The sequence below is a fragment of the Gymnogyps californianus genome, unplaced genomic scaffold, assembly GCF_018139145.2.
Source record: "Gymnogyps californianus isolate 813 unplaced genomic scaffold, ASM1813914v2 HiC_scaffold_105, whole genome shotgun sequence".
Classification (NCBI taxonomy): domain Eukaryota; kingdom Metazoa; phylum Chordata; class Aves; order Accipitriformes; family Cathartidae; genus Gymnogyps; species Gymnogyps californianus.
The window spans coordinates 30,159-102,247 of NW_026113986.1; the positions used below are offsets into that span (position 1 = coordinate 30,159).

Consider the following 72,089-nt stretch of genomic DNA (forward strand, 5'->3'; position numbering starts at 1 on the left):
TAGTAATAATGAAATATAATAATAATAGTAATGAAAAGGAATATAACAAAAAAAAGGAAGGGGGGGGGGAAGGAAAAAGCCAGTGATGCACAATGCAATTGCTCACCACCCGCTGACCGATGCCCAGTTAGTTCCCGAGCCACGATCCGCACCTCCCGGCCAACTCCCCCTGTTTATATACTGGGCATGATGTTCCATGGTATGGAATATCCCTTTGGCTAGTTCAGGTCAGCTGCCCCGGCTATGCTCCCTCCCAGCTTCTTGCACACCTGCTTGCTGGCAGAGCATGGGAAACTGAAAAGTCCTTGGCTTAAGATAAGCCCTACTTAGCAACAACTAAAACATCGGAGTGTTATCAACATCATTCTCACACTAAATCCAAAACACAGCACTGTACCAGCTACTAAAAAGAAAATTAACTCTATCCCAGCCGAAACCAGGACAGCGTATAAGACTTTTAAGACAGGTACCTTCTTACAGCTGCAAAAACTCTACTAGGCCATTAGCGCAGCTACATAAACAAGGAGCAGTAAAAATAAAAATCAAAGAATGGGTGATTTTAACTTCCCAGACGTCAACTGGGAACATCATACAGTGGACACAAACAAGTCCAGGAAATTCCTGAAGCACATCAAAGATAACTTCTTGGTGCAGGTACTAAGGGAGCCGACTAGGAAAGGTGCCCTCCTCGATTTGTTATTTGTAAACAGAGAGGGACTCGTGGGCAAAGTGGTGATTGGTGGCTGTCTTGGTCACAGTGACCATGAAGTAGTCGAGTTTCAAATCGTTGACAATGATAGGAGAAAAACTGCCAGCAAAACTTCAACCCTGGATATGGGGAGAACAGACTTCAGGCAGCTGAAGGAGCTAGTTAAGTAAGGTCCCCTGGGAATCTGCTTTTGAAGGTATTGGGGTCCATGAATGCTGGTCACTTTTTAAGAGCCATCTCTTAAGAGCACAGGAGCAGGCAATTCCAAAGTGTCAGAAGTCAAGCAAGTGGGGCAGAAGGTCAGCTTGGCTGAGCAGGGATCTTCTTCTAGAACTTAGACAGAAAAGGAAAGTGTACAGACATTGGAAGCAAGGACAGGCAACATGGGAGGACTACAGAGATGCTGTTCGCCACTGTAGGGAGAAAATTTGTGTGGCCAAAGCTCAATTAGAGTTCAAGCTGGCCAGCACTGTGAAGGACAACAAAAAGGGCTTTTTAAAATATGTTAACAGCAAAAGGAGGATCAGAGATAACATTGGTCCATTACTTGATGAGGTCGGTCACCTCACAAATAGGGACATAGACAAAGCAGAGATGTTTAATGCCTTCTTTGCCTCTGTCTAACACCGATGATGGGCCCTGGGACCCCTGGAGACCTGTGTTGGAAGACCGTGACTGGGGAGATGAAACTCCCAGCTGACTCTGAACTTGTTTGAGACTTGCTGCTCCAGCTGGATGCGCATAAGTCTATGGGGCTGAATGGGATTCATCCCAGGGTACTGAAAGAGCTGGCCAATGTCATCGTGGGACCTCTCTCCATTATTTTTCAACAGTCTTGGGAGTCTGGAGAGGTCCCAGTTGAATGGAAGCTGGCAAATGTTGTCCCAATTTTCAAGAAGGATAACAAGGAAGACCCAGGTAATTATAGGCCTGTCAGTCTCACTTCAGTGCCTGGTAAAATTATGGAGAAGGTCATTCTGGGAGTTATTGAAAAACACTTGAGAGACAATGCAGTCATTGGTCATAGCCAGCACGGGTTCATGAGGTGAAAGTCCTGCTTAACTAACTTAATTTCCTTTTATGACAAGGTCACTCATCTAGTTGACCAAGGGAGGCCAGTAAATGTGGGGTTTTTGGATTTTAGCAAAGCTTTTGATACTGTCTCTCACAGTATCCTTCTGGACAAAATGTCCAGCACAGAGCTAGACAAGTCCATAATACATTGGGTGAGCAACTGGCTGACAGGTCGGGCTCAGAGAGTTATGGTAAATGGGGTTACATCAGGCTGGCGGCCAGTCACCAGTGGGGTTCCCCAGGGCTCAATTTTAGGGCCAGTGCTCTTTAATGTTTTTATAAATGATCCGGACGCAGGAATCGAATGTACGTTAAGTAAGTTTGCCAATGATACTGTCCTGGTTTCGGCTGGGACAGAGTTAACTTTCTTTTTAGTAGCTGGTACAGTGCTGTGTTTTGGATTTAGTGTGAGAATACTGTTGATAACACTCTGATATTTTAGTTGTTGCTAAGTAGCGCTTATCTTAAGCCAAGGACTTTTCAGTTTCCCATGCTCTGCCAGCAAGCAGGTGTGCAAGAAGCTGGGAGGGAGCAGAGCCGGGACAGCTGACCTGAACTAGCCAAAGGGGTATTCCATACAATGGAACATCATGCCCAGTATATAAACAGGGGGGAGCTGCCCGGAAGGCGCGGATCGCGGTTCGGGAACTAACTGGGCATCGGTCAGCGGGTGGTGAGCAATTGCATTGTGCATCACTGGTTTTTTTCCTCCCCCCCCCTTCTTTTTGTTGCATTCCTTTTTATTACTATTATCATTATATTTCATTATTACTATTGTTAGTATTATATTTTACTTTAGTTATTAAACTGTTCTTATCTCAACCCACGAGTTTTACTTTTTTTTTCCTTTGCTTTCCTCCTCCTCACCCCACTGGGAGGGGGAGGGGGAAACGGCTGCGTGGTGCTGAGTTGGTGACTGGGGTTAAACCACGACAGATACTAAACTAGGAGGAGCCGTGGACTCCCTCGAGGGTAGAGAGGCCTTACAGAGAGATCTGGATAGACTAGAGAGCTGGGCAATCACCAACCATGTGAAATTTAACAAGAGCAAGTGCCGGATTCTCCACCTGGGACGGGGTAATCCTGGGTATATGTACAAATTGGAGGAGGAGAGGCTGGAGAACAGCCCTGTGGAAAGAGATCTGGGGGTTTGGGTTGATGGCAAGTTGAATATATGAGTCAACAGTGTGCTCTGGCAGCCAAAAGGGCCAACCGTGTCCTGGGGTGCATCAAGCACAGCATAGCTAGCCAGTCGAGGGAGGTGATTGTCCCACTCTACACTGCACTGGTGTGGCCCCACCTCGAGTACTGTGTGCAGTTTTGGGTGCCTCAATATAAGAAGGCCATCAAACTATTAGAGTGTGTCCAGAGGAGGGTGACCAAGATGGTGAAAGGTCTTGAGGGCAAGACTTAGGAGGAGCAGCTGAGGTCACTTGGCTTGTTCAGCTTGGAGAAGAGAAGGCTGAGGGGTGACCTCATTGCAGTCTACAACTTCCTCAAGAGGGGCAGCAGAGGGGAAGGTGCTCATCTCCTCTCTCTGGTGATCAGCTGTCAGGACTGTCGTGGTTTAACCCCAGCCAGCAGCCAAGCACCACGCAGCCGCTCACTCACTCCCCGTCCCCCCCACCCCTGCTCCCGGTGGGATGGGGAGGAGAATCGGGAAAGAAGGCAGAACTCGTGGGTTGAGATAAGAACAGTTTAATAGCTAAAATATAATACTATAGCTATATAATAGCAATTGCTCACCACCCACTGACCAATGCCCCAGCAGCGATCCACGCCTCCTGGCCAACTCCCCCCTGTTTATATACTGGGCATGACATTCTATGGTATGGAATATCCCTTTGGCTAGTTCAGGTCAGCTGCCCTGGCTATGCTCCCTCCCAGCTTCTTGCACACCTGCTTGCTGGCAGAGCATGGGAAACTGAGAAGTCCTTGGCTTAAGATAAGCGCTACTGAGCAACAACTAAAACATCAGAGTGTTATCAACATTGTTCTCACACTAAATTCAAAACCCAGCACTGTACCAGCTACTAAGAAGAGAGTTAACTCTGTCCCAGCCAAAACCAGGACACCAGCGATAGGACATGAGGAAATGGAATGGAGCTGCATCAGGGGAAGTTCAGATTGGACATTAGGAAAAGGTTCTTCACTGAGAGGGTGGTCGGTCACTGGAACAGGCTCCCCAGGGAAGCGGTCACGGCACCAAGCCTGTCAGAGTTCAAGGAGCATCTGGACGATACTCTTAGTCATATGGTTTAGTGTTAGGTAGTCCTGCGAGGAGCAGGGAGTTGGACTCGATGATCCTTATGGGTCCCTTCCAACTCGAGATATTCTATGATTTGCAATACTCACCACTCCGATAGCCCAAGGCTACAGCCAAATCCATGGAATTATAGCCAGCATCTGTTTCAATAGTTGGATCAGCACCACTTTCTGTGTAAAATAGGAAAAGAAACAAACTCACATTTCTGACAATAAGAACTGATAGTACATCATTACTGATAATTCAGTTTGGACAGTCTACTTACCAAGAAGAATTTTTACACATTTCACACAGTTCCCATGCACTGCATATAGTAGAGGTGTGCCTCCATTCTGCAAAAGCAGGGAAAAGCATTAGATGCTTAATGATTGAGTAGTCTGCAATTGTAATTCCTTAACACACCAGTATACTTCTATGTATCAGCAAGATACTACACAGGTTTTATAAAAATCAGGTTCTCAGTTTTGGTTCTTCCCAACTTCCATCTTTTTTTGTCTACTGTTTAGACTGTAAGCTCACCCTTCTAATAAGGGCTCAGCGTTACTCTCACTCTCTTTTTAACCAAGAAGTCAGAACTAGTAGGGCCAATTTCTCTTATGCTGTCAAAGAGCATCCTATGCAAGTTTTGAAAATCTCAGATATTTCAGAAGTAGAACAATTTTCAAACCCAAGCCAGTGCTGTGCCCTGTTTCAAATTTCTGACCAAAGCACACTCTGATGTAAATTCAAGCTAGAGACTTACCCAGTCATACTTATTGACATCAACTCCACGGTCAAGCAACATTTTGACAATATCTGTGTATCCTTTACTGCAAGCCAGTGAGAGGGCACTTTCACGCCCTTTCCCCAAAATCTGAGGATCTGCACCCTGAAATAATAATAAAAAAAAAATCAAATGAACCACGCTTTTTTAAAGTGAAATTTTATACAGAACTTAACTTTAAAACTTTTAAATGTATAGCAGCATTGACAAACTTAGGAAGGCAAAACGAACTAAAAAGTAAACCAAGACATTTAAAATGAAGCATGGTCTTTTCCTTACATTCTGGAGGAGAAATTCCACTACTGCTATCTGCCCATGAGCTGCAGTCCACATCAGAGGAGTAAATCCTTCTTCATCCTTATGATTGATTACATTTTCTGTTTAAAGAAAAATATACAATTTAGTAATCCCTTTCACTGATGCACTGTATGAGCTGGTAAAATGCATTGACATATCCACTGTGAATGGACTGATATACCAGTACCTAAAAGTCATTCTCATTTTAACTTTAAAAACAAAATTTTGTCCCAGTGGTGATGCAAATATCCTTGTCCAAGAAAAAAAAATTTAAAAAAAATCCAACTGACCAAAGTAAAATTTAGGGGTTTGGTGGTTTTTTGGTTTGGTTTTTTTTTTTAAGCTCTATAAATCAAGCTCTGCTTTTACTCAGAAATGTTACAAGTTGTCTGTAATCTGGGCTTTATCTTTGGAAAGAAGAGAAGGGCTGCTTGAAAAATAAAGAAATACATTCTGTATTATACTCTAGAAAGTGCTTTTTTCAATAGAGTGAGCCATACAATCTTGTAAAGAATTAGCTTGTAAACCAATATAGATAGTATAACTCCATTCACCCCAAAGTTCATGTAATCAATATAGTGTTTTGTGGAAACAATTAAGGTCTACTTCTAGTGCAGCTGGAAGAAGGAAAAATAATTTTTTTTTTTAACAAGTGGCTGACTGAAATAGTTGAGTTGGAATTAATTTTTTTATATCTAAATATTTTAAAAAATCCCATGCTTATCATAGCACCATAATAAGCATTTTTAACCCTCACTGACATTTCAGGATTGATTTGTTTTCCATATACACAACTCATTACAAAGTATATAGACTTGGCTACTCATTACCTGCTTTCCAGTAAACATTTCAACAAAGATGCACTGAAAGCAAGGCTGATTACTAATAGTACAATAAGAATATACTATTAACAGTACTCAGCTCAATATGTTATGTAGATTTGAAATTTTGTATATGTATTATGGACACACAACTGTCACAATGAAGAATATCACACAACTCATTCTGAGTAGCACTGTTATATTGCAGGTGTGATCCATGGCTCAAATTACCAACATATAGCTCTATATGTTGATTGATTAAATAGAATCAGAAAGGCACCATTAATAGGAACGTGTTTTAAATTATAAAGATAATTTAAAAAAAGAAGTTTAACTCTTCTGATAGAACTAACAGATTCTCCTCCCTCATTTCCATGGGTTACCTATATAGCTGGGGACCAGGGGGAGGAAGGGATTTACCTACAACTCCCATTAATGCTAATGTTTCATTTAAAAACCAAATCATAGCAATGAGTGAATAAAAGACTCATGTAAAACAATAGTTCACATCCGCAAAGAACAGATATCTCAAATATCCTTCAATTTGTACCAGATTTGGAGGTTGGTTTTTTTTTTAATGCAGATTTGGGGAAAACGTCAAGCACAACAGGGTATAAATGCCCCAAAGGAAAAAAGAAAGGCATTTAACCTCCCTCAGTCTCACCTTGTTCAATACGTGTGGCCAGATATAACATTTCTCCCTGAGCAGCCAGCTGATGAACTGATAAAGCTGCAAGAAGGGAAGCAAAAGCATATGATAAGCACATCAATTTCCATTCTGCTCTATTTGGAACTGGGCACAACATGTCCACTGGCTTGAGCTGTACAGAACTTGGATTTGAGAGTGTAGACAGATTTCACCTTATACTCTGAAATGGAATCACCATCTTAAAAACTGAAAAGTTTCCAAAGAGTTTCATAGGTTTTGGTAATTTTTTAATCAATGTATAAATCATACTAGTCAGTCCTACACTGACTCTTTACAAGGCAACATGCTGTCTTCTCTGCTGTTTGGTCAGCAACCCAAGATCACATTAAGAACATTTATCAAAAAATGCTTATTTTCATTTGATAAATTAAGGCTGTGTAGTTTAAAAATGACATTTATAATGTGAAGAGATCACATGCTATCAGGAGACCTGTCATGCTGCTCAATGAAGCCCCTAGCATGATTCTCGCTCACTACAATGTGGAACAGATCAGACATTACAAAAGTATATACAACATGACATCTACAGGAGAAGAAAAAGGTAATTCTTAAGGAGTTATGAAGAAAAAAAATCTCTGATCCCACAGTAAACTCTGCGTAGGTGCATGGTTTTGATAATTACAACTTGGGGCAGGTCTGAAAGGTACTCAGAAGGGAATATATAATAAATTATCCAATTTGTGTAATAAGACAATTAGCTAATGATTACATAATATGTAAATGTTCACTGTCCTCTTCCTATTCACTGCATGAAAGTTTGATTTTTTTTCAGAAAGACTGAGTATTTTGTTCAAAGGCCTATGTTGCAGTTCCAGATTCGTTTTTCCCATGCAAACAGTTGGGTTTTTTTGTTTTGGGGTTTTTTGGGGTTTTTTGGTTTTGGTTTTGGGTTTTTTTTTGGGTTTTTTTTTTTAAAGCATTGGACTTGCTTAGTTTAAGATGCACGCTCAAGATTTAAAAGTAATTTATAGAGGAAGTAAGTTTATAGATGAAGTAAATTACAGAGAAGTAATTTATAGAGAAAATGCTTGAAAATTAAGAATTAAAAAAACCCACACATAAACAGTGCCTTCTTGACTTTCGAGATCTGTGACAATCATGACATTTGCAGTAGTCTGTAGCACTTACCAATCATCTAATTTTAATAAATTTTACAAGCTACACAAGTTCTAAAAACAATTATATCAAGCACATTGACTTAAAGCTTAGAAAGGATCAGAAAAATCTTTATCTCTGGTTTTTAAATCAATAATTGGATCCTTTCTGGAAAATAATGCTTGTCATGAATTCAATACAGCAGGTGGGTTACTATTTTATGGTTGGAACCATGTGAAATTAGACAAGATTATCTCAATGTTTTCTTCCCATATTAAAGTTCATTACAAGACCAAAGAAAAATAGGAAAAATCTGGCAAGCATCTAACTTACAGTTCACAAAATAATTATTAACAGTAAGGCAGAAGGATACTTACAGTTTACAAGCAGAGGTGTTGTAGAGACTTCATTTCCCCTATGTTTGTTAGTTAGGGTAGTTGACTGTTTTATTGGTGAGAAATGCTTAGTAGCTGATGGAGGACTGTAGTGGGTTGACCCTGGCTGGATGCCAGGTGCCCACCAAAGCCGCTCTATCACTCCCCCTCCTCAACTGGACAGGGGGAGAAAATAAAACGAAAGGCTCGTAGGTCGAGATAAGGGCAGTTTAATAAAGCAGAAGCAAAGGTTGCGCGCGAAAGCAAAGGAAAACAAAAGATTTTATTCTCTACTTCCCATCAGCAGGCGATGTTCGGCCACTTCCCAGGAAGCAGGGTTTCAGTACGCATAGTGGTTGCTCCGGAAGACAAATGTAAACAAATGAATGCCCCCCACTTCCTCCTCCTCCCCCTAGCTTTTATACTGAGCAGACGTCATATGGTATGGAATACCCCTTTGGTCAGTTTGGGTCAGCTGTCCTGGATCTGTCCCCTCCCAAGATCTTGCCCACCCCCAGCCTACTGGTGGGGAGGGGCAATGTTGGAGAGACAGCCTTGATGCTGTGGGAGCACTGCTCAGCAGTAGCCAAAACCCTGGTGTGTTATCAACACTGTTCTAGCTACCGATACAGAGCACAGCACTACGAGGGCTGCTGTGGGGAAAATTAACTCCATCTCAGCTAGACCCAATACAATCTCCACCCCTTATTCCATACCATTTGCGTCATGCTCAGGTCCCACATAATTTAATACACACATACATATACATATATCTTCTAACCATCCCATCGTATTTAATTCTCATTACTGAAATCCCTTCTTACCAACACTTACGACTTAAAATTAACTCCATCTCAGCTAGACCCAATACAAGTATAAACATGTCTTACTTGGATACCAGGGGAAGGAGAAGTATGGATGTTGCATTCAGCTATATTGAACAGAGAAAATAGACAGCATTTTAGCACTAGTAAGAGCATTAAGAGAAAGTCACAGATTCCAAGTCAAACTAGAAAGCACCAGTGTCACAAGATCTTTAAAACTCATGTTAAGTAAGCTTTGTGAGATGTGCTTTTTCCATGCTGTTTTGTGTAAGTTGAAGAAAGGGCTGTATTCGTTTCTGGCATAAAACAATGCTGCTACCCCACACATTCAGTATGGTGTAATGTCACCCAGAGACAAGTTGGTATCTAAATGAGGTAAACCTTTGTCTAGACTTTCAACACGCCTGGCATGGATTTAGCAGATAGGACAGCTCCACTTGGCCTGTAATATCCTTACTAACACTCTCCGGTGCAATGAACGTGATGCAGCCCTAGGCAGCCATGCAGTCAGGTAATTGCATCCCTTTGCCTACTCCCTAACCAGTCCACTGCATGGGTGGACATAACCTTCACTAAATTTCTTCACTAGGACTTCTTCTACTCCTGTTGGATAAAATTGTAACTGCATTATGACTGCCTTATGAATATTTATCCAGCAGGAATAGAGATATTCCACATTAACTCACAGAAAATGCAACAGCAGGTCACCACTTAGAATTCAAGAAGTCACTCAGTGCTGCTGTGTTTATTTGTACTAACTTTTCTAGCTCTCTACTAGAATTTAATGGTATTTTATTACAGAATATATACGTTATCTTGGCTTCTAATTCTCACAAGTAGCTTTTGGTTTTGAGAAGTAGCTGACAAGCCAAATATTTTTTAAGAAGCCAACTGATTAAATACTGGAAAGACATATTGAAGGATTAAACTCCATTATTGGCTAAATTGATTTGATACCAGTGTGCACTAGTAATTAATGACTGGAAGCTAATTAACATGCACACTGAATTTATACTATAGAGAACTTCATGATCATAAACCCAAGCACAAATTTGGAGAACCAATTAAATGAAGTACAGGGCAACGGGATGAAAACAAAATTACATTTTGTTTGCCAATCAAATAGCTACAGCTGATGTTATCAAATTAAGAGGCCTACCAGGGATTTTCAACCTGCGGTCCCTGGATCCACAGGACTACTTCTAAGGGGTTCACAAATGTTACCTAAGAAAAACAACCCTATTGCTGATGGGTCTAAATTTGCCATTCAGGTCTGCAGCTCCACTAGAAAGCACTTAGGGCCTGCAAATCAAAAAAGTTTGAAAATTACAATGGCTGAACTGCAGCCAAACAATACAAATCAGAGAAATCATCAAAATCCACAATAGGTCTGTGTTTGTTATAGGAAATGGGTCAAATTCAACATCGTGAGAAGATACATTACTAACAGTCTGAAATATTACAGCAAGCACTGAAAATCACAATTATTAAGGGGAAATAGATAGAAGTCCCAATTCTGTTCTCTATCAATATGCTCAGCCATGAAAAAGCATGGATCAATTCTGATGAAGCTGCACAGCAATGGCTAGAGATTAGCTGCAGGGGTCAGTTTACAGAATTGCAACAACATCCACTTTTAAATAGTGTGAAACTGAATCAGTGAGACAATCACTACAATGACTACAGGCTTTGTACAGCCATATTGATAAAACAAAGTCAACTTCATGACCTATGTTATTTTGTCATCATACTAGTGAAAAGATAAAACATGATCCAGAGAACTATTGAAGTTGAAATGATAATATAGTGCTTTCGGTAATGTTCTGTAAAGACACATACATTCAACAATGTGTAGCACATTGTAAGGCTTTATAAGAGATTTCGCTACCAAAAGTAGTAAGCTTGTTTTCATAATCAGCATCAGCTCTTATGAAATTAAAGGCTTTTTGTGCCACTACTTTTTCAAGTAAAAAATAATTAAAAATGTGATAAAAAATAATCTTGGGGGAAATTAATTTTACATTAATAATCCATTAAGCAGATAATAAAAGTGCTAGGGGAACAAATCTTAGAAAACTATTACTGATTAACACACATATATGGCAGAGGCTTTTTTTTTTTAAACATAACAGCTTAACAGGATGAGACAGTCCATACATAACAATTTGTACCATAAAGTTCAACCTTTAAATAAGACAGATGCCACTTCAAGGTCAGAGTTAACTTGGTCTTGAATATTTTTACTGTCCTCCTCACTTAAAGATTTCACAAATCATGAGCAGACATTCATATCAAATCTATTGGGCAAAATGAATTTCATTCCCATGGCGACACTCTGAGCTGGGCGTTCCTCTGTGCTGGAGTCAAGCTGATGCTCCACCTTAATGTCTGGCATGGGCAGAAGGCTGTAGCTAATGGTACATTCTTCTATAATTAACTGGGCCCCAATATCTAAGTCTTTTCATAACCTGAGTAAAATAAATGGCTCCTACCATACACGTAGGAAAATGGTAAGTCCCTTTTAGACCGAAGACAGGAAAATAGCCCAGAATACCCGGGGCTTTTTGACACCGCTGATGGAGGTCTAACATCAGGCCAGGCTCCACAGCAGCGCCTAGCAGACAGAGCGACTTGGAAGCCCCAGGCAGTCCTAGAGCCAGCTCTCCCTCCCTCCCTCCCTGTACTGCAGACCGCCGACTCCAGGAGGAAAGGCCCGAAGGAGAGCTGCGACAGCGACGCCCTCCACAGACGCTGTAGAGCATTCTCCTCCTCCCCCCCGCCCCCCGTGCGGGGCGGGGCAGGCCACCTGGGAACCTCTCCGGCAGGCCCCAAGCAGGCCCACAGCTTCGCCCTCTGCAGACTCATGTCACCTTAGTAATATCGTTACTGTTGTTGACGGTGAGGGGGAAATAACACACTATCACCCCGCCGCCGTTCGCGAGGCGGTAGGATGTCACTTCCCTCTTGCCGCGGTTGCAATTGGACGGGCGGAGTTGCGTCCTGATGACGCGCGACTCTCACCAGCACGCTAACTCTCCCTGAGGCAAGCGCGGGGCTCACCGTAGTGGTGGAGCACAGTGTGGCCTTTGCTCCCTGAGGTGGCGCGAATCGGTTCGGCCTGTCTGGCCCTCCTAGAGAGCTGTCCATGTAGCTGGGCCCGCAGGCGGGAGCACGGCTCGGCGGCGGCCGCGGCTCCCTGAGGAGGCGCTGCGCAGGCCTTCGCCTCGCCAGGCGGCCCCCGCTCCTAGTCAGCGATGGCCAGTTACAAGCCTGTGGTGGTTCAGGCGTTCCTCAAGTTCGGGGAGAAGATCGCGCAGGACACGCTGTACTTGTGGGGCTACAAGGTAGGAGGGAGCCTTCCGGCGGGGGGGGGCGGGGGCTTGGGGCAGCTTGCCGGTGGGCCAGGGGCTGTGTGGGCCCGTGTCGCTCTGTCTGTCATTGGCTCGGGGTCTGCACACCGCTTCTACCAGTCTAGTGTGTTAACCGGGCCGCTCTTGTGGCTTTTGATTAGAAGCGGTTTTTTAATACTGCCCTGAAACTTATTAAACGGCTTCCTAGAAAACTAGGCTGACTTGTGCCCCAAATTGGCCTAATAGACATAGTTATTGTCCTAAAATATTTTTTTACTGCTTTCGTGGGAGTAATCAAAGTATTTTTAAACTTGCATGAGTGAATAAGGTTGTTTTTTCCTCAAATAAAATGCATAATTAATGGGTCAGTTGTAATGCATGAATTGGAAAAAAGTATAAGAGCAGAAGTAACCTGGCAGAAGAGAAACTTAATAGGATTCTATTTAAAAAATAATTTGGCTCTAAATGGGATTTTGAGCTCTCTGTAGGAAGAATAGATTTTTGTTTTGCTGCTTTCATTTTTCATGGCATACTTACGTGTATTTAATCATCTTTATTGCAATTGTTTTAGACACCTGTTCAGATAAAAGAATTTGGTGCAGTAAATAAAATTGACTTTTCCCCACTTCCTCCATATAACTATGCTGTCACAGCCTACTCGAGGGTAAGTAGCTTTTTTGAAGTTTTTATGTTGTTGTCCTTCGGCTGGCATCATATGAGTGAACTTAATGTCGTCTTGTTTTGCTAGATCCACATTTATGGTCATTGCTCTCAGGAACTAATCAAAATGTTTTCTCGCTTCAAAGATGCTGCTTATTGTGCCACGTACAGAGATGATGGCAATCTGCTTGTTGCTGGCAGTGAGGAAGGTAGCATTCGCCTCTGACATTAGTGGAAGAGCACCACTGAGACAATTTGATGGTCATACTAAGACAGTGTTATTTTGTTCTTTGTGTGTATAAGCTTGTTTGGTGTGCTTTGCATGTTAGTGAAAATCTGAAAAATATTAATCTATGTTGCTTGCAACTGTCTCATGTAGATCTTGCTGAAAAGTAGATTTTTATATTGAATTCAGAATTGGAGTGACAATATTTTTTTTTAATTCTAAATGTGAATTGAGAACATGGAAGAATAAAAAAAATTTCTAATTCAGGTAGATGTTTGTTAATATGTTGTGTAGACATAGTCTTGTGACTACATGGTGCTGATAAGCACATTTTATTTGATGCTGGGAGGAACAGAGTTCTAAAAAGTGGCAAAACAAAAACAGTGGAAAAAATATGCCAGGAAGAGCAGGAATCACTTGAAAAAAACCCAACCAACACCCCCCTCCCCAAAGAAACCCCCAGAAACCAAAACTCCCCAAAAAACCAAAACAAAGAAAGTGTATGCGTGGCGGCAGGGGAAGGAGTTAGAAGAGTTCTGATGTACCAGTGAGAAGACAATGGTAATGTTTAGATTAAACAGATTGCTGTGCTATGGAAGACCAATAAGTGTTTTATATAGCTAGAACAGCAACAACAACCCCCCCGTTCACTGGAAAGTACATCTTGCAGGCCTTGAGAGTGTTTGTATTTGAGATCTGTGGTTGTAGATACAGTATTATGTCCTAACCACTAGGTTAACTGTAATAAGATTTAGGGTATCTGTGTTTTCTGTCAAAAGTCATTCTCTGTTGGGATGTTACAATGATAATATGGATTTAAATAATGATTTTTTTAAAGGACAAGAAGTGTCCAACCCAGTCTTACTTAAAACTTACTATTATAAATTTGATCTAAAGGACAGTGATAGTATACAGACCTTTAAGTACCAAATGCAGAATTTACAGCTTTTGAATGAGCATCCAGTAGACCTGTAAAACCCTTAAGGCAGATCATATCATTGCTTAGGTAAGCATCTGTCAGCATGACCCTTTTCTGGCTGGAAATATAAAAACTGAAGTGTTTTTAACCTCTGAAGTGAAGCTTTGTAACTTCCAATAGTAAATACTTTGCACTTTTAAGTTAGAGCAAATGCTTTCCTTTAATAAGCTCTTCATTCAGACTAACTGTTCTGGAAACAAGTATATATTTTAACTTTGGATATTGTGGACTTTGGTTTCTATAACTGTTCATGTAGTGGGCATACTGACTGATAAATACCGAATATTTTCTGGTGGTGATGATTATTCATCAAATTTGTGGGATATTCCAAGTGCTACAGAAATTGTCTCATACAGTGAACATACTGACTATGTGAGATGCGGCTGTGCAAGTAAACTGAATGAGGATGTCTTTATAACAGGTTTGATTTTCTTTTTTATATATGCTTCTTTTGGATTGAACTGAAGAAAAATGCAGAAAGATAGTTTTTGATACAATAGGATCTTGTTTATTATATTTTAAACATGGAGGATCTGTCTTCCTGAAGGTCAAAGAAAGTGTACCCCCTGATGAACACGATTGGCAAACTGGTAACAACGGATGAGGAGAAGGCTGAGGTACTCAACAACTTTTTTGCCTCAGTCTTCACTGGCAATGTCTCTTCCCACACCTCTCGAGTGGATGGACCTCAAGGCAGGGACTGGGGGAGCAAAGTCCCTCCCACTGTAAGAGAAGATCAGGTTCGTGACCACCTGAGGAACGTGAACATACATAAGTCCATGGGACCTGACGAGATGCATCCCAGAGTCCTGAGGGAATTGGCTACTGTACTTGCCAGGCCACTCTCCATGATATTTGAAAAGTCATGGCAGTCAGGTGAAGTCCCCGGTGACTGGAAAAAGGGAAACATTGCACCCATTTATAAAAAGGGTAGAAAGGAGGACCCTGGGATCTACTGACCTGTCAGCCTTACCTCTGTGCCTGTGCAGATCATGGAACAGACCCTCCTAGAAGCTATGCTAAGGCACATGGACGACAGGGAGGGGATTCGAGACAGCCAGTGTCGCTTCACCAAGGGCAAGTCTTGCCTGACCAACCTAGTGGCCTTCTATGATGGAGTGACTACATCAGTGGACAAGGGAAGAGCTACGGATGTCATCTATCTGGACTTCTGTAAGGCCTTTGACACGGTCCCCCACAACATCCTTCTCTCTAAATTGGAGAGATATGGATTTGATGGATGGACTGTTCAGTGGATGAGGAATTGGTTGGATGGTCGCGTCCAGAGAGTAGTGGTCAACAGCTCAATGTCCGGATGGAGATCAGTGACGAGTGGTGTCCCTCAGGGGTCCGTATTGAGACCAGTCCTGTTTAATATCTTCATCAATGACATAGACGGTGGGATCGAGTGCACCCTCAGCAAGTTTGCAGACCACACCAAGCTGGGTCAGGGCAACCCCTGGTATCAATACAGGCTGGGGGATGAAGGGATTGAGAGCAGCCCTGTGGAGAAGGACGTGGGGGTACTGGTGGATGAAAAACTGGACATGAGCTGGCAATGTGCGCTCGCAGCCCAGAAAGCCAGCCATATCCTGGGCTGCATCAAAAGAAGCATGGCCAGCAGTTTGAGGGAGGTAATTCTGCCCCTCTACTCCACTCTGGTGAGACCCCACCTGGAGTACTGCGTCCAGCTCTGGAGTCCTCAGTACAAAAAAGACATGGACCTGTTGGAGCGGGTCCAGAGGAGGGCCACAAAAATGATCAGAGGGCTGGAACACCTCTCCTATGAGGAAAGGCTGAGAGAGTTGGGGTTGTTTAGCCTGGAGAAGAGAAGGCTCCGGGGAGACCTTATAGCAGCCTTCCAGTACCTAAAGGGGGCCTACAAGAAAGCTGGAGAGGGACTTTTTACAAGGGCATGTAGTGATAGGACAAGGGGTAATGGTTTTAAACTAAAAGAGGGTAGATTCAGACTAGATATAAGGAAGAAATTTTTTACGATGAGGGTGGTGAGACACTGGAACAGGTTGCTCAGAGAGGTGGTAGATTCCTCATCCCTGGAAACATTCAAGGTCAGGTTGGATGGGACTCTGAGCAACCTGATCTAGTGGAAGATGTCCCTGCTCATTGCAGGGATGTTGGACTAGATGACCTTTAAAGGTCCCTTCCAACCCAAACTATTCTATGATTCTATGATTCTTACTCAGTGCTTACTTTGTTTCCTTTTTGCTTGCTTTTTAAACTTAACACTGATGTTTGTAGCGAAGCTGTAAGCAAACTAATTTTTAACATCTTTTTGCTTTAGCCTATTAAAGTTAATGGGACTGTTATGACTTGCCTTTGAAAGTTTAAGAAAATCCTGTGAATGCATCCTTTAGCTGGGATTGACTGAAGTGTTTTATCAGGTTTCTGGAGGAGGACACTAGTTCCATTGTAGTCTGTACAGCCTAAAACTTGCAGACTCAAAAATGAAAGGTCTTGTGAGGAGTTATTTGAAACCCGTTGCTTTTCGTTTTCCTAGCAGTAGCTTTATATTAATCTGTGGTTAAACTATAGATTAAATTGCTATGAAAAAACTAGTATCCTTTACTTTAGGAGGCATAAGACACTAGGTTTCATCTGGTTGTCTGATATTACTGATACTGAAAGGGTCGAGCATTTATAGGTAAGAATCAGGGGAAAGGCCAACAAGGCAGATATCATGGTGGGAGTCTGTTATAGATCACCCAGCCAGGATGAAGAGGCAGATGAAATATTCTATAAGCAGCTGGGAGAAGTCTCACAATCACTAGCCCTTGTTCTCATGGGGGACTTTGACTTACCAGATGTCTGCTGGAAATACAATACAGCGGGGAGGAAACAGTCTAGGAGGTTCCTGGAGTGTGTGGAAGATAACTTCCTGACACAGCTGGTGAGGGAGCCAACTAGGGAAGGCGCCCCGCTGGACCCGCTGTTTGTGAACAGAGAAGGACTTGTGGGTGATGTGGTGGTTGGAGGCCGTCTTGGGCACAGCGATCATGAAATGATAAGAGTTTTGGATTCCAGGAGAAGTAAGGAGGGGTGTCAGCAGAACTGCTACCTTGGACTTCTGGAAGGCAGACTTTGGCCTGTTTAGGGGCCTGGTTGACAGAGTCCCTTGGGAGGCAGTCCTGAAGGGCAAAGGAGTCCAGGAAGGCTGGACATTCTTCAAGAAGGAAATCTTAAAGGCACAGGAGCAGGCCATCCCCATGTGCCAAAAGATGAGCTGGCAGGGAAGGAGACTGGCCTGGCTGAATAGAGAGCTTTGGCTGGAACTCAGGGAAAAAAAGAGAGTTTATGACCTTTGGAAGAAGGGGCAGGCAACTCAGGAGGACTACAAGGATGTCATGAGGTTATGCAGGGAGAAAATTAGAAGGGCCAAAGCCCAACTAGAACTTAATCTGGCTACTGCCGTAAAAGACAATAAAAAATGTTTCTATAAATACATTAGCAACAAAAGGAGGGCTAAGGAGAATCTCCATCCTTTATTGGATGCGGGGGGAAACAGAGTGACAAAGGATGAGGAAAAGGCTGAGGTACTTAATGCATTCTTTGCCTCAGTCTTTAATAGCAAGACCAGTTGTTCTCGGGGTACCTAGCCCCCTGAGCTGGAAGACAGGGATGAGGAGCAGAATGAAGCCCCCATAATCCAAGGGGAAATGGTTAGCGACCTGCTACACCACTTCTTAGACACACACAAGTCTATGGGGCCAGATGGGATCCACCCAAGGGTACTGAGGGAGCTGGCGGAAGTGCTCACCAAGCCACTTTCCATCATTGATCAGCAGTCCTGGCTAACCGGGGAGGTCCCAGTTGACTGGAGGTTAGCAAATGTGATGCCCATCTACAAGAAGGGCCAGAAGGAGGATCCGGGGAACTACAGGCCTGTCAGCCTGACCTTGGTGCTGGGGAAGGTTATGGAGCAGCTCATCTGGAGTGCCATCACATGGCATGTACAGGACACCCAGGTGATCAGGCCCAGTCAGCATGGGTTTATGAAAGGCAGGTCCTGCTTGACTAACCTGACCTCCTTCTATGACAAGGTGACCCGCTTAGTGGATGAGGGACAGTCTGTGGATGTTGTTTACCTGGACTTTAGTAAAGCCTTTGACACTGTTTCCCACAGCATTCTCCTGGAGAAGCTGGCTGCTCATGGCTTGGATGGGTGTACTCTTTGCTGGGTAAAAAACTGGCTGGATGGCCGGGCCCAAAGAGTTGTGGTGAATGGAGTTAAATCCAGTTGGTGGCCGGTCACAAGTGGTGTTCCCCAGGGCTCAGTATTGGGGCAGTTCTATTTCATATCTTTATCAATGATCTGGATGAGGGGATCGAGTGCACCCTCAGTAAGTTTGCAGACGACACCAAGTTGGGCAGGAGTGTTGACCTGCTTGAGGGTAGGAAGGCTCTACAGGGGGATCTGGACAGGCTGGATTGATGGGCTGAGGCCAATTGTATGAGGTTCAACAAGGCTAAGTGCCGGGTCCTGCACTTGGGTCACAACAACCCCATGCAACGCTATAGGCTTGGGGAAGGGTGGCTGGAAAACTGCCTGGTGGAAAAGGCCCTGGGGGTGTTGGTCGACAGTCAGCTGAATATGAGCCAGCAGTGTGCCCAGGTGGCCAAGAAGGCCAATGGCATCCTGGCTTGTATCAGAAATAGTGTGGCCAGCAGGACTAGGGAAGTGATTGTCCCCCTGTACTCGGCACTGGTGAGGCCGCACCTCGAATACTGTGTTCAGTTTTGGGCCCCTCACTACAAGAAAGACATTGAGGTGCTGGAGCGTGTCCAAAGAAGAGCAACGAAGCTGGTGAAGGGTCTAGAGAACAAGTCCCATGAGGAGCGGCTGAGGGAACTGGGGTTGTTTAGTCTGGAGAAAAGGAGGCTCAGGGGAGACCTTATTGCTCTTATCTCCAGCTACCTGAAAGGAGGTTGTAGCGAGGTGGGTGTTGGTCTCTTTTCCCAAGTAACAAGTGATAGGATGAGAGGAAATGGCCTCAAGTTGCACCAGGGGAGGTTTAGATTGGATATTAGGAACAATTTCTTCACCGAAAGGGTTGTCAAGCATTGGAACAGGCTGCCCAGGGAAGTGGTTGAGTCACCATCCCTGGATGTGGCTCTTAGGGACATGGTTTAGTGGTGGACTTGGCAGTGTTAGGTTTATGGTTGGACTCAATGCTCTTAAGGGTCTTTTCCAACCTAAATGATTCGATGATTCTATTTGTTGTTATAAATACATTTGATTAATGGAAGGGAAATAAAGTTAAGACTTAAATTACTTTTAAGGCCTGATGTTGCTGGGGTTAGAATTGGAAGCCTTATGCTGCCTGAAGGCTGTAAATTAACTAAGGTAAACCACTAGGTGTTCTAAGTGTATGGTTTAAAAGTGTTTCTGTTTGCCAGGAGCTCCTTTAGATTGTAGCATGTGGCTGTTTTAGTTCCTGAAAGAATTGAAATGATGAAACTGAAGCTATTCATAGTGTTTGCAGGTTCCTATGATCGCACTGTGAAAGTATTTGATGCACGAAGAAAAAGTAGTGTCATAACAATAGAACATGGCCAGCCTGTGGAGAGTGTGCTTCTCTTCCCTTCTGGTGGGCTTCTAGTATCTGCAGGTACTTCAATAAAATAAAATTTCTTTTCTGTTGGCCCTAATTTGAGAAATATTTCAGCTGCTTCTTTTCTTGCATGATGTTTTCATTTTGCAATGAAGTGGTAAGTGATGTAGCAGCTGGATTTCTCAGAGATATTCCTTGGGAATCTGTGTTGATCTGGAGGGTGAAGGTAGGGATCTTTTTGTCTCTAATTTGCTGTTCTTGTTGTTGGTCAAAAAAAAAAAAAAAGATATTTTTAATGACAAGATACAGACTTTAATTGGCCCAGTGCTAAAGTGAAGGAATGAACATCCTTAAGTGTTTTGAAAAGATGGGACTGTATCTTTCTCTTAATGATGATGCTTAGCAAGGTTTTTAAGTATCTTCTTGCCATTGCATCAGAAGTCCTGTGACCCAGTGGTATCTACATATCTTTTTTTTTTTGTAAGGAGTATGTTGAATCATTCAGCTGTGCCTGCAGAATAACCTAAAAAAGAGCAGGTTTGTAATGCATCTTGTCCCAGGAGATAGTCATAATGGATGGGGCCGGTGAGTAGGTACAGAAAACTGTTACAAAGGAGGCACTGTGTTGCTCTGCGTGAAAACTTCTCCAGAGGAACATAAATGTGTGTGTATGTATGTCAAACTGTTTTGTGTGCTTCCTTCTCATAGGAGGTCAATATGTCAAAGTTTGGGATGTACGAAAAGGTGGACAATTACTAGTTTCACTTAAAAATCACCATTAAACTGTAACTTGTTTATGCCTGAACAGCTCTGGACAAAGGTTATTGTTGGGATCCCTGGACAGGTGTCGTGGTTTAACCCCAGCCGGCAACTAAGCACCACACAGCTGCTCGCTCACTCCCCTCACAGTGGGATGGGGGAGAGAATCGGAAAGGTAAAAGTGAGAGAACTCATGGATTGAGATAAAAACAGTTTAATAATTGAAATAAAAGAATAATAATAATAATTGTAATGAAAAGGAAAATAACAAAGAGAGATAAATAAAACCCAAGAAAGACAAGTGATGCAAATGAAAAGAATTGCTCACCACCAACCTGATGCCGAGCCAGTCCCTGAGCAGCGGCCTCCCCACCAACCTCCCCCCTAGTTTTATTGCTGAGCATGACGTCATATGGTATGGAATATCCCTTTGGTCAGTTGGGGTCAGCTGTCCCGGCTGTGTCCCCTCCCAACTTCTTGGGCACCCCCAGCCTACTCGCTGGTGGGGTGGTGTGAGAAGCAGAAAAGGCCTTGGCTCTGTGTAAGCACTGCTCAGCAATAACGAAAACATCCCTGTGTTATCAACACTGTTTCCAGCACAAATCCAAAACATAGCCCCATACAAGCTACTATGAAGAAATTTAACTCTATCCCAGCCAAAACCAGCACAATTCTTGAGGATTTCTTTTTTCCTTTGAAGGTAATTATACATCAGTGTGAAGCTGTGCACATTTTTTGCACTTTTAACTGTTAGAGATATAACTTATTTGAAAACATGTCTTGGGGCCAAGGTACATACTGCAATATACATTTACCTTTCCCTCTTATTAGCCTGAGTAAGGGTTGCATGTGCCATTTGGGAATGCATGTGGGGAACTTCTGAATAAGCATTCATTTTTCTGAATCTCTAAACTGACCCTTGCAGTCTCAGTAAAGTATCTATTCTTACTTTACTTTAATACTGTTTAAATAGCTGAAACCCATATTAGTATTCACCTTTAAAAGAGCCCATTTTTTGTGTATCTGTGCTGTTGCTTTTTGTGCCCAAGGTGTGCAGGTGAAATATGTCCTCCTTGCAGGGGTGCTTTTTTGTTTGTTTTGTTTTGTTTTTTTGTTTGTTTTTTGTCTCCTCCAGTTGCTGAGTAGAGTTACAATCTGTTGTCTCTGAGACATTAGAAATATGAAGTGGTCTGAAATGACAATGGTCTGTTCTGTTCTCTTCTTCCCTCCCTCCTATACTTCCTAGGTTTCCTCAAGCTTTATGATTACAAAGCATAAGCTGAAGGATCTCACTAACTGTGTAGTTATTTGTCATTCAGTGCTCACAACACTAAAGTTCATACTTGTTGTAAGATAATGTTTTGTTTTCACATTTATTAAATATTTCTCACCTTCAATCAAATCATTAAAGGGCAGCCGGATACAAGAATATCCATGGATTTACTTCCAGAAATTGTCAATAGATCTTCCACTTAAAATTTTAGAACAAATTCCTAATAAGTACTGCTGAAGTCAGATAGTCACTACATCTGCCTTCAATTTCTTTTTCTGTCCTTGCCCTGTTTTCATCTTTTTTGGATAAGGGTAATCCTTTCACATCTTTTGTGTATCTTTTATTAGAACCTTTCTGTTGTTACAGGAGAGGTAATGATTAAGAAGCTCACTGGTAGTCTGAAGAAATCTTTGTTTAAATATTCAGTTTACTTAAATGATTTAACAGAAGTTGAGAACAATGAAATTCCTGTAAAGTATCTACAATAAGTCATTAGTAACAAGGTTTTAATCATTGCTCTTCTGTATAGGCTTCTTTTTCTGTATCTTCTGTGAAGATTTACAGTACAACTTTCTACAAAGTAGTCCACAGCTTTAACTATGCAACATCCATCCTCAGTCTTGTGTTGTCAGTAAGTACATTAGAAATCTTTCTAGGCAAGGTAATTACTGATACCTTTTAAGTCACTGAAGTAATTAATTTTTGCTTTCATTGCTATTAGGTGTTTTAGAAGAATGTTGTACATGCAAAATAGGATCACTGAATATATTCCTCCTGAGTAAAAATTGCATTAAGAGGTTTTAAACATAATACATTCAGATACCAGATGTTACCTGATTAGATCTGTACAAAACTGTGTGTTTATCATGTAAAGTATGTAGTTTAGAAGGGAAGTCTGTGGTGGGTTGACCTTGGCTGGATGCCAGGTGTCCACCAAGCCGCTCTATCACTCCCCTTCCTCAACAGGACAGGGGAGAGAAAATATAACAAAAGGCTCATGGGTCGAGATAAGGACAGGGAGATCACTCGGCAATTACTGTCATGGGCAAAACCGACTTGATTTGAGGAAATTAATTTAATTTATTACCAATCAAATCAGAGTTAGGATAATGAGAATTAAAAAAAAAAAAAAAATCTTAAAACATCTTCCCCCCACCCTTCCCTTCTTCCCGGGCTCAACTTCACTCCAGACTCTTCTACCTCCTCCCCCTGAGCGGCACAGGGGGACGGGGAATGGGGGTTGCAGTCAGTTCATTGCATGTTGTCTTTGCCACTCCTTCCTCCTCACGCTCTTCCCCTGCTCCAGCGTGGGGTCCCTCCCATGGGAGACAGTCCTCCATGAACTTCTCCAACGTGAGTCCTTCCCACGGGCTGCAGTTCTTCACGAACTGCTCCAGCATGGGTCCCTTCCACAGGGTGCAGTCCTTCAGGAACAGACTGCTCCAGCGTGGGTCCCCCATGGGGCCACAGGTCCTGCCAGAAAACCTGCTCCAGCATGGGCTCCTCTCCATGGGGTCACAGTTTCCTTCAGGGCACACCCACCTGCTCGAGCGTGGGGTCCTCCACAGGCTGCAGGGTGGATATCTGCTCCACCATTAACCTCCATGGGCTGCAGGGGAGGACAGCCTGCCTCACCATGGTCTTCACCATGGGCTGCAGGGGAATCTCTGCTCCGGCACCTGGAACACTGTCGCTGTTGAGATGGACACGACATACGAGAAGATCAAGCAGCATTCTCTAGCATTCTCAGCAAAATCCCTTTATTGTTTTACACAGCCGGCTTTTATATATTTTCTACATATACGTGTTTCAATATCATTGGCACTTATTGCATATACACAATCAACCATTGGCCACAGTTGTATGCGTTAATCTCTATCTCGTCCAAGTTCCTTATCTAACGGCTCATGAATTCTTTCAATTCCTGCAAGTTGTTTACTTTTCTTCTTTCTGGGGTTCTCACGGGAACACGACGATCTGGTCTAGGTCAACTCCTTCTTCTGTCAAGGAATCTGCGGACCTGCCACAGTTTCCCACAATTCCCCCTTTTTGTATTTGTGCTACAAAGATGGCACTGACAGTCCATTGCAGGGCCCTTTGCAACAGGCTGACCAAACAAGGCATCATTAGTAACACAACTACAACAATTACTAAGATTACCATCCCCGTCTTCACAAGAGACAATAGTCAATCTGACAGTCCCCATCCGTTCAGCAGATTATTTAACCAGTTCCACCCATCATCAACTTATAATTTGCGAACTCCTTCTTTCAAAAGTTGAATACTTTTGTGTATGGATTCACTATGATCAGACAAATTCATACAACACATCCCTTCAAAACTCTTCACATCCATGACCTTGTGCCAATAATAAAAAATCAATTGCAGCTCTATTTTGCAAAGTAGCATGCCTAACGCTATCAACATCAGTTAACAGATCACTCAAAGCAATGGACACAGAAAAAGATCGCAAAATGTTAGGAGAGGTATAATTACACCAAGCAGTAGCATTTCTATATACAAGCAGTGTCGCATTAACATAAGGGGTTGTCAGGATTTGCAATAGAAAGGTACAAGGTATCCTGGTGGGTCACATTTGCCAAGGTCATCCACACATTTTTCTTGGGTTGTGGGACCATCCATCCTTCAGCGGCCAGAATCACCAAGCACAGGGCGGACACAACGAGCAGGCACCCACCGAGGGCCATTACCTGTTGAAGCACAAGCATATCCTCGCCCCCAAGTTAGTAAGTCACAGGGGTCTGACCACTGACCTGTCTGCAGATCTCGAACCTTGACTTTAACCCCAGGGGAAACCCCACTGGTGTTAGTCAAGGATCCGAAATGTCGTGCTATTGGAGGCTCCTGAGCATCATCAGAAATCTGTAAAAAATTTAAGACATATGTTACTTTGTTCAATCGTGCTTCTGGAGATTCTCCTGTCATTCCCCCTTTTTGTTTTTGCAAGAGTTGTTTCAGGACACCATGCATACGCTCGACAATGGCCTGTCCAGTGGGAGAATGAGGGATGCCTGTCACATGAGTGACACCCCAGGATTGAAGGAATGAGGATACTTTTGCAGACACATAAGCTGGGCCATTGTCTGTCTTAACTCGCTGGGGGACACCTGCAACGGAAAATGCTCGTTGCCAATGGCGAATAGCATCCCGTGCAGTTTCTCCTGCGTGAGCAGTAGCAATAACAACCGAAGAAAAAGTATCAACAGAGACATGAACATATTTTAGTCGGCCAAATTCTGGCACGTGGGTAACATCTGTTTGCCATATTTGGAGAGCTCGTAACCCTCTAGGGTTGGTCCCATAAAAGTGAGGGACATGTTGGCCTTGGCAATCAGGACACGCAGCAACGATGGCGCGGGCCTCGGAGTTTGACAAGTGAAATTGCCGCTTCAGGGCTTGATACCCCTGGTGAAAAAAAGAATGAGACAACACAGCCTGCTGTTTAACATCCGGGGTAGGCCTCATGGCCACACTGGAAACTAAAGCGTCTGCTCACGCATTCCCCTCTGTCAAAAAGCCTGGGAGAGTCGTATGACTCTTAATATGGAGAACATAATAAGGGAAATGTCGCTTCTGAATTGTTGTCCATAAAAATTTCAAAATTCCAAACAGTGCTTCGTTGTTAACTTGACCTAAAACAGCTTTGTCTAAACGCTGCACTAATCCAGCTACATAAGCAGAATCTGTAACCACATTAACAGGACAAGAAAAATGTTGAAATACCATGACCATAGCTCTCAGTTCAACAATTTGAGGTGAGCCTTCCTGATGCTCGATTTTGTTCTGCCATTGGTGTCCATCATACCACACCATGGCAGCTTTCCCTGTTTTTCCTGAGCCATCAGTGAACACAGTGGGACCAGGCACAGGCTCGGACTGGTTTAAATGCTTTTGCGCAAACGGAATTTGACTGCACATTTTGACTAATGGGTGCGAGGGTAGGTGATACCGAATTTGTCCTGTGAAATTTGTCATTGCTGCTTGGAGTGCCGAATTGTTGGCAAGACACCATTCAAAGTATTCACTTTGTACTGGTACAACGATAGTTTCTGGGTCTCGCGCCAACAATTCCATACAACGAGTTCTAGTTTTTATCACAATCTGAGCCAGTAGTTCAAACAGGCCAGGAGCAGTTTTCTTGGGTCTGAAAGGGAGGAAGACCCATTCCAATACATGGAGAGGGTCTTGCCAGTCAGGGTTCCATTGTGCCAACATGGCAAAAGGTATCAAATTATCGATCAAGATAAGCACTTGAACTGGTATAGACAAATCAATTCTCCACACATATTTTTGCATAATTGCTTGTTCAACCTCACTAATTAATTGTTTTGCTTCTGGGGTCAAAATTCGTGGCGCTGAAATGTCTGAGTCTCCTTTTAACAGGTCTAACAAGGGTTGCAATTTAGAGGATGTCAGACCTAAGTAGGGCCGGACCCAATTAATTACTCCAGCCAGTTTCTGTACATCATTGAGTGTTTTGACATTTAATAGCAATTGAACTGGCTGCGGCATTACTGTACGTTCTAACACTTTCATGCCCAAATACAGCCATGGTTGTTGACGTTGTACTTTTTCTGGGGCAATCACTAGCCCTTGGTGCTGCAATGATTTTTGTGTTTCTGTTTCCATTTCTGCTAGCATCTTTGGCGATGGCGCTGCTAGCAGAATGTCATCCATGTAGTGATAACAGTATCCCGTTGGAAACCGCTCTCTAACAGGGCTCAAAGCTCTTGCTACAAACCATTGACAAATAGTAGGTGAATTTTTCATACCTTGCGGTAACACTTTCCAATGATACCTTTTGGCAGGTTCGCTGTTGTTCACTGAAGGCACTGTAAATGCAAATTTTTCCATATCTTGTTTGGCTAAAGGAATGGTAAAAAACCAATCTTTTAAATCCATTACTACAATTTCCCATTGCATTGGAATCATGGTCGGTGAGGGCAACCCAGGCTGCAAGGCCCCCATAGTTGCCATCACCTCATTGATTTTTCTTAAATCATGTAACAAACGCCATTTCCCTGATTTCTTTTTAATCACAAACACTGGGGTATTCCAAGGACTGTGGGAGGTTTCTATGTGTCCTGCATCAATTTGTTCTTTAACTAACAGGTGCAGGGCTGCGAGTTTTTCATGACTAAGGGCCACTGATCTACCCAGATAGGCTTCTCTGTTAACCACGTCAGTGCCAGTGTGGGTCGTGCCACGCCCTGCAACACAGTGACCCCTACTGAAAATCCGTTGTTATTTTTACTCCCCACTGCCCAAGACAATCTCTCCCCCACAGATTCAACGGTGCTGATGTCACATAGGGTCGGACAGTTGCTTTTTGGCCCTCAGGATTGCTGACAAGGACAGGCTTGGCAGCCATAAAGCTAACGGCAACGCCCCCAAGGCCCATCACTCCCATATTATTTGACACCAGAGGCCAAGCAGGAGGCCAATCACGTTGAGCAATAATGGTAACATCAGCCCCTGTATCCAGTAATCCCGAAAGACTTATCCGAGAGGGGACTGCATGGTCCATGGCGAGCGAGCAGGTCATCTGCGGCCTCTTGTCTGTGACAGTCTGGGACCAAAAAACAGATGGCTTCCCCGTCGATCCGAAGCCACCGTCTCCACGAACAATTTGCTCTGTCCTAGGAACACAACTCATAAAAGGCACAAGTTGAGCAAGTCTAGTTCCCTGAGGAATCGTGACTGGTGGTGTTGCTGTGGACACCATAGCACAAATCTGACCTGTGTAATCAGCATCAATCACTCCCACATGTACCATCAATCCTTGTAGTGTGCTACTTGAGTGTCCTATCAATAAGGCACTTAGTCCATTACCAATTGGTCCCCAGGCATCCAAAGGCACTCGATGAATTTGGCAATCAGAAATTGTTACTGCGTTGGCAGTGGATACATCCATCCTGGCTGATCCGACGGTTTTCCCTGACAGTTGGTCACATAAGGTTGAGGGTTGCATTGCTGCTGCATTACCCCCGCAAAGGGGTTGCCAGGGCTGTAGGGCATTTGTATCTGCGCGCGCCCTTTCAGGCTCTTCCTGCCGTTTCCCTGCAGTGGCTGCCCATTAACATGATACTTTGACCTACATTGTTTAGCAAAATGGCCTTTCTTCCCACAATTGTTACATGTAACCTCACCGAGCCCTTTTTTGTTTGGACTTCCCATTTTCCCTTTCTGTCCCGAACTATCAGGGCATTCGGACTTAATGTGTCCTGTCTTTCCGCACCCAACGCATTTCTGATCTTTCACACGGAGGGCAGCCAGAGCAGTAGCTAGTGCAGCCATTTTGTGTTCAACAGAGCCAACCTTAGCACATGCCGTAACCATATCCTCTAGGGATGGATCACTGGGCATTGCCTCAATAATTTTTTGACAATCCAGGTTGGCATTATCTCTAGCCAGTTGTTTAGTCAGCATGGCTCGGAGACCCACATCAAACACTTGTTTCTCTATCGCGCCTCGCAACTTTTCCACAAACTGTAAAAACGGCTCTCGGGATCCCTGCTTAATTGTTGTATACCTCGCTTTTGGTTCTGCTAACTCCGCTGTGCGATACAAAGCCTGCATGCCTATGCCCTTTACTTGCTCAAGAACCTGAGGGTGCCACTGCGCCTGTATGGTTGGGTTGCTAAAAACTGCCCCAGTTCCCATTAATGCATCTGTGCCTACACCACGACAGGGATGACCATCAGGCAACTGCATATTCTGCAGTGCGTGATGATCAGCTAGCTGCTGCCAGATGTTCATAAACACCGAATGTTGTACTGGCTGAAACATAATGTCCTGGTTTCGGCTAGGACAGAGTTAATTTTCTTCCTAGGAGCTGGTATAGTGCTGTGTTTTGGATTTAGTAGGAAAAGAATGTTGATAACACACTGATGTTTTTAGTTGTTGCTAAGTAGTGTTTATACTAAGTCAAGGATTTTTCAGCTTCTCATGCCCAGCCAGCAAGAAGGCTGGAGGGGCACAAGAAGCTGGGAGGGGACACCATCAGGACAGCTGACCCAAACTGGCCAAAGAGCTATTCCATACCATATGACATCATGCCCAGTATATAAACTGGGGGGAGTTGGCTGGGAGGGGGGATCGCGGCTCGGGAACTAACTGGGCATTGGTCAACGAGTGGTGAGCAATTGCATTGTGCACCACTTGCTTTGTATAGTTTAATTCTTTTAGTATTGCTATTGTCATATTATTATTATCATTATCATTGTTTTTCATTCCTTTCTGTCCTATTAAACTGTCTTTATCTCAACTCACGAGTTTTTTTTCCTGATTCTCTCCCCCATCCCAGGGGTGGGGGGGCAGTGAGCGAGCGGCTGCGTGGTGCTTAGCTGCCAGCTGGGGTTAAACCATGACAGTCCTTTTTGGCGCCCAACGTGGGGCTCGACGGGTTGAGATAACGACAAATCTGACTGGAATGTGTTAGAACAAATTTGTTATAAACATACATTATATTAGTTCAATAGTTGCTGGTCACAATGTTGATGTATTTGCTCTCAAAGTTGGTGCGCTTGTTCTTAAAGGTGCGTTATGTAATACCTTACTTGCAGTATATGCTCCCTGTTGTGCTGTTTATCACCCGTGGGAACTGGGCCAGAGTTATCATGTTGTTGTACTTTGTAACACTGGCTTATGATACGATAGAATTGCTGGTCGTGGAACTAATCTGGTATTTGTACTCAGCATTGCCGTCACCTCCGTACTTCGGGAGCCGTCTATCAGAAACTATTAATAATTACACCTTGTACCTTTCCTCCTCGGAGAGCCAAGCCACGGGGGAGACACATTTCTTCACCTTCCCCTTCTCCTCCAGGCAAATTACAGTGGCTCTTGAGAATTTTGAATATCCTTGGGATGTTCAAACCAGCATGTTCCTATTGCTATGTCTCCTGAATGTGTTCCAGGTCTTTTTTAAGGTTAAACAACTGTTTAAGAATACCTTTTGGAAATCTGCCCCGAGGCTTAATAGCCATGGGTGGCATGGCACGTGGGAGAAAATGGGCAGGTATCTAGAGAACTTCTCACCTCCAATGGTTTGGAACTTCACTCCTGAACAACTACAGGACCCTGATAAAGTGATAGATTATCTGAAAGGAAAATGCTGTGGCTATTCCAAAGAGGCACAACTTATCGCACTGTGCTGGGCCCTGGCTAGTATCTACCAAACACTGCTCGATACTGTGCAGCACCCCCGGGGGAAGGGAGGGAAAACAGACCGACAGATACTGCGGCTACTCCAGCCCCTGCAACAGACACTGCAGCTACTGCAACCCTAGCGACAGGCAAGGCGGCTACTCCAGCCCCGACAACAGACACTGCGGCTACTCCGACCCCTGCGACAGGTGCTGCGGCTACTCCAACCCCTGCGACAGGCGCTGCGGCTGAACCAGAGAACCAACCTGTGCCAGTATCAGTCGCCCCTATACAGAAGAAGAAATATACAAAAAAATCAGTTCGTTTAGCGAAGGATGAAGATGAACCAGGGCCATCATGAGAACAGGAGGAAGAGGCAGAACCAGAAGTAATCACCCGATCTCTATCCCTGAGTGAGCTGCGGGATATGCGAAAAGATTTCAGCCGTCGTCCAGGTGAGCACATTATCACCTGGCTGCTCCGATGCTGGGACAATGGGGCTAGTAGCCTGGAATTAGAGGGTAGGGAAGCCAAGCAGCTGGGATCACTTGCTAGGGAAGGTGGCATTGATAAGGCGATTGGAAAAGGGACACAAGCCCTCAGCCTCTGGAGGCAACTCCTGTCAAGTGTGAAGGAAAGGTATCCCTTCAAGGAAGATGTTATATGTCAACCAGGCAAGTGGACCACCATGGAAAGAGGTATTCAGTACCTGAGGGAATTAGCAGTGCTAGAGATGATTTATTATGACCCGGACAGTTTACAATTACCCAGAGATCCAGATGAAGTTCAATGCACACGACCCATGTGGCGGAAGTTTGTACGGAGCGCACCATCATCGTATGCCAACCCATTGGCAGTACTAACTTGGAAAGACGAAGAGGCACCGACAGTGGATGAAATGGCTCGCCAACTCCGGCAATATGAAGAAAATCTCTCTTCCTCCCTACGAGCCTGTGTCTCGGCTGTGGAAAAACTGTCCGAAAAGTCCGAAGAACTGATTGAACTGATCAAAAAGTCCTACTCCCCACCTGTACAGACCAATATCTCAGCTATTAGGAGTGAGCATTCCTCTGCTCAAGAGAGAGAACATAGAAGGTATATACCACGGGGTACCCTGTGGTTTTACCTGCGTGACCACGGAGAGGACATGAGGAAATGGGATGGAAAACCTGCCTCGACCTAGATGCACGGGTACGTGAATTGAAAGGAAGAACAACCAGAAAAGGGGATTCTTCCAGGAAAGATGCCGCTCCGGTTGCCAGACAAAGTAGAAGGGCTTCTGACCCTCTTGAAGGGACCTCTAAGTCATTTTTACAAGAAGTGAGTAACAAATACTCTGACCAGGATTAGAGGGGCCCTGCCTCCAGCCAAGTGGAAGAAAGGGACAACCGGGTTTATTGGACTGTGTGGATTCGATGGCCTGGCACATCACACCCACAGGAGTATAAGGCTCTAGTGGACACTGGTGCACAGTGTACTCTAATGCCATCAAGCTATAAAGGGGCAGAACCCATCTGTATATCTGGTGTGACAGGGGGATCTCAACAGCTAACTCTATTGGAGGCTGAAATAAGCCTAACTGGGAATGAGTGGCAGAAACACCCCATTGTGACTGGCCCAGAGGCTCCATGCATCCTTGGCATAGACTATCTCAGGAGAGGGTATTTTAAAGACCCAAAGGGGTATCGGTGGGCTTTTGGTATAGCTGCCTTGGAGACGGAGGGAATTGAACCTTCCCCGGTCTCTCTGAGGACCCTTCGGTTGTGGGGTTGCTGAGGGTCGAAGAACAACAGGTGCCGATCGCTACCACAAGGGTGCACCGGTGGCAATATCGCACCAACCGAGACTCCCTGATTCCCATCCATATGCTGATTCGTCGACTGGAGAGCCAAGGAGTGATCAGCAGGACTCGCTCACCCTTTAACAGCCCCATTTGGCCAGTGTGAAAGTCTAATGGAGAGTGGAGACTAACAGTAGACTATCGTGGCCTGAATGAAGTCACACCACCGCTGAGTGCTGCTGTGCCAGACATGCTAGAACTTCAATATGAACTGGAGTCAAAGGCAGCCAAGTGGTACGCCACAATTGATATTGCCAATGCATTTTTCTCAATCCCTTTGGCAGCAGAGTGCTGGCCACAGTTTGCTTTCACTTGGAGGGGCGTCCAGTACACCTGGAATCGACTGCCCCAGGGGTGGAAACACAGCCCCACCATTTGCCATGGACCGATCCAAAATGCACTGGAAAAAGGTGGAGCTCCAGAACACCTGCAGTACATTGATGACATCATCGTATGGGGCAACACAGCAGAAGAAGTTTTTGAGAAAGGGGAGAAAATAATCCAAATCCCTCTGGAAGCTGGTTTTGCCATAAAACAAAGTAAGGTGAAGGGACCCGCACAGGAGATTCAGTTTTTAGGAATAAAATGGCAAGATGGACGTCGTCATATCCCAATGGATGTGATCAACAAAATAGCAGCTATGTCCCCACCGACTAGTAAACAGGAAACGCAAGCTTTCTTAGGTGTTGTAGGTTTTTGGAGAATGCATATTCCAAATTATAGTCTGATTGTAAGCCCTCTCTATCAAGTGACCCGGAAGAGGAACGATTCTAAATGGGGCCCTGAGCAACAACAAGCCTTTGAACAGATTAAACGGGAGATAGTTCATGCAGTAGCCCTTGGGCCAGTCCGGGCAGGACCAGATGTCAAAAATGTGCTCTACACTGCAGCCGGGGAGAATGGCCCTACCTGGAGTCTCTGGCAGAAAGCACCAGGGGAGACCCGAGGTCGACCTCTAGGGTTTTGGAGTCGGGGATATCGAGGATCTGAGGCCCACTATACTCCAACTGAAAAGGAGATATTAGCAGCATATGAAGGAGTTCAAGCTGCTTCAGAAGTGGTTGGTACTGAAACACAGCTCCTCTTAGCACCCCGACTGCCAGTGCTAGGCTGGATGTTCAAAGGGAAGGTCCCTTCTACACATCATGCAACTGATGCTACATGGAGTAAGTGGGTCACACTGATCACACAATGAAGTCGAATAGGAAACCCCAGTCACCCAGGAATTCTGGAAGTGATCACAGACTGGCCAGAAGGTAAAGATTTTGGAATATCACCAGAGGAGGAGGTGATGCGTGCTGAAGAGGCCCCACTGTAGAATAAACTGCCAGAAAATGAGAGGCAATATGCCCTGTTCACTGATGGGTCCTGTCGCATTGTAGGAAAGCATCGGAGGTGGAAGGCGGCTGTATGGAGTCCTATATGACAAGTTGCAGAAACTGCAGAAGGACAAGGTGAATCGAGTCAGTTTGCAGAGGTGAAAGCCATCCAGCTGGCTTTAGACATTGCTGAACAAGAAAAGTGGCCAGTGCTCTGTCTCTATATTGACTCATGGATGGTGGCAAATGCTCTGTGGGGGTGGTTGCAGCAATGGAAGCAGAGTAACTGGCAACGCAGAGGTAAACCCATCTGAGCTGCCCCATTGTGGCAAGATATTGCTGCCCGGCTAGAGAACCTGGTTGTGAAAGTACATCATGTAGATGCCCACGTACCCAAGAGCCGGGCCACTGAAGAACATCAAAACAATCAACAGGTAGACAAGGCTGCTAGGATTGAAGTAGCTCAGGTGGATCTGGATTGGCAACATAAGGGTGAATTATTTTTAGCTCGGTGGGCCCATGACACCTCAGGTCATCAGGGAAGAGATGCAACATATAGATGGGCTCGTGATCGAGGGGTGGATTTGACCATGGACACTATCGCACAGGTCATCCATGAATGTGAAACATGCGCTGCAATTAAGCAAGCCAAGCGGTTAAAGCCTCTGTGGTATGGAGGACGATGGCTGAAATATCAATATGGGGAGGCCTGGCAGATTGACTATATCACACTCCCACAAACCCGCCAAGGCAAGCGCCATGTGCTTACAATGGTGGAAGCAACCACCGGATGGCTGGAAACATATCCCGTGCCCCATGCCACCGCCCGGAACACTATCCTGGGCCTTTAAAAGCAAATCTTATGGCGACATGGCACCCCAGAAAGAATTGAGTCATACAACGGGACACATTTCTGGAACAATCTCATAGACACCTGGGCTAAAGAGCATGGCATTGAGTGGGTGTATCACATTCTCTATCATGCACCAGCCTCCGGGAAAATCGAGCAATACAATGGATTGTTAAAGACTACATTGAAAGCAATGGGTGGTGGGACCTTTAAACATTGGGATACACATCTAGCAAAGGCCACCTGGTTAGTCAACACTAGAGGATCTGCCAATTGGGCTGGCCCTGCCCAATCAGAACTTTTACGTACTGTAGAAGGGGATAAGGTCCCTGTAGTGCACATAAAAATATGCTAGGGAAGACAGTCTGGATTACTCCTGCCTCAGGCAAAGGCAAACCCATTCGTGGGATTGCTTTTGCTCAAGGACCTGGGTGCACTTGGTGGGTGATGCGGAAGGATGGGGAAGTCCGATGTGTGCCTCAAGGGGATTTGATTTTAGGTGAGAATAGCCAATAGATTAAATTGTATGATGTTAATTGCTATATAACCCTGCCACTGTATGTCATCACTACTATAGTTGTTATATGCTATATCAACAGTATTACAGTAAGAATTATCTAGATTAATAAAGAATGAGCTTTGATAAAACTAAGCAAGGTGCAGTAGTGATGGAACCAGGACTGACTGCAGCATGCAACAATCCAACACTACACACCATCTTCCTGCTGCGCCCAATGTCATCTGCCCGCTGCACTGCACCAAAGCCGGATCCTGCTCTGCTGACTGAGCGGACTTTGCACCATCCCTCCTGCCCAGACAGACTGTTATGATAGATGGAGTCCAAAGTCATGGACTGAATGAACTCAACGGACATTTTAAAGGGACATTGTAAAGGCCTATAGATTAAGGGAATGATATCTGTGTGTATATGTATCAAAAGACAGGAAAAGTGGTGGTGATTAATTGAAAATGCATTGGGAAGTGTGGGACCTGGAGATGATGTAGATGGTATAGAATAAGGGGTGGATGCTGTCCTGGTTTTGGCTAGGACAGAGTTAATTTTCTTCCTAGGAGCTGGTATAGTGCTGTGTTTTGGATTTAGTAGGAAAATAATGTTGATAACACACTGATGTTTTTAGTTGTTGCTAAGTAGTGTTTATACTAAGTCAAGGATTTTTCAGCTTCTCCTGCCCAGCCAGCAAGAAGGCTGGAGGGGGCACAAGAAGCTGGGAGGGGACACCATCAGGACAGCTGACCCTAACTGGCCAAAGGGATATTCCATACCATATGACATCATGCCCAGTATATAAACTGGGGGGAGTTAACTGGGAGGGGGAATCGCGGCTCGGGAACTAACTGGGCATCGGTCAACGAGTGGTGAGCAATTGCATTGTGCACCACTTGCTTTGTATAGTTTAATTCTTTTAGTATTGCTATTGTCATATTATTATTATCATTATTGTTTTTCATTCCTTTCTGTCCTATTAAACTGTCTTTATCTCAACTCATGAGGTTTTTTTCCTGATTCTCTCCCCCATCTCAGGGGTGGGGGGGCAGTGAGCGAGCAGCTGCGTGGTGCTTAGCTGCCGGCTGGGGTTAAACCACGACACATAATTTGAGCTAAATGCTGAAAATCATAGGGCACCAACATATCCAAATTCAACAACCGTAACAACTGCGTCACCGCCGGAGAATTCGGCCCATATTTAGCCACAGCACTCTGCGTATCTTGTATAACTTTCCATGACAAACCTATATGTTGATTAGGCTGATTAGACCCAGGTAAAGCAAGTTCCACAGGGAAAGCACTCGGCCCCCCCGCTATCTCTGATACAGCTCCTTCTTTTTCTATCGGCAGTCCTAAGGCTTCAGTCAACTCCCAGTTTCCCAATTCCAGGGCTTTTTTCTTACTTGATCCCAAAAACTTACTGCATTACGCGGTTGGAATATAACAGTAGCAGGTGGCAACTCCCACGACCGGGGCAAGGGGGGTCGACACTGCGGTCCTCCTTGCCCCTCCCCCTGCCTTAAAGAGACAGTAGAGGGCTCAGCAACACCCCTCAGGGGACCATCGTCCTCGTCCCTGTCTGGTAAAGGGGGATACAACTGGTCCTGCGCTTCCTCGTCCGCAGTTTCATTACTATCAGGGGGATTTACCGGAGAAGGGAAAGGACCTGTATCAACTTGAGGATTTGTATATTTTTCTCTTGCCTCCTGCAGCTTATAAAGTGGAGGAGAATGCTCCGCAGCTTTCAGTTGATCAGAAGGCAATTGATCAAGTGGAGGGTTTTTCTCTGCAGCTTTCAGCTGCTCAGAGGGTGATTGATATGTCCCTGTAAAATTTGACCCTAACAGGGCAGCATGTTGCGGAGACTTTTTCTTAGGTCGCATTGCAAGCAGTTTATCTGGACCACCTAGTTTACAGGTCTCCCGGGGAACCTCGGTCGGCCCAGTAGAGGCTACAGGAGCACAGTCCTCCTTGTTAGTGTCCCTTCTCTTATCCTCCTCCTTATCACGCTCAGCTTTCAAGTCTTTAAGAGTTTCTAAAAGTACTCGCCACGTTGTCAATAAATCGGTTGCATCTTTTTCACCTTTAGACGCGGCATCAAACAATGCTTTCCCAAGGGACCGCCACGTAGTAACACTAAATGCTACAGCCGAACTTGCCTCAAACCCCCGCTGTCGTCCCCAAATTAGCATTTTTTGAAGGTTATTACCAGTCAGTTTTAGTCCCTTTCTTTTTAATATAAGTGTCCACATTGAAAGGACGGCTTCCTCCTCTTTTGAGAGGTTATTCCCCATTGTCCCGTTCCCAGCGGCTCACCTTCACAGGTGTCTTAACGATCCGGATCACTCTGCAGCTCCTCCGCCGCTCTCAGCTACGCTGGGCTCCGTCTCCACCGCACCTCGTCCTGCGGTCGCAAGTCCTTGTTCGCCGACTGTTCCAATCACGCCGCGTCGGGGTCACCAGATGTCGCTGTTGAGACGGACACGACATACGAGAAGATCAAGCAGCATTCTCTAGCATTCTCAGCCAAATCCCTTTATTGTTTTACACAGCCGGCTTTTATATATTTTCTACATATACGCGTTTCAATATCATTGGCACTTATTGCATATACACAATCAACCATTGGCCACAGTTGTATGCGTTAATCTCTATCTCGTCCAAGTTCCTTATCTAACGGCTCATGAATTCTTTCAATTCCTGCAAGTTGTTTACTTTTCTTCTTTCTGGGGTTCTCACGGGAACACGACGATCTGGTCTAGGTCAACTCCTTCTTCTGTCAAGGAATCTGCGGACCTGCCACAGTTTCCCACAGAACACCTCCTCCCCCTCCTTCTTCCCTGACCTTGGTGTCTGCAGGGTTGTTTCTCTCACATATTCTCACTCCTCTCTCCCAGCTGTTGCACAGCAGTTCCCCCCCCCCCCCCTTAAATATGTTATCACAGAGGTGCTACCACTGTCGTTGATGGGCTCAGCTGTGGCAAGCGGCAGGTCCATCTTGGAGCTGGCTGACATTGGCTCTGTCGGACATAGGGGAAGCTTCTAGCAGCTTCTCACAGAAGCCACCCCTGCAGCCCCCCCGCTACCAAAACCTTAAGGAAGGTAGATTAAGGCTTAAGGAAGATTGTACTCATCTTTTGCCTTTCAGGAACCTTCTGAGTCTTCTTGTGTGGCAGTGATAAAGGGAAAAAGTAGTTAATTTGTTGAGAAATCTAGAATAGGGTGAACTTGTCTTAAAAGTTGTTTTAAGGTGTGAGGTTGGTCTGAGGAAGTAAAGAGGAGAGGGCATGAGGTATGAGCACAAACAAACTTGTCTGCCAAGGCAGGTGTCTTATTGTCTTGGAAACAGAAAATGAAGACACTCATTTCTCTGAAACATTTGAGTTCCATTGGATAAGTGACCTGCTGGTCAAAAATTTGGATGGTTCCACCACTTTTTAAAACAATGCTGTCATGATATAGTCACCCTCTTATGTAGCCTTTTGTTGTAGGAATTATGCAGCTGCCACCTAGACCATGGTAGGAATTATGCAGATGCCACCACAACAGGGCTCGTCCCTAGGTTCCACTTTAATAAAAGAATCAGAGAGTTCCTTCTTCTACTATGTTTAATATGGAATAGTAGTTACAGCTCAAGCTGGGTGCCTCCGAAGAGGGACCCCGCCTGTCAATTGTTACAGGATTTTATAGTTTCTATAGGTCGCCTGATTTCCTGATGGCACTTTGCTCATCCAATCCTGTTCGCGGAGTCTGGGGTCTTCTCTTCTTCTGATTCGCTCTCGCAGTCTCCAGGCACCCTTTTTGTCTGTCTTGAGACATTTCCTTATCTTTGTTACAGAATATCCTGTAGTTAAAGCTTTACTTATACTTCCTTACCTACCGGTTACATTTCCATAGATAAAAACAAAGGTTATAGTACAATTCATGTGGCCTAAGGCTTCATTTATTTTAGTCACTACTGCTAAGCTCTGGCACAAATTAGTCTCTCACTACAGAGGTAAAGGAGGCTTTGATAAAGTTCTCAACATCTCTTATCCTCCGGTTTCACACATACAATGAGCTATACTTACACAAAGTAGAAGCCCACAACAGTAATCCTTCATTACGCTAGCCATTAGTGAAACAGGCAGTTTAAACTAAAAGGATACTCAAGAAAAACAAATCCAGCCTGAAGTGTCTATAGCTGGAAATTATTGAAGAAAATCTGTGACAACACCCTGAGCTAGATAGGTACCTACCTTGTAAAGAAGAGGTCTGTTCCAGAAATATTTTCTGAAGAGCTTAATGTCCAACTCCAGCAAGTGCTGCGTGGTGTGGTTAAATGTCAGTGTCAGAGCTCCTGATGAATGAACAAACCACACGCAAGCACCCTCACTGATCTCCACTCTTGAAATGCCAAGCAAATGACTGCCCTGGAAACTGGAACAACACGCCCTTTAAACTAAAGCAGATGCTCTGCACACAGGTAGAATGAAAACACAAACGGAGCATGCTTCCTGCTCTCCTTCAGCACAGCCCGTCGGGATCCCAACACACCCGCTGCAAAAACCGGAGGCAGAAAATCCACCAAAAACACAGCTGGGCAAATACTTACCAATGACTTCATTCAGGCCTAAGAAAATGCAGCTACTTCTAGCCATCAGCAGGGAAAAAACAATGATGTCATCTCTAGAAATAATGGTTACTCACTATTAAAATAAGCCAGTAAGAGCAATCCATGACAATACCTATTTCTCCTTATTGCTGTAAATTAGCAATAGTACCTTTTCCTGTTAACGTTGCCATATATAGCAGTAGGACATGACTGGCAGCTAGCAGGTTTGTTATCCCACTACAGTGAAAAACAGAAAGTATCTCAAGGGAATACAACATTGTTTGGACGTTACAAATGAGACATTCATAACATAATGTACTGTACCTGTGTTGTAAGTATTTTTTTCAAACTGAAGTATGCATAAGTCTCACATAAACTATACACTGCGTGGAGCCAGAACCAAAAGAGCCACATTCTAAAATAAAAATTTAACCCATTTCTTGCGCATTTCTATTTGCAAAGAAAAGCCAACAGTGAGAAGGGGCTTCTGATGCTGAACATTTGGTACCTCAAGACACACACACACCACACAGCTCCTCAGGTCCATACAGAGGAAACTCCAGACAGCTGAAACATGCCAGAAAGAACTTGTCCTTTAAGTCATTTGTCAGTGTGGCAGCTCTCCAGCAAAAAACAGAGTCATAGCTGCAGCACTGGGTTTGCTATGGCCTCTCCCTTATTTATTCGAACCCAAGATTTTACAGAGGTCACAAAGTCTCCTGAGGCCTTTGTGAAAGTCAGGTCCTGTGGTTCTGTTTATATCTACATATCTCTATATATTTTAAGGGATGTCTTTACTTGTTAGTAACATGTCAGGATCCAGCTGCAATAGTGCTGGGAGAGGTACCTGATGGTATGGCTGGTACTCTGTCACTTAATGCAGAGCATGTTGGGCATGGCTAATAGAGGCTCCAGGACCCTCCCCTGCCATTAAATGTTCTCTAGTTATTAACAAGTTAGAGCACTACCATAAAACTCTTCACGGCTTTTCATCACTTAAACTTTCTTATTATTTAGTTGCATTTTCAAAACTTGGACAATATAAAGGAATGACTATTTCCCTCTCAAAAGATGCTTGTTTTGCTTTCCTGTCTCCATATACAAGCCATGGCAACATCACAGAGCCAGATTACAATACTACCAAAGGATGACATTTAAAGTTATCTAAAAAGGCCAATGTTCATTTTTTTGTTCTTTTAATAAATTTTCTATTTCATGATATACTTCTACAAATGTCAGGTTGGATCATTTGGATTTAGTAAAAAAAAAAAAAATCACCTTTTTTCAGAAGAAGGAATATAATGCACTTTTTGCCTCATTTTGTTAGTTTTGCACCAATGAGAGCAGTGACTCCAAACACACAAATAAGTCATTCAGAGAAAGACAATAATTTTACATCACCCTTCAGACATGGGTGTTCTTCAACAAGTCTGGGAACATGACTACATGTTACTTAATAATTTCCTTTTAGCGGTCTCATAAATCCAAAATTATGAAATACTACAATACAAAGTCTTAAAGCTACAAGTTAACGTCAGACACCATTTATTAGTCAGTTTGAAGGGAGAAACTAAATAATCCCTAACTAAACCATGAGAATAGCTTAAAATCACATAAGTGCATATATTGATACTAACACAATTAATTGATTTGAAAATGTAATGAAGGATGCACATCATAAACTGCCTTTAATTGTAAATACAAGTTTACCACTTAAAATGGTAATAATGACAAGAAGCAACAGAAACCAATACAAAATTGGTAACGCTTTTGAGAAAAACAACAGTACTCCCCACATCCCTTAACTGATAGGAGTTTTTTAGAGGAAGCAGCAAACCATCATACTCACTTTCTGAAAACCTCAACAAGTTTGGAGTGCCCGTTTTGTAAAGCCAAATCTAATGGTGTTGCCCCATCCTCATTAAGTAATGCTAATGCCACTGACCCTCCAGGCTGGGCCACTAAGAACTGGGAAAACTTAACCAAACCCAATTTCATCACAAGGTGGAGAAGAGTTTCTTTGTGTTTAGGCTCTGAAAAACACAATGGAATTAGGTACTTAATTGCATCAGTGGAGCTAAACTAGGATATCCAAATACCATTTAATTTCAGTAGTTAAAGAAAACACTTTGAATTAGATTATTTTAGTATTTCTTTCTTTCTTTGTATATAGTATAGCATTCAGCACAAGGGATGTCCCAATATACTGGGGAAGATAGTTAAGAGGCAATTTTCCAGCTGCTTTGCATTGCCTCAGCAACACAAAACATCTGGCAGTGTGGCTAAGTGATTTTTTTTTTATTTTTTTATTTTTTTTTTAAAAAGGATGTATGATTTTTCAAGGCAGGCTGCTTAACAGCACAGTAAGAGATCCTTAGCGGAGCAGTGAGCCATAAGCTAACACACGTGGGTAAAATGCACATGATAATTCTTGTGTCTCTCTTTTCAGAAAGGTGGCCTCACTTGCCAATTTTTCCTCTCTACTTTTTAATACATAATCATCAAGCTCAACAGGGGGTGAAGCTTAAAATAAAAGTACACAATGAGGACTAAGTCACTAGATGCTGATTCTCCTTCACTCAAGCCCTTCCTTGGCCTTTATTCAAAGAAAGGTTTATCTGTCTACATATATTCTCAAACACAAAGCTTTTGCAATTTAAAGGCAATAAATGAAATAAAGCTCAAGTGCCACTCAACCTGTTCCTTACAGTGATATTTTGGAATGAAGTTAAATATAAGGGTACTTTCACCAGGGTCAAGTATTTAAGGGCAGGTACACTACAGGTGTATATGTAGACTACCTGAAGCATATGTAGGTACATGCACACGTTTGTGTAAATAATACAGTTAAAAACAGCAGCAAATTTCTGTCAAATTTCCTCTCTGCATCAGTATTTACAAGATAAAAAATGTCTGATGGAAAGCAATCCCCCAATAGGGAGAGCAGTTATGTAGCCAAAAAGCTAATAAACACATTTTTCAGAAACACTTATGCATTGAGCAATGGTATCATGTAGTTACATACAAATACAGTGGCTCATGGCTGACTCCTATTCAGTTTAAGTATTCCCTCTGAAAGTGTCAGGAATATTTATTTTATAGAATCATCAAAAAACCCCCAAAACTTGAAGAGTCCTCAAGAGATCTCTAGTCCACTCCTTGCCTTAAGGCAGGATTGGCTCAACCTAAATCGCTCCTGATGATAGATATTTGTCTCATCTGTTCTAAAAACCTTCCAATGATGAGAGGTTTTCGTAACCTCTGTAGGCAATCTACACAAGAGCTAATTTTACCCTCACGGTTACAAAGATTTGAAATGCCTAACCTAACTCACCCTTTCTCAGTATAAGCCTGCTGCTTCTTGTCCCATCCAAAATGGGCATGAAAAACACTTCATTCCTTTCCCTTTACAGCTTCCTTTTACATAATTGAAGGCTGCTGTCATGTCTCAGCTGAGTCTTTCCTCTCTGGACATCTTAACAGAAGAGTTGCCTTCTACAAAGCTGGACCTTTTGGAATGTCCTCTCTGAGCTAGGGGCCAAAAATCATTAGCCTCCTTTGAAAATGCTGGACTTGAACTGTTATAATATATAAAAAAACCCCCACCCCTAAATCTCCCTATCTCATAAAGCCAGAATGGCAAAGAACCTAAGGAACTTGCTCTACTGCTCCACAGGGAAAATTATTGTGGGATTTCCGCTGGCGATCAGTTTTTGCTCTGAATATTTGATGGCAACCCATCCAGATTTTTTACCTTTCTGTTTCAAGTGGAATCAAAACTTGCAGAGTCAAGTCCCAGAAAACCAGGTCAAATCTCCTTCAATAAATGAAACAAATTCCAGACATCAGATTAAAAGGGAGCTTCAGGACACAGACTCTAGCACTGTAACAGCCAGCAAACCTGCATGTAGTGTCTGAAACTTTTATTTCACCGTAGTTCTAATAGAAGCAGACACATTAACAAGATGCAAGGGGGAGGAGAAATCAAGCAAAACTTTCAACGAGAATATCACTAAACATACACAATATGTACCTAGATATTTCTAAAACATGCATATAAAATGTCACGTATGTCATTATTTTAAAAAGAATCCATCTTCAAACTTCCCTCTTGTGCCTAGCCAACACATGACCTGGTGCATTAACTTGCCCATGTGTTGTGGTTTAACCCCATGTCCTGGTTTTGGCTAGGACAGAGTTAATTTTCTTCCTAGGAGCTGGTATAGTGCTGTGTTTTGGATTTAGTAGGAAAAGAATGTTGATAACACACTGATGTTTTTAGTTGTTGCTAAGTAGTGTTTATACTAAGTCAAGGATTTTTCAGCTTCTCCTGCCCAGCCAGCAAGAAGGCTGGAGGGGCACAAGAAGCTGGGAGGGGACACAGCCAGGACAGCTGACCCAAACTGGCCAAAGAGCTATTCCATACCATATGACATCATGCCCAGTATATAAACTGGGGGGAGTTAACTGGGAGGGGGAATCGCGGCTCGGGAACTAACTGGGCATCGGTCAACGAGTGGTGAGCAATTGCATTGTGCACCACTTGCTTTGTATAGTCTAATTCTTTTAGTATTGCTATTGTCATATTATTATTATCATTATCATTGTTTTTCATTCCTTTCTGTCCTATTAAACTGTCTTTATCTCAACTCACGAGTTTTTTTTCCTGATTCTCTCCCCATCCCAGGGGTGGGGGGGCAGTGAGCGAGCGGCTGCGTGGTGCTTAGCTGCCGGCTGGGGTTAAACCACGACACCCCAGCCAGCAACTAAGCACCACGCAGCCACTTCCCCCTCCCCCCTCCCAGTGGGATGGGGAGGAGGGAAAAAAAAAGGTAAAACTCATGGGTTGAGATAAGAACAGTTTAATAACTAAAGTAAAATAAAATATACTACTAACTAATAATAATAATAATATAATAATAATAATAATTGTAATGAAAAGGAATATAAAAAAAAAAGAGAAATAAAACCCAAGAAAAGACAAGTGATGCACAATGCAACTGCTCACCACCCGCTGACCAATGCCCGAGCAGCGATCTGCCCCTCCCAGCCATCTCCCCCCTGTTTATATACTGGGCATGATGTTCTATGGTATGGAATACCCCTTTGGCTAGTTCAGGTCAGCTGCCCTGGCCATGCTCCCTCCCAGCTTCTTGCACACCTGCTTGCTGGCAGAGCATGGGAAAATGAAAAGTCCTTGGCTTAAGATAAGCGCTACTTAGCAACAACTAAAACATCAGAGTGTTATCCACATTATTCTCACACTAAATCCAAAACCCAGCACTGTACCAGCTACAAAGAAGAAAATTAACTCTATCCCAGCCAAAACCAGGACACCATGCAACGCTTATTTTCTCCCCAGGTTCTGAGCAATAAAATTGTTTCTTGGTCTCCCTGTTTCAGATTCTAGGCAAAAACATGACCAGCTGGGCACAGTCTGCTGCAGGATCATAGGCCACAGAGGAAAGTAGTGATCTGTGCTTTTTTCCTCAAAGACCTGCAAAATATTTCAAATTTCAGTCTGTGGAGACAATGATCATTGCTGCACTTCAGTTATCAACATTAATCATTAACAGTATGAATTACAGTATTTACATATCTATTAAGCGAGATGGCATATATGTTTCAAAGTTTTAAAGTACATGCGACCTTTAAGTCCACTGAATCCAACTCAAGCATTTGCAGAACTGCTTTGCTAAACAGCGACATAGAATCATAGAATGGTTTGGGTTGGAAGGGACCTTTAAAGGTCATCTAGTTCCACCACCCTGCAATGAGCAGGGACATCTTTCAGTAGATCAGGTTGCTCAAAGCCCCATCCAACCTGACCTTGAACACTTCCAGGGAGGGGGCACCCACAACTTCTCTGGGCAACCTGTTCCAGTGTCTCACCACCCTCATCGTAAAAACATTTCTTCCTTATGTTCCATCTAAATTGTCGTGGTTTAACCCCAGCCGGCAGCTAAGCACCACGCAGCCGCTCGCTCACTCCCCCCACACCCCTGGGATGGGGGAGAGAATCAGGAAAAAAAAACCTCGTGAGTTGAGATAAAGACAGTTTAATAGGACAGAAAGGAATGAAAAACAATGATAATGATAATAATAATATGACAATAGTAATACTAAAAGAATTAGACTATACAAAGCAAGTGGTGCACAATGCAATTGCTCACCACTCGTTGACCGATGCCCAGTTAGTTCCCGAGCTGCGATATGCCCCTCCCAGCCAGCTCCCCCAGTTTATATACTGGGCATGATGTCATATGGTATGGAATATCTCTTTGGCCAGTTTGGGTCAGCTGTCCTGGCTGTGTCCCCTCCCAGCTTCTTGTGCCCCCTCCAGCCTTCTTGCTGGCTGGGCATGAGAAGCTGAAAAATCCTTGACTTAGTATAAACACTACTTAGCAACAACTAAAAACATCAGTGTGTTATCATCAACATTATTTTCCTACTAAATCCAAAACACAGCACTATACCAGCTCCTAGGAAGAAAAATAACTCTGTCCTAGCTGAAACCAGGACAGCATCCACCCCTTATTCTATACCGTTTACATCATGTCTAGGTCCCACACTTTCCAATGCATTTTCAATTAATCACCACCACTTCTGCTGTCTTTTGATACATATACACACAGATATAATTCCCTTAATGTATAAGCCTTTACAATGTCCATTTAAAATGTTCGTTGAGTTCATTCAGTCCATGACTTTGGGGTCCATCTGTCATAACAGTCTGTCTGGGCAGGAGGGATGGTGCAAAGTCTGCTCAGTCAGCAGAACAGGATCAGGCTTCGGTGCGGTGCAGCGGGAGGACGACATTGGGCGCAGCAGGAGGATGGTGTGTGGTGTTGGATTGTTGCATGCTGCAGCCAGTCCTGGTTCCATCACTACTGCACTTCACTCGGTTTTGTCAAAGTTCATTCTTCATTAATCTGGGTGATTCTTACTGTAATACTGTTGATATAGCATATAACAACTATAGTAGTGATGACATACAGTGGCAGGGTTATATAGCAATTAACATAATATAATTTAATTCATTGGCTATTCTCACTGAAAATCAAATCCCCTTGAGGCACACATCGGACTTCCCCATCCTTCCGCATCACCCACCAAGTGCACCCAGGTCCTTGAGCAAAAGCAATCCCACGAATGGGTTTGCCTTTGCCTGAGGCAGGAGTAACCCAGACTGTCTTCCCTAGCATATTTTTTATGTGCACTGCAGGGACTTTATCCCCTTCTACAGTACGTAAAAGTTCTGATTGGGTGGGGCCAGCCCGATTGGCAGATCCTCTAGTGTTGACTAACCAGGTGGCCTTTGCTAGATGTGTATCCCAATGTTTAAAGGTCCCACCACCCATTGCTCTCAATGTAGTCTTTAACAATCCATTGTATTGCTCGATTTTCCCAGAGGCTGGTGCATGACAGGGGATGTGATACACCCACTCAATGCCATGCTCTTTGGCCCAGGTGTCTATGAGATTGTTCCGGAAATGTGTCCCGTTGTATGACTCAATTCTTTCTGGGGTGCCATGTTGCGATAAGATTTGCTTCTCAAGGCCCAGGATAGTGTTCCGGGCGGTGGCATGGGGCACGGGATATGTTTCCAGCCATCCGGTGGTTGCTTCCACCATTGTAAGCACATAGCGCTTGCCTTGGCGGGTTTGTGGGAGTGTGATATAGTCAATCTGCCAGGCCTCCCCATATTGATATTTCAGCCATCGTCCCCCATACCAAAGAGGCTTTAACCGCTTGGCTTGCTTAATTGCAGCGCATGTTTCACATTCATGGATAACCTGTGCGATAGTGTCCATGGTCAAGTCCACCCCTCGATCACAAGCCCATCTATATGTTGCATCCCTTCCCTGATGGCCTGAGGTGTCATGGGCCCATTGAGCTATAAATAGCTCACCCTTATGCTGCCAATCCAGATCCACCTGAGCTACTTCAATCCTAGCAGCCTTGTCTACCTGTTGATTGTTTTGATGTTCTTCAGTGGCCCAGCTCTTGGGTACGTGGGCATCTACATGATGTACTTTCACAACCAGGTTCTCTAGCCGGGCAGCAATATCTTGCCACAATGGGGCAGCCCAGATGGGTTTACCTCTGCGTTGCCAGTTACTCCGCTTCCATTGCTGCAACCACTCCCACAGAGCATTTGCCACCATCCATGAGTCAGTATAGAGATAAAGTATTGGCCATTTTTCTCGTTCAGCAATGTCTAAAGCCAGCTGGATGGCTTTCACCTCTGCAAACTGACTTGATTCACCTTCTCCTTCTGCAGTTTCTGCAACTTGTCGCATAGGACTCCACACAGCCGCCTTCCACCTCCGATGCTTTCCTACAATGCGACAGGACCCATCAGTGAACAGGGCATATTGCCTCTCATTTTCTGGCAGTTTATTCTACAGTGGGGCCTCTTCAGCACGCATTACCTCCTCCTCTGGTGATATTCCGACATCTTTGCCTTCTGGCCAGTCTGTGATCACTTCCAGAATTCCTGGGTGACTGGGGTTTCCTATTCGACTTCATTGTGTGATCAGTGTGACCCACTTACTCCATGTAGCATCAGTTGCATGATGTGTAGAAGGGACCTTCCCTTTGAACATCCAGGCTAGCACATGCAGTCGGGGTGCTAAGAGGAGCTGTGTTTCAGTACCAACCACTTCTGAGGCAGCTTGAACTCCTTCATATGCTGCTAATATCTCCTTTTCAGTTGGAGTATAGCGGGCCTCAGATCCTCGATATCCCCGACTCCAAAACCCTAGAGGTCGACCTCGGGTCTCCCCAGGTGCTTTCTGCCAGAGACTCCAGGTAGGGCCATTCTCCCCGGCTGCGGTATACAGCACATTTTTAACATCTGGTCCTGCCCGGACTGGCCCAAGGGCTACTGCATGAACTATCTCCCGTTTAATCTGTTCAAAGGCTTGTTGTTGCTCAGGGCCCCATTTAAAATCGTTCCTCTTCCGGGTCACTTGATAGAGAGGGCTTACAATCATACTATAATTTGGAATATGCATTCTCCAAAAACCTACAACACCTAAGAAAGCTTGCGTTTCCTGTTTACTAGTCGGTGGAGACATAGCTGCTATTTTGATGATCACATCCATTGGGATGTGACGACGTCCATCTTGCCATTTTATTCCTAAAAACTGAATCTCCTGTGCGGGTCCCTTCACCTTACTCTGTTTTATGGCAAAACCAGCTTTCAGAAGGATTTGGATTATTTTCTCCCCTTTCTCAAAAACTTCTTCTGCTGTGTTGCCCCATACGATGATGTCATCAATGTATTGCAGGTGTTCTGGAGCTTCACCTTTTTCTAGTGCATTTTGGATTAGTCCATGGCAAATGGTGGGGCTGTGTTTCCACCCCTGGGGCAGTCGATTCCAGGTGTACTGGATGCCCCTCCAAGTGAAAGCAAACTGTGGCCAGCACTCTGCTGCCAAAGGGATTGAGAAAAATGCATTAGCGATATCAATTGTGGCGTACCACTTGGCTGCCTTTGACTCCAGTTCATATTGAAGTTCTAGCATGTCTGGCACAGCAGCACTCAGCGGTGGCATGACTTCATTCAGGCCACGATAGTCTACTGTTAGTCTCCACTCTCCATTAGACTTTCACACTGGCCAAATGGGGCTGTTAAAGGGTGAGCGAGTCCTGCTGATCACTCCTTGGCTCTCCAGTCGACGAATCAGCATATGGATGGGAATCAGGGAGTCTCGGTTGGTGCGATATTGCCGCCGGTGCACCCTTGTGGTAGCGATCGGCACCTGTTGTTCTTCGACCCTCAGCAACCCCACAACCGAAGGGTCCTCAGAGAGACCAGGCAAGGTAGACAACTGTTCAATTCCCTCCGTCTCCAAGGCAGCTATACCAAAGGCCCACCGGTACCCCTTTGGGTCCTTAAAATACCCTCTCCTGAGATAATCTATGCCAAGGATGCATGGGGCCTCTGGGCCAGTCACAATGGGGTGTTTTTGCCACTCATTCCCAGTTAGGCTTATTTCAGCCTCCAATACAGTTAGCTGTTGAGATCCCCCTGTCACCCCAGAAATACAGATGGGTTCTGCCCCTTTATAACTTGATGGCATTAGAGTACAATGTGCACCGGTGTCCACTAGAGCCTTATACTCCTGTGGGTGTGATGTGCCAGGCCATCGAATCCACACAGTCCAATAAACCCGGTTGTCCCTTTCTTCCACCTGGCTGGAGGCAGGGCCCCTCTAATCCTGGTCAGAGTATTTGTTACTCACTTCTTGTAAAAATGACTTAGAGGTCCCTTCAAGAGGGTCAGAAGCCCTTCTACTTTGTCTGGCAACCGGAGCGGCATCTTTCCTGGAAGAATCCCCTTTTCTGGTTGTTTTTCCTTTCAACTCACGTACCCGTGCATCTAGGACCAAGGTAAGTTTTCCATCTCACTTCCTCATGTCCTCTCCGTGGTCACGCAGGTAAAACCACAGGGTACCCCGTGGTGTATACCTTCTATGTTCTCTCTCTTGATCAGAGGAATGCTCACTCCTAATAGCTGAGATATTGGTCTGTACAGGTGGGGAGTAGGACTTTTTGATCAGTTCAATCAGTTCTTCGGACTTTTCGGACAGTTTTTCCACAGCCGAGACACAGGCTCGTAGGGATGAAGAGAGATTTTCTTCATATTGCCGGAGTTGGCGAGCCATTTCATCCACTGTCGGTGCCTCTTCGTCTTTCCAAGTTAGTACTGCCAATGGGTTGGCATACGATGATGGTGCGCTCCATACAAACTTCTGCCACATGGGTCGTGTGCATTGAACTTCATCTGGATCTCTGGGTAATTGTGAACCATCCGAGTCATAATAAATCATCTCTAGCACTGCTAATTCCCTCAGGTACTGAATACCTCTTTCCATGGTGGTCCACTTGCCTGGTTGACATATAACATCTTCCTTGAAGGGATACCTTTCCTTCACACTTGACAGGAGTTGCCTCCAGAGGCTGAGGGCTTGTGTCCCTTTTCCAATCGCCTTATCAATGCCACCTTCCCTAGAAAGGAATCCCAGCTGCTTGGCTTCCCTACCCTCTAATTCCAGGCTACTAGCCCCATTGTCCCAGCATCGGAGCAGCCAGGTGATAATGTGCTCACCTGGACGACGGCTGAAATCTTTTCGCATATCCCGCAGCTCACTCAGGGATAGGGATCGGGTGATTACCTCTGGTTCTGCCTCTTCCTCCTGTTCTCGTGATGACCCTGGTTCATCTTCATCCTTCGTTAAACGAACTGATTTTTTTGTATATTTCTTCTTCTGTATAGGGGCGACTGATACTGGCACAGGTTGGTTCTCTGGTTCAGCCGCAGCGCCTGTCGCAGGGGTCGGAGTAGCCGCAGCGCCTGTTGCGGAGGTTGGAGTAGCCACAGAGCCTGTTGCGGAGGTTGGAGTAGCCACCGTGTCTGTTGTGGGGGCTGGAGTAGCCGCCTTGCCTGTTGCAGGGGTTGGAGTAGCCGCTGTGTCTGTTGCAGGGGTTGGAGTAGCCGCAGTATCTGTCGGTCTGTTTTCCCTCCCTTCCCCCTGAGGGTGCTGCACAGTATCGAGCAGTGTTTGGTAGATACTAGCCAGGGCCCAGCACAGTGCGATAAGTTGTGCCTCTTTGGAATAGCCACAGCATTTTCCTTTCAGATAGTCTATCACTTTATCAGGGTCCTGTAGTTGTTTGGGAGTGAAGTTCCAAAGCATTGGAGGTGAGAAGTTCTCTAGATACCTGCCCATATTCTCCCACATGCCATGCCACCCATGGCTATTAAGCCTCGGGGCAGATTTCCAAAAGGTATTCTTAAACAGTTGTTTAACCTTAAACAAGACCTGGAACACATTCAGGAGACATAGCAATAGGAACATGCTGGTTTGAACATCCCAAGGATATTCAAAATTCTCAAGAGCTACTGTAATTTGCCTGGAGGAGAAGGGGAAGGTGAAGAAATGTGTCTCCCCCGTGGATTGGCTCTCCGAGGAGAAAAGGTACAAGGTGTAATTATTAATAGTTTCTGATAGACGGCTCCCGAAGTACGGAGGTGACGGCAATGCTGAGTACAAATACCAGATTAGTTTCACGACCAGCAATTCTATCGTATCATAAGCCAGTGTTACAAAGTACAACAACATGATAACCCTGGCCCAGTTCCCACGGGTGATAAACAGCACAACAGGGAGCATATACTGCAAGTAAGGTATTACATAACGCACCTTTAAGAACAAGCGCACCAACTTTGAGAGCAAATACATCAACATTGTGACCAGCAACTATTGAACTAATATAATGTATGTTTATAACAAATTTGTTCTAACACATTCCAGTCAGATTTGTCGTTATCTCAACCTGTCATGCCCCACGTTGGGCGCCAAAAAGGACTGTCGTGGTTTAACCCCAGCTGGCAGCTAAGCACCACGCAGCCGCTCGCTCACTGCCCCCCCACCCCTGGGATGGGGGAGAGAATCAGGAAAAAAACCTCGTGAGTTGAGATAAAGACAGTTTAATAGGACAGAAAGGAATGAAAAACAATGATAATGATAATAATAATATGACAATAGCAATACTAAAAGAATTAGACTATACAAAGCAAGTGATGCACAATGCAATTGCTCACCACTCGTTGACCGATGCCCAGTTAGTTCCCGAGCCGTGATCCCCCCTCCCAGCCAACTCCCCCCCAGTTTATATACTGGGCATGATGTCATATGGTATGGAATAGCTCTTTGGCCAGTTTGGGTCAGCTGTCCTGGCTGTGTCCCCTCCCAGCTTCTTGTGCCCCTCCAGCCTTCTTGGTGGCTGGGCAGGAGAAGCTGAAAAATCCTTGACTTAGTATAAACACTACTTAGCAACAACTAAAAACATCAGTGTGTTATCAACATTCTTTTCCTACTAAATCCAAAACCCAGCACTATACCAGCTCCTAGGAAGAAAATTAACTCTGTCCTAGCTGAAACCAACTCTCTTTCAGTTTAAAACTGGGTGAAGAACTGGCTGAAGGGCAGGGCTCAAAGGGTTGTAGAGAATGGGGCTACATCTGGCTGGCGACTGGTTACTAGTGGTGTTCCTCAGGGCTCAATTCTAGGGCCAGTTCTGTTCAATATATTTATCAGTGATCTGGATGCAGGAGTTGAATGCACCATTAGCAAGTTTGCTGATGGTACCAAACTGGGAGGCACTGTGGACTGTCTCGAGGGACAAGAGGCCTTGCAGAGGCATCTAGATAGACTGGAGCATTGGGCAATCATGAATGGCAAGAAATTTAACAAGAACAAATGCCGGATTCTGCACCTGGGATGGAGTAACGCCAGGGACAAGTATAAATTGGGAGAGGAGTGGCTGGAGAGCAGCCCTGCAGAAAGGCATCTGGGGGTGCTGGTTGACAGCAGGCTCAATAGGAGTCAGCAGTGTGCCCTGGCAGCCAAGAGGGCAAACTGCATTCTGGGGTGCATCAAACACAGTATAACCAACTGGTCAAGAGATGTGATGATCCCGCTGTATTTAGCGGTGGTGCAGCCTCACCTTGAGTACTGTGTGCAGTTCTGGGCCCCACAATTTAAGAAGGATGTGAAGGTCCTTGAATGCATCCAGAGGAGGGCAACCAAAGCTGGTGGAAGGGCTGGAAGGCATGTCCTATGAGGAGTGGCTAAGGACTCTGGGTTTGTCTAGTTTGGAGAAAAGGAGGCTGAGGGGCGACCTCATTGCTCTCTACAGCTTCCTGAGGAGGGGAAGTGGAGAGGGAGGTGCTGATCTCTTCTCCCTGGGATCCAGTGACAGGACACATGGGAATGGTTCAAAGCTGCATCAGGGGAGGTTCAGACTTGACATTAGGAAGCATTTCTTTACTAAGAGGGTGGTCAAACCCTGGAACAGGCTTCCTAGAGAGGTGGTCGATGCCCCAAGCCTGTCAGTGTTTAAGAGGCATTTGGGCAACGCCCTTAATAACATGCTTTAACTTTTGATCAGCCCTGAAGTGGTCAGGCAGTTGGACTAGATGATCATTGTAGGTCCCTTCCAACTGAAAATATTGTATTGTATTGTATTGTACTGTATTCTATTCTATTCTATTCTATTCTATTCTATTCTATTCTATTCTATTCTAAACACTTTGGTCTGCCTGGATCCAGGACCTTCTTCTATGGAGGAACATCTAAATGAGCAGGGCTCAGGCTTCCCAAAACATGTCCAGAGAGAGTGGAAACAATGGCTGATGTGCCACTTCAAAAATGGAAGACCTCAGTTCAACTTCCTCCTCAGCCAGATGTGATTTGAACCCATGTCTTCACACTTCCTCAGGTCACCCATATGGTGGGAGCACACCCTGTCCCCTCCATTGCAGAGTAATTGAAAATGGGTCACTGTGCAGAAGGAAATCCAAGGGACGCAGGGCAGGAGGAGACCAAGAAAGCAGCAGCCTGACTCCAATGCAACAATCAGCTGGGAGAAGTCTCTGCTTTCTGGATGTGGATGCATTTTGCATTATACCATCACTCGATGTGAAAAACAATGCTGGGAGCCTGTGTGTCTTACTTGCTTGGAGAATGCCCTAACCATTTAGACACGGTACGAAAAGGTGTGCCATCATCTTCCCTTTTCCTAGGTATGTTTCTGAACGGAGAATGACAACATCATCTGTGCTTTGCACTGGCCCCAGTGCTATTTCTGTACTTCAGAGAGTCTCCCCTGCAAGGACTTTAGCAGATTCAAGGCTATGCCACCGGTCTGGACCCCAGCATTCCCTTGTCTGGCATGTTTATATATACACTGGGGAGTTTGAGTTGAGATGCCCAGGTGTATTGGGTTTGCGTGGCAAGGTTTTGGTAGCGGGGGGGCTACAGGGGTGGCTTCTGTGAGAAGCTGCTAGAAGCTTCCCCTATGTCCGACAGAGCCAATGCCAGCCGGCTCCAAAATGGACCCACTGCTGGCCAAGGCTGAGCCAATCAGCAACGGTGGTAGCGCCTCTGGGATAACATATTTAAGAAGGGGAGAAAAAAAACCTGTGCAATGGCAACCGCAGCCAGAGAGAGGAGTGGAAATATGTGAGAGGAACAACTCTGCAGACACCAAGGTCAGGGAAGAAGGAGGGGGAGGAGGTGCTCCAGGCGCCGGAGCAGAGATTCCCCTGCAGCCCGTGGTGAAGACCATGGTGAGGCAGGCTGTCCCCCTGCAGCCCATGGAGGTTAATGGTGGAGCAGATATATCCACCTGCAGCCTGTGGAGGACCCCATGCCAGAGCAGGTGGATGCACCCAAAGGAGGCTGTGGCCCTGTGGGAAGCCCACGCTGGAGCAGACTCCTGGCAGGACCTGTGGCCCTGTGGAGAGAGGAGCCCAGGCTGGAGCAGGTTTGCTGGCAGGACTTGTGACCCCGCGGGGGACCCATGCCGGAGCAGGGGAAGAGTGTGAGGAGTCCTCCCCCTGAGGAGGAATGAGCAGCAGAGACAACATGTGATGAACTGACTGCAACCCCCATTCCCTGTCCCCCTGCGCCGCTCGGGGGGAGGAGGTAGAGAAAATCGGGAGTAAAGTTAAGCCTGGGAAGAAGGGAGGGGTGGGGGGAAGGTGTTTTAAGATTTGGTTTTATTTCTCATTATCCTACTCTGATTTGACTGGTAATAAATTAATTTCCCCAAGTCGAGTCCGTTTTGCCTGTGATGGTAATTGGTGAGTGATCTCCCTGTCCTTATCTCGACCCATGAGCCTTTTGTTGTAGTTCTCTCCCGTCCAGCTGAGGGGAGTGATAGAGCGGCTTGGTGGGCACCTGACATCCAGCCAGGGTCAACCCACCACACCAGGAAATTCTGTGGTCCAAAACATAGCCCCTGAACAAATATTATGCATTTCCAGGTTAAAATGTTTACCAAAGCATGGGCTTTCAGAATTGCTCCTTGGTCTGGAGTACTTAAATTCTGCTAAAGTCCTACTTTACACATCAAAATGGGTTCTTTGGATGTTTCCAATTAGACCATTTTTTCTGTATGAAGTGTTCATAAGCAGCCAGCACAGAAGTCCATCTAATTAAAACACATGCAAATATATCAACCGATATTAAGCACACTAAGCATCTGATTAGATATTAACCACACCCCAACCCTCAGATTAAAAATACAGAAACAAAAGAACAAACTTTACTCTGAACTCCATTGCCTGATTAAAACTTTGGCCTGGGGCCACTGGGTTTCAATGTATATTGTAACATTGTGTCCTGGTTTCAGCTAGGACAGAGTTAATTTTCTTCCTAGGAGCTGGTATAGTGCTGTGTTTTGGATTTAGTAGGAAAATAATGTTGATAACACACTGATGTTTTTAGTTGTAGCTAAGTAGTGTTTATACTAAGTCAAGGATTTTTCAGCTTCTCATGCCCAGCCAGCAAGAAGGCTGGAGGGGGCACAAGAAGACGGGAGGGGACACAGCCAGGACAGCTGACCCAAACTGGCCAAAGGGATATTCCATACCATATGACATCATGCCCAGTATATAAACTGGGGGAGCTGGCTGGGAGGGGGGATCGCAGCTCAGGAAGTAAGTGGGCATCAGTCAACGAGTGGTGAGCAATTGCATTGTGCACCACTTGCTTTGTATAGTCTAATTCTTTTAGTATTACTATTGTCATATTATTATTATCATTATCATTGTTTTTCATTCCTTTCTGTCCTATTAAACTGTCTTTATCTCAACTCACGAGGTTTTTTTTTCCTGATTCTCTCCCCCATCCCAGGGGTGGGGGGGCAGTGAGCGAGCGGCTGCGTGGTGCTTAGCTGCCGGCTGGGGTTAAACCACGACACATTGTAAAAAAAAAAGCCAGATAAACTTGGTCTGGGCAAGATAAGATTAGGACTTTCCTGCTCAGCAAAAAGGGAGCCCTTAGGAAGACTTCCCTAACCAGGGATAGCCTTCTCTTTGCTCCAACACTGCGGCAAATAAAGTTACTCTTCTGGTGGCCAAATCTTAAAAACAATGCAGTGTGAATAAGTTTGCTACAAAAGAACCTAGTTTTAAAAATAACTTAATGAACAGTAATTAATCTTTGTGGTCTTAAAACACAATCTACAATAATATCTTCTATTATCTCACCACAAATATTCTGGTAACTAATTTTTATCTGTGTGATAAAACACAGATAAACAACAATCTAACAACCTTCGTCTAACCATGGCCTAAATTTGTTCGCGACTAGCTTAAATGCACATGGTAGCAGAACCACTCGGCAGCTCAACTGGCTGTTTTCATCCCTAAATGCACTTAGTAAGAAACAGCACCCACATTCCTCCCCATCCTTCATCTCTATAGACTAAGTGTTTGCTGGGCTACTCTCCTCTTACTACTCCCATCTGTCTTGCCCAGGAGCAAGCAGAACCTGATGATATAGAGCGATTACCAATAGCTTCATGATATTAAAATCTGAAATATAAATTTTAAAGTCGGAAGGATAAATGGAAAGGTAAATGTGTTCTTTCAATACAAGGAAAATATTTTTCACCACGAGGATGGTCAAACACTGGAACAGGTCACCCAGAGAGGTTACAGACTGTCCGTCCTTGGAGGTACTCAAAACCTGACCCTGAGCAACCCGATCCAACTTTGAGGCTAGCCCTGCTCCAAGCAGAGGGTAGGACCAAGCCACCTCCAGGGATCCCTTCCATCAAAATTCTGCTGTGGTTCTATTCCATGATCAGCAATATCAAAGCAAAAAACAAGAAGACATAATGACTGATAGTAAGCTTTTTAACTAGACCTGCCTAAAAAGAAAAGATTTACACTAATAAAAAAGTAAAGTTCTGAAACAACTCTTTTTTTTTAGCAATGTTTTTCTTAAGAACAATTTCCATTTTCAGCTCTCTTTCACCACCTCCTCTTCTAGCTCTTCAATGTGACAGAACAAATGGCATTTTTCCCACATTTTTCATTTTCTTTTCCCCTTCCCTTGAGGAAGATTTCAAATGCAGCAAAATGGCAAAGAAAATAAAAATTAAAAAATACCACAGCAAGAAGAAAAATAAACATGTGAAAAAACCAACATAATTAATTCAACTGCATTCAGTGGGAAACAGGAAGAAAATCAGGAAAAAATTAAAACACGGGGCTTCTTCAACATATTCATATTTAAATGGTATAAAATATCATTTTTCCATCAAGACACAAAACTAACAATTCCTAAGATTTGAAAGATGCACTGCTGGCTGATTCATACAGGGTCAGCTACTGCAAGGCAAGTGGTGCTGTAAAGGATATGCACTACCAGGACATTGTTTTGCATCGCATCCTGTTTCTTCAGCCAAAACACTTTGAGTTACACAGAGCTGAGCCAAACACAGTCTGTTTTAAATATTAAACAAATCCTTTTGTTCTTCCTTGCACCTGAATCCCTTCCTATGTCCAAAACAATAAACTAAACCCAAATATTTCTCTCTGACAGAAATAACTAAGCCCTTCCTGGGCTATGAATCTCATTCATTTCCTGGAAGGAGACTAAAAACCTCAAGACTTGTGATTTGAAGAGCAGAGACAGACATCAAAACTGGCTGACAAATTCCAGTTTTTCCTGGCTTCATACTTTTATGCATTACTCTTCATTATTTCATTTTCCGTTAGGTATGAGATTGTTTATAAAGCTGTCTTCAGTGCACCCCACTGCTGCAAAAACACACATATGTGCTTAACTCACACAGCGTGTGGTTTCATGAATAGACAGCAGTGGCTGTGATGCACGAAGTCAGGTACGCAAGAGCCTGTCTGAGGGCAGGGCTGCAGTGGCATCTCCCCTTTCCACTTACCGAATATCTGGAACATCCTCCTTTTCTTTAATTAGTCCTCCTATTCATCATACCTTTATCAACTAACACCTGGTGGCTGGCATCAACGCTGCAGAGGGGAAGGAGGAGACGGGGAAAGGTTAAGCTCCATCCCAGAAGTGGACCTTATGGAGTCTTGCCCCAGCAGTTTTAGCAGCAGGACTGTTAGAGGCTCCCATCCACCAGCCCCATGCAGTAAAGGCTGTGCATGGTGCCACCACCTACACCAGCAGGTGCAGTTTCAGTTGACTTTATTGCTTAGGCGACCCCAGCAAAGATGCAAAACACTACAGGAGATGGTTTCTGTTAGCAGAGGGATATTCCTCTTTCATTTGTACTGCAGCCAAACGCTCCCTTGGGCTGTTTGGTTTAAGATGCTTGTTTATTGAGCTCCAGCTGTGTGCTCAACACCAGGTGGGGACACCCTCTCAGCCAGGAGCAGAGAAAGGCTCTCCAGCCCAGCACCAACCTGAGGTTGGGGTCTGGGTCAGACCATAGCTTCATACCTGGTCTCTCCAGCAGCGCCCAGTACCAGAGCAGGCTACAAAATCCTCCTGAGTGCCACTACTTATATATTGCCTTAAATAAGAAACTTCATCTCTTGTATCTCTTACAGTACTTGCTCTACTGTCACTCTGCATATCACCATCTCCTCCAAGTGCTCGGGGCTTTTCCTGAAAAGCCCCTTCATGGTCAGGGGATCTCAAATGTCTCCTCTCTGCTATTTCTACCACAGACCAGAAGATGAGGATCATATGCTCACTGGGGACCTGCAGGTTCAAGCATGCTTGCCAACATCTTGCCTCATGCTACAAGTTTCTTGGTCAGCAGCAGGCACTGGAAGACACTCCTCTGCCTCCAAATGCCCAGGCTGGCATCCTTCTCCCTCTGCCCCACACAGTTTCCAAAGGGGCAAACTCCTACAGGGCCAAAGATCTGTCTGTTTCTCTAACCCCCTAAACTGTCTGACGAAAAAAATATTACCTCTCCTCACAAATCTCACCACACCTATAAATAGGGAAGGAATTGGCTGGATGGTTGCACTCAAAGAGTTGCGGTCAACGGCTCGATCTCCAAGTGGAGAGCAGTGACGGGTGGCATTCCTCAGGGGTCAGTATCGGGACCGGCGCTGTTTAACATCTTTGTCGGCGACATGGACAGTGGGATTGAGTGCATCCTCAGCAAGTTTGCCGATGACACCAAGCTGTGTGGTGTGGTCGACATGCTGGAGGGAAGGGATGCCATCCAGAGGGACCTGGACAGGCTTGAGAGGTGGGCCCGTGCGAACCTCATGAAGTTCAACAAGGCCAAGTGCAAGGTCCTGCACATGGGTCGGGGCAATCCCAAGCACAAATACAGGCTGGGTGATGAGTGGATTGAGAGCAGCCCTGAGGAGAAGGACTTGGGGGTGTTGGTTGACGAGAAGCTCAACATGACTCGGCAATGTGCGCTTGCAGCCCAGAAGGCCAACCATATCCTGGGCTGCATCAAAAGAAGCATGGCCAGCAGGTCGAGGGAGGTGATTCTGCCCCTCTACTCCACTCTCGTGAGACCCCACCTGGAGTACTGCGTTCAGCTCTGGGGCCCCCAACATAAGAAGGACATGGACCTGTTGGAGGGGGTCCAGAGGAGGGCCACGAAGATGATCAGAGGGCTGGAGCACCTCTCCTATGAAGACAGGCTGAGAGAGTTGGGGTTGTTCAGCCTGGAGAAGAGAAGGTTCCGGGGAGACCTTATAGCAGCCTTCCAGTACCTAAAGGGGGCCTACAAGAAAGCTGGAGAGGGGCTTTTTACAAGGACATGTAGTGATAGGTGTCGTGGTTTAACCCCAGCCAGCAACTAAGCACCACGCAGCCGCTTCCCCCTCCCCCATCCCAGTGGGGTGGGGAGGAGGAAAGGAAAAAAAAGTAAAACTCATGGGTTGAGATAAGAACAGTTTAATAACTAAAGTAAAAATAAAAATACACTACTAACTAAGAATAAGAATAATAATTGTAATGAAAAGGAATACAACAACAACAAAAAAAGAAATAAGAAAAGACACCAGTGATGCACAATGCAATTGCTCACCACCCACTGACCAATGCCCGAGCAGCGATCCGCTCCTCCCGGCCAACTCCCCCCTGTTTATATACTGGGCATGACGTTCCATGGTATGGAATACCCCTTTGGCTAGTTCAGGTCAGCTCTCTTGGCCGTGCTCCCTCCCAGCTTCTTGCACACCTGCTTGCTGGCAGAGCATGGGAAACTGAAAAGTCCTTGGCTTAAGATAAGCGCTACTTAGCAACAACTAAAACATCAGAGTGTTATCAACATCATTCTCACACTAAATCCAAAACCCAGCACTGTACCAGCTACTAAGAAGAGAGTTAACTCTGTCCCAGCCGAAACCAGGACAATAGGACAAGGGGTAATGGCTTTAAAGTGAAAGAGGGTAGATTTAGATTAGATGTAAGGAAGAAGTTCTTCACTGTGAGGGTGGTGAGGCACTGGAACAGGTTGCCCAGAGAGGTTGTGGATGCCCCCTCCCTGGAAGTGTTCAAGGCCAGGTTGGATGGGGCTTTGAGCAACCTGCTCTAGTGGAAGGTGTCCCTGCCCATGGCAGGGGGGTTGGAACTAGATGATCTTTAAGGTCCCTTCCAACCCAAACCATTCTACGATTCTATGATATGATTCTATGATATATATCCGCTGTTCCCAGTGTTTTCCTAATTCCATGAAGGTAAACAGGCACTTTGCCCCCCTCTCTCTTTCCTTCCACAGGAAGAAAGAAATCTAAAATTCCAACTAAGGAAAAGACACAGATAGAATTTTCTTTAATTTAGACCAAAAATAGGACACACATGAGCCAGGTTTGAACACGTGCAGCTTAGCAGGAATATGTTTAGCACCAAGTAGAAACAGTAATAGGATTTACAAAGAAAAGGGCAGGGGGAGGGAAATAAAGTAAAAAAAGTCACAGAAAAATCGAACAGTGTTCCCCAAAGGCAGACTATAAAGCAGCGAGGTTGGATACTTCAGTTCACTCCACAAGACCTATTCCTAGAAAACAATTACAAAGCATTTATGAAATAAAACGGAAATTCTCTTTCTTCACAAAAGGGAATTAAACAAGTATAGACACTGTTCCCTTCCGTATGATCCACAATTAATTTTCGTAATTCAGAGTGTAATTTCATTGCTTCTACTAATAGCCTTAAATCTAAAAGATCACTCTTCCTCTTGAAAATAACTGTAAATAGTGACAAAGCCAGCAGCAAATGTTCTTGTTTAATTACCAGCAAAGTTACCCAGACAACCTGAACTCACCCTCCTAGCAATGCCCTTAAAACAACCAGAAACTGAGACACCCTCAGCCACCTGTATGTAACGCGGACTCCTTACAAGGTCCACACTCCTGTACTCCCACTCCCCCTCTGACAGCCAAGGGATATAAGCCTGAGTGTGTCAAGGACACAAAAGTTGCAGTGAAGATGCTGAACCTATGTCTGATGGCCTTTGGGGGCTGCCAGTCCTAAAAGACTGCCCTAATCTGATCCTACTAAAAGAGGAAAGGTTACTTTGAAGCATTTTTCTCATCCAGATTAAACCACTCCATCTTTCTGTCTTCTTTTTTTTTTTTTACCAGCTCTAATAAGTTATTTGGCTTAATATTTATTACTGATTAGCTTCATAAATTGAATAATCCAATTTTCAGATGGAAAATATCCTTTATGAAGGTGCAATCAGCAAAGAAAAGCAGCTTCTCCCTCTCCCTTCTCCCTACCTCTCTTTCCCCTTTCTTCAAGTCCACCAACAAATAAATGTCTAAGCACAGCACCTCTGTCAGGTCCTCAATTTCCTCTGGCAGCAAACCACTTGTGAGCCAGGTGATCTGAACATCCGCCCAGTTTTTGTGAGTGGGCAGCTTCTGACATGGTTGTCACACAGGTACTTATTACAAGTGAGGATTACCAAAAGGTTCATGCTTTCTTGTTTCTTTTGTTGAACTTCAAATAATGTGGTTAACAAGTCCTGACCTTTGCAACTGCACTAAATTCCTGAATTATTTGCAATGCTCCCTAGACCTTCCAGGCTCTCATTCATAAAAACAAATGAGGTCCAAAAACATCAGATGGTGCAACAATTTTCTCCAGCAATGTGTCACTCAAAAGTATTTTTTTCCCAATAAAAATAGCCCAGCAGCTCTGAAAACTGACCAAATCTCACAAGCATGAGGTCCTAACTAGTGATGGATGATACCACCCAAATCTTTCACAACACTGATACTAAAAAAACCCCATCCTGACACTGTCAAGTGTCAAGACACTATCAGACCTTCAGGGCAAGGAGTTGCAGGGACAGCAGGTAGGGAAAGAGGGTCTCAAACTCTTTCTTGACTCTCATAAATCCCCTATTTCTCACCCAGTTTGATCTTTTGGAGGGTGGGGAAGAAACAGGGTGCTAGAACAACCCTTGATCACCTCATGGTGGAAGATGAAGAACCTTCTCCTCCTCCTCTTGCCTGTGCTGGGATCTGAAGCCCTCCTGCCCCAGTCCATCCCCTTCTCCCTCCCTCTCCTTCCCCTGCATGCACAGGGCTCCCTCAGCCACATGCAACCCACGGCTGCGCTTGGCCTCTTGGCTTTGGGGACAAAAACAGAGTCACGGGAACAGCACAGGGAAGCAATATGAGTCAGCGCTTCTCAGAGTCAGGTGAAAGGAGAATATGGCTGTAAGAAGAATCAAAACTATACTTTCAGAAAGGAGAGAGAAAGGATAAAGGAGCTGAAGAAAAATTATACAAACTGCTTAGAGGAGATCAAAATAGATGGACTTGGTGACCAAAAAAAAAAAAGGAATTTAAAAAGACCTATGCAGAGATTTTTAAAGTAAAACGCTAAATACTCAGTTACTGTGGGTGAGATACTCTCCTGCCAAGCTGACTATATACCCCCTGAGATGAGAGCCTTCCATATTTCTGCACATATGCACAGGGCTGTAATCAGGTATTTGAGCCATTCAGGCCATTCTTGCAAGAGATGGACTAGAAGGACCCCACAGACATATGCCCCAACAGGCCAAGAGTTACGACTTCTCTGGATCTGAAAGGGTCCCCATGACCAACCTGCACTAACGGAGACACAGCAAACTCCCCCCTAAAGGCCAGGATCCATTTTGTCCTGGTTCAGCCTCAGTCTCCTCTGTTGCACAAACACATCCCTACCATGGCGCTGGCAGCAATACATTTATTGTGCTGCACGTACCCTGACTGAAGGGAAAACCCAGCAACGTCAGGCCCAGCACAAGCCTGGACCTTGGAGAGAGACAGAGGGAATGACTGACCACCCTTGGGCTGAAGGAAAAGCTGTCCAGAAAGCTTTCAGGAGCCCCGCAGTCAACAAGGGTGGCCAGCAAGCACTGCCTGGGCAGGATTGTCCTGAGAGCTCCTTGCTGTGCACAAGCATCACTACCAGGCCCTGGGAATTCAGTTGAGTTTTTGTTTTATTCAGAAACAAGAGGAAAGATCCCAGCTTCATTTAGGAGCAATGACTGGGGTACAAATGGAGATGTCACCTCTTCAATGCAACAGTGCCCTTGCAGGCAACTGCTAATGCAGCATGCTCAAGACATGCTTATCTAACATTTCACACATTTACAGAGACTTTGTATAGTGACTGAAGCACACATCTCTGCTTTTCTGCTGTATTCAAATTTTGTTTATGTATAATATTTAAATCTGAAAAGTGAACAAAATATGAAAAACACATAGAAACAAAGAAACAAGAGTCCTTTAAAAGTCTCATGAGGGCAACATACTCTTTTCCATATAAATGTTGCAGTACACCTGAAAATTAACAACTAACATAACTAAAAATTAAAGAATCTTGCTATTTGGATACCAGCTGCCCTGGCAGAGCTCCATCTGGTACCAGCTGAGCTGATCTCCGACCCTCCAGACCCACAACACACCCAGCAGAAACTTCCCCATGTTTCAAGCAAGCAGGTACCCAGCTGGCTTTGCCTGAGCATCTATCAGTACCTCTGGTATCCTGCTGATGCTTCTGGGTTGGGCTTCAACTGGTTTTGATGAAAAGCTTAGCCAAGTCTGTGAAAAAACTACAGTTGATTTCTTCAGGCTTTGAATCAAGGTCTTCATTGCTAAGATCCAACAGTCATTCCAGCAGTTGAGTAATGTGAACAAATATTTACTACGCACCAAAATGAAACAAGTAAAGGATTTTTTTTTCCTCTAATTTCTAGCCAATATTTGAATGAGACTTCGTATTTGTTTTTACATCTCTTGAAAGAGCTGTTTACAACAGACAGACAAAAACCATCCTTCTGAGGAAGGCAGTAGCAGTTTTCAAACTATCTGTCATTAAGAATTAGAAAGATTTAAGATGGGGAAAAAAAGCCTTCACCCAAAGAAATGGGCTAAAAGTGCTGTGTTTTTAGTTCCCAAAAGCTTGCATGAATCTCTCTTTCAGTTTGGCTCATATGGAAACTGCCTGTCCTCCAATTTTTAGCAATTTAAAGTACTAAAAGGAAAACAGCCAAAAGTACCAAATTTTCAATGAAAAACATGTGAAGCCATCAAGTTTAACACTGTTTCCAACCTCAGCTATAAATCAGCTGGGTCTGCAAAAAAATATATACTCTTCAGCAAAACCTAACTACAATTTTGTGTTTACAATGAAACCTGAAACCAGGCAAATTTCACCTGATTTTGTTACAAAATTTTTCAATAGCATACCCTAACATAAATTTTCACATATATTTTCATTCCACTTCCTCTAAAATAAAAAAAACCCCACAAAACTTGTTTAATGATACTCTCCCCAAAGAATGATCATAGTCATAAATAAAGCATAAACACTGACAGAACTGTGATAAAAATTATGTTTACTCTATACATCAGAATGCCTACAGTAACACATTCTTCTGTTTTATGACTGTATACTTTGTCTCCTTTTTGTCTGCGTAATTAAAATATCTCACTTGGTTGGAATCATGGTGGAGATACTTTACTACAATTCTTGCTTTTTTTTAAGCAGACAGCTCTTTAATCTTGCAAAGACAGAGTCTATTTGTAAAAAGAACTGTATTCACAGTGAGTCAAGGCACAAAAAGCTTCTGGAGAGACTGAGTTACAATAACCATTATTATCCTTTTTAAACCTCTGGGCACAAACTGAATCTCTGATTACCCCTCTCATACTTGAACAATTTTTCATCATAACCACAAAATAAAGCATAAGGGTTGAGAACCTTTGATAAAACAGTGAGATACTCTGCTCTGAACTGTGCATCAAGCCACTGTTAAAAGCTTTCCAACTTAAAATAAAATCTTACCACCTTCTGAGCAGCTTCCAAGGATGTTCCATGTTGATGGCAATTCTTCATGAGCAACGGCCATCATCAAATCATTATCCAGGGACTGCATATCTTTTATCCTTAGCCCAAACTTATCCAGTAACATCTTGTGACTAGCAGTAGTGACACATTCTGTGTGTTCAACCAGAAAATGAGACAACTTGCAAGACAGATTCTCTCTGTAAGTGATGGGACAGCTGCCGAGGACCACAGGTGAGTATCCCCTTGTGTACATTATCACAGAGACAGAAACTGCTTCTTGGCATCTATGGCCTGTAATTATAATGTAAATTGATCATTAACATTACATATGTTCAGAAAATACACTTGGATTTGACTAGACTGAACTGCCAGTCCTCCCAATTATACTGACATAATTAATTCTAAAACCAGTCTTTTTAGGTGAAGGTTCTTTAACCACAATGGAAAGAAGAGGTAACCACATCAGGATGAAATGCCACAAATCAAAAGCCAGAAGGTTCTTGGATAAGAATTAAGAAAAATGAGACACCCATGAAAAGAGTGGCAGAGTGGCCTACAACACGATCTCGGAGTAATATATCTATTTATTAACACCCATTTTGTACCTACCCAGTGCCTCCATGTAGACCAAAACCCAGAAGCTTTTAATAAACGCATGTTTCATGCTTTTGGCAGACTTGATTAAATGCTGTATCAACTGTCTAACTTACAACTGAGACCCTCGAAGTCCAAGGGAGTTTGTCACTCAAACCTCTTAAGCATCTCATGCATCCCTCCTCCTTCTTTGCCATCTAAGTGAGGATGGATGTCATACATCTAAAAGAGGTGCAAGCTGTACTCACCTCTCACTGGAGAGCTAACCATGATGTACTATGAGTGCAAATCTAAATTTTCAAAAATAGCCCCGAATAACTACAATTATATATGCAATCTAGTAACTGCAGAAGCAAGCATGTACTAACCACATCTGCAGTTGTTTTTAAAGTGCTCTGCGTTCCCTTATTTTTAATTTGGCCACTACAAAACAACAGTAACACCACCAGGGCTATATTTTAACCTCATTCTTTATTTTCATCTGTTCATGGCTTCTGTTGAGAACAGGCAAAGGATTAAGCATTGCCTGTAGCCTCCTGTTTTTATTCCTAGCCCAGAAGTAATCATTTAACAGTGTCATTTCAGGCCTCTTAAAAAAAAAAAAATTTACTTTGCTACCTTGGAATAAGCCTAGCATTGAATTTTCTCCATGTAATTTTGTATTACTTTCATAATCAATCACAATCAAAAGATTGTATTCCATGACAATCTTTTACCATTTACAGGATTAAAGGAGCCACCATGTAATGGTGGTGAACTTTCCCTTTTTATACTTACCGGTTATTTTCAGACTCTAAATCTCCTCTAGAAAACAAGAACAAATAACAAGCAGATCCTACTGCATAGGTACATCATGTCTATTGCCACCTACTCACACAAATTAAAAGGTCACAAAGCACATGATAAAGATGACAACCAGGGTTTATATTACATTCACAAGGAGGACAACACCAAGGCAGAGAGCTGCCTGTGAGGCAACACAAATCCCCCCTGTTTGTAGCGAGGCACCCCTAGAATGGTTCCCCCCACCCCTCTGCACTGTGTATGGCTCTGGCAGAGCTCCAAGCACCGCACACCTCCACCACAAGAGCCTTGCAAGCCAGGCTGACTGCTGCATCCAGGGAAGGTTCAGACGAAACCACAACTTTTGCAGGTGTTAGGATGCCCGGAGGCGAACAGTTGTGGCATAGAATTAATTCAGATTAAAAACGATGCCATGCCTGAAGATTGCACTTTAATGTACACCCAAGTACGCAAGCCCAGGAAAGACCTGCCTGTAACACTGTCTACGCCTGACGCTGTGCTGGTGTGGATTTCTACGAAAGGCAGGATCAGTCAAACAGCCTGGATCCTAAAGGCCATCATTCAATTCCTGCATTTCCTCTGTTATAGAGCCATAAAACAGAGTTATACCAAATTGTCCAGTTGCGCTCAGCTGCGAAATGGGGATGGGGTATAGCAAAGAGATGAAAAATGTAAACAGGAGTAACACTCACCTGGAACAATGGACCGAAGAGCATTGTTACTAATTCGCTCGGCAAACATTATGTGCCTCTTCATGGATCCATTGTAAACAAAGAAAAACTCAGCATCTTCTCGGAGGTAAATGTCTTTTTGTCAAATTTTGCATTTATAGTCACCTGCCCTTGAAAAGTGAAGGTGCTTTCAGAAACATCTAGTAAGTTTCTCATCTCCAACCCATTGATATATACTTCAGATGCAAGTTTATTATAACATTTTCAACTCTACTATACAGAGCCTGTGATCCAATGACAAATCTGCAGTTTTCTACTTCCACTTAGAAAATAACACTGTTTTTATGCCTGCACAAGCAAGGGTGATTTAAAAACTTGTCTTTTAAATAATGTCTTTTAACTAATTCTTTCATCCTGACCCACACAAATATATCTGACTTTTAATTAAAAATGCCTCAGAATAAGCAAGTCAGTGAACCTGAGTATTTTGCTATTTACAAAAGCACTATTTGTGTTAAAAAATTAAAAAATTCAAAAGTTCTTGAAATGATTGTCATGGTTTAACCCCAGCCAGCAACTCAGCACCACGCAGCTGTTTCCCCCTCCCCCTCCCAGTGGGGTGAGGAGGAGAAAAGGAAAGAAAAAAAAAGTAAAACTCATGGGTTGAGATAAGAACAGTTTAATAACTAAAGTAAAATATAATACTAACAATAGTAATAATGAAATATAATAATAATAGTAATGAAAAGGAATACAACAAAAAAAGGAAGGGGGGGGGAAGGAAAAAAGCCAGTGATGCACAATGCAATTGCTCACCACCTGCTGACCGATGCCAAGTTAGTTCCCAAGCCACGATTCGTGCCTCCCGGCCAACTCCCCCCTATTTATATACTGGGCATGACGTTCCATGGTATGGAATACCCCTTTGGCTAGTTCGGGTCAGCTGCCCCGGCTCTGCTCCCTCCCAGCTTCTTGCACACCTGCTTGCTGGCAGAGCATGGGAAACTGAAAAATCCTTGGCTTAAGATAAGTGCTACTTAGCAACAACTAAAACATCAGAGTGTTATCAACATCATTCTCACACTAAATCCAAAACCCAGCACTGTACCAGCTACTAAGAAGAGAGTTAACTCTGTCCCAGCCGAAACCAGGACAATATCCACCCCTTATTCTATACCATTTACGTTATGCCCAGATCCCACACTTTCCGATACATTTCCAATTAATCACCATCACTTTTCCTGTCTTTTGATACATATACACACAGATATCATTCCCACGGTCTATGGGCCATCTCTATCAAATGTCTGTTGAGTTCATTCAGTCCATGACTTTGAGCTCCATCTGTTGTAACAGTCTGTCTGGGCAGGAGGGATGATGAAAAGTCCGCTCAGTCGTCAGAGCAGGATTGGGCTTTGGTGTGATGTGGCAGGCAGGTGACATTGGGCGCAGCAGGAGGATGGTGTGTGGTGTCGGATTGTTGCATGCTGAAGTCAGTCCTGGTTCCATCACTACTGCACTTCACTCAGTTTTATCAAAGTTCATTCTTCATTAATCTAGATAATTCTTACTGTAATACCATTAATATAGCACATAACAATTATAATAATGATGACATACAGTGGCAGGGTTATATAGCAATTAACATCATATAGTTTAATCTATTGGCTGTTCTCACCTAAAATCAAATCCCCTTGAGGCACACATTGGACTTCCCCATCCTTCTGCATCACCCACCAAGTGCACCCAGGCCCTTGAGCAAAAGCAATCCCACGAATGGGTTTGCCTTTGCCTGAGGCAGGAGTAACCCAGACTGTCTTCCCTAGCATATTTTTTATGTGCACTACAGGGACTTTATCCCCTTCTACAGTACGTAAAAGTTCTGATTGGGCAGGGCCAGCCCGATTGGCAGATCCTCTAGTGTTGACTAACCAGGTGGCCTTTGCTAGATGTGTATCCCAATGTTTGAAGGTCCCACCACCCATTGCTCTCAATGTAGTCTTTAACAATCCATTGTATCGCTCGATTTTCCCGGAGGCTGGTGCATGATAGGGGATGTGATACACCCACTCAATGCCATGCTCTTTGGCCCAGGTGTCTATGAGATTGTTCTGGAAATGAGTCCCGTTGTCTGACTCAATTCTTTCTGGGGTTCCATGTCGCCATAAGACTTGCTTCTCAAGGCGCAGGATAGTGTTCCGGGCGGTGGCATGGGGCATGGGATATGTTTCCAGCCATCCGGTGGTTGCTTCCACCATTGTAAGCACATGGCGCTTGCCTTGGCGGGTTTGTGGGAGTGTGATGTAGTCAATCTGCCAGGCCTCCCCATATTTGTATTTCAGCCATGGTCCCCCATACCAAAGAGGCTTTAACCGCTTGGCTTGCTTAATTGCAGCGCATGTTTCACATTCATGGATGACCTGTGCGATAGTGTCCATGGTCAGGTCCACCCCTCGATCACGAGCCCATCTATATGTTGCATCTCTTCCCTGATGGCCTGAGGTGTCATGGGCCCACCGAGCCAGAAATAATTCACCTTTATGCTGCCAATCCAGATCCACCTGAGCTACTTCAATCCTAGCAGCCTTGTCTACCTGTTGATTGTTTTGATGTTCTTCAGTGGCCCGGCTCTTGGGTACGTGGGCATCTACATGATGTACTTTCACAACCAGGTTCTCTAGCCGGGCAGCAATATCTTGCCACAATGCAGCAGCCCAGATGGGTTTACCTCTGCGTTGCCAGTTACTCTGCTTCCATTGCTGCAACCACCCCCACAGAGCATTTGCCACCATCCATGAATCAGTATAGAGATAAAGCATTGGCCATTTTTCTCGTTCAGCAATGTCTAAAGCCAGCTGGATGGCTTTCACCTCTGCAAACTGACTCGATTCACCTTCTCCTTCAGCAGTTTCTGCAACTTGTCATATAGGACTCCATACAGCCGCCTTCCACCTTCGATGCTTTCCTACAATGCGACAGGACCCATCAGTGAACAGGGCATATTGCCTCTCATTTTCTGGCAGTTTATTCTACAGTGGGGCCTCTTCAGCACGCATTACCTCCTCCTCTGGTGATATTCCAACATCTTTGCCTTCTGGCCAGTCCGTGATCACCTCCAAAATTCCTGGGCGACTGGGGTTTCCTACTCGACTTCATTGTGTGATCAGTGTGACCCACTTACTCCATGTAGCATCAGTTGCATGATGTGTAGAAGGGACCTTCCCTTTGAACATCCAGCCCAGCACATGCAGTCGGGGTGCCAACAGGAGCTGTGTTTCAGTACCAACCACTTCTGAAGCAGCTTGAACTCCTTCATATGCTGCTAATATCTCTTTTTCAGTTGGAGTATAGCGGGCCTCAGATCCTCGATATCCCCGACTCCAAAACCCTAGAGGTCGACCTCGGGTCTCCTCGCGTGCTTTCTGCCAGAGACTCCAGGTAGGGCCATTCTCCCCGGCTGCAGTATACAGCACATTTTTAACATCTGGTCCTGCCCGGACTGGCCCAAGGGCTACTGCATGAACTATCTCCCATTTAATCTGTTCAAAGGCTTGTTGTTGCTCAGGGCCCCATTTAAAATCGTTCCTCTTCCGGGTCACTTGATAGAGAGGGCTTACAATCAGACTATAATTTGGAATATGCATTCTCCAAAAACCTACAACACCTAAGAAAGCTTGTGTTTCCTGTTTACTAGTCGGTGGAGACATAGCTGCTATTTTGTTGGTCACATCCATTGGGATATGACGACATCCATCTTGCCATTTTATTCCTAAAAACTGAATCTCCTGTGCGGGTCCCTTCACCTTACTCTGTTTTATGGCAAAACCAGCTTCCAGAAGGATTTGGATTATTTTCTCCCCTTTCTCAAAAACTTCTTCTGCTGTGTTGCCCCATACGATGATGTCATCAATGTATTGCAGGTGTTCTGGAGCTTCACCTTTTTCCAGTGCAGTCTGGATTAGTCCATGGCAAATGGTGGGGCTGTGTTTCCACCCCTGGGGCAGTCGATTCCAGGTGTACTGGACGCCCCTCCAAGTGAAAGCAAACTGTGGCCGGCACTCTGCTGCCAAAGGGATTGAGAAAAATGCATTAGCAATATCAATTGTGGCGTACCACTTGGCTGCCTTTGACTCCAGTTCATATTGAAGTTCTAGCATGTCTGGCACAGCAGCACTCAGCGGTGGTGTGACTTCATTCAGGCCACGATAGTCTACTGTTAGTCTCCACTCTCCATTAGACTTTCACACTGGCCAAATGGGGCTGTTAAAGGGTGAGCGAGTCCTGCTGATCACTCCTTGGCTCTCCAGTTGACGAATCAGCTTATGGATGGGAATCAGGGAGTCTCGGTTGGTGCAATATTGCTGCCGGTGCACCCTTGTGGTAGTGATTGGCACCTGTTGTTCTTTGACCCTCAGCAACCCCACAACCGAAGGGTCCTCAGAGAGACCGGGCAAGGTGGACAACTGTTCAATTCCCTCTGTCTCCAAGGCAGCTATACCAAAGGCCCACTGGTACCCCTTTGGGTCCTTGAAATACCCTCTCCTGAGATAATCTATGCCAAGAATGCGTGGGGCCTCTGGACCAGTCACAATGGGGTGTTTCTGCCACTCATTCCCAGTTAGGCTTATTTCAGCCTCCAATACAGTTAGCTGTTGGGATCCCCCTGTCACCCCAGAAATACAAATGGGTTCTACCCCTTTATAGCTTGATGGCATTAGAGTACACTGTGCACCGGTGTCCACTAGAGCCTTATACTCCTGTGGGTCTGATGTGCCAGGCCATCGAATCCACACAGTCCAGTAAACCCGGTTGTCCCTCTCCTCCGCCTGGCTGGAGGCAGGGCCCCTCTAGTCCCAGTCATAGGA

The 72,089-nt window shown here is 44.5% G+C and overlaps 1 protein-coding gene, 1 long non-coding RNA gene and 1 pseudogene across 2 annotated transcripts; 1 reads left to right on the forward strand and 2 right to left on the reverse strand.

The window, feature by feature from the left end:
• Positions 1 to 1,007: 1,007 nt before the first annotated feature.
• Positions 1,008 to 8,155, reverse strand: LOC127027914 (ankyrin repeat family A protein 2-like; the record flags this gene model as incomplete). The annotated part of the gene is made up of 7 exons (XM_050913770.1): positions 8,112 to 8,155; positions 6,595 to 6,660; positions 5,092 to 5,189; positions 4,792 to 4,917; positions 4,315 to 4,381; positions 4,139 to 4,219; positions 1,008 to 1,042 (listed from the first exon to the last, which is right to left on the reverse strand). Coding segments are annotated over exons 2-7 (438 nt in total), but the record flags the coding sequence as incomplete, so codon positions are not given.
• A 3,870-nt stretch (positions 8,156 to 12,025) lies between these two features.
• On the forward strand, positions 12,026 to 22,431 carry LOC127027912 (U3 small nucleolar RNA-associated protein 15 homolog; annotated as a pseudogene).
• Positions 22,432 to 24,224: 1,793 nt separating this feature from the next.
• Positions 24,225 to 36,921, reverse strand: LOC127027909 (uncharacterized). Its single transcript, XR_007767855.1, has 2 exons — positions 36,752 to 36,921; positions 24,225 to 24,632 (listed from the first exon to the last, which is right to left on the reverse strand). It is a non-coding gene; the product is annotated as an uncharacterized LOC127027909 (long non-coding RNA).
• Between the last annotated feature and the right edge of the window lie 35,168 nt (positions 36,922 to 72,089).